General features: G+C 31.4%; 4 protein-coding genes across 5 annotated transcripts; all 4 read right to left on the bottom strand.

Moving 5' to 3' along the window:
• Window positions 1-18100: 18100 nt before the first annotated feature.
• Window positions 18101-41992, bottom strand: LOC115694799 (WAT1-related protein At1g68170-like). Its single transcript, XM_030621892.2, has 7 exons — window positions 41252-41992; window positions 40053-40115; window positions 37757-37873; window positions 20689-20947; window positions 20311-20469; window positions 19671-19822; window positions 18101-18595 (listed from the first exon to the last, which is right to left on the bottom strand). Exons 1-7 carry the CDS (start codon window positions 41443-41445, stop codon window positions 18424-18426), a joined length of 1116 nt encoding a protein of 371 aa, XP_030477752.1. The 5' UTR covers window positions 41446-41992; the 3' UTR covers window positions 18101-18423.
• Window positions 41993-47579: 5587 nt separating this feature from the next.
• Window positions 47580-48353, bottom strand: LOC133039330 (uncharacterized). Its single transcript, XM_061118196.1, has 2 exons — window positions 48277-48353; window positions 47580-48207 (listed from the first exon to the last, which is right to left on the bottom strand). Exons 1-2 carry the CDS (start codon window positions 48351-48353, stop codon window positions 47580-47582), a joined length of 705 nt encoding a protein of 234 aa, XP_060974179.1.
• A 791-nt stretch (window positions 48354-49144) lies between these two features.
• Window positions 49145-50199, bottom strand: LOC133039503 (uncharacterized). Its single transcript, XM_061118405.1, has 4 exons — window positions 50117-50199; window positions 49914-50015; window positions 49660-49834; window positions 49145-49560 (listed from the first exon to the last, which is right to left on the bottom strand). Exons 1-4 carry the CDS (start codon window positions 50158-50160, stop codon window positions 49462-49464), a joined length of 420 nt encoding a protein of 139 aa, XP_060974388.1. The 5' UTR covers window positions 50161-50199; the 3' UTR covers window positions 49145-49461.
• Window positions 50200-51675: 1476 nt separating this feature from the next.
• Window positions 51676-54492, bottom strand: LOC133038880 (uncharacterized). Of its 2 annotated transcripts, XM_061117349.1 has the most exons (5): window positions 53923-54492; window positions 52438-52721; window positions 52133-52351; window positions 51961-52053; window positions 51676-51877 (listed from the first exon to the last, which is right to left on the bottom strand). In XM_061117349.1, exons 1-5 carry the CDS (start codon window positions 54053-54055, stop codon window positions 51752-51754), a joined length of 855 nt encoding a protein of 284 aa, XP_060973332.1. In that variant the 5' UTR covers window positions 54056-54492; the 3' UTR covers window positions 51676-51751. The 2 variants fall into 2 exon arrangements, with proteins under 2 accessions (XP_060973332.1, XP_060973331.1); XM_061117348.1 differs by having other exon boundaries at window positions 51746-52053.
• Between the last annotated feature and the right edge of the window lie 17597 nt (window positions 54493-72089).

Genomic DNA, 72089 nt, shown 5'->3' with positions numbered 1-72089 from the left:
TGAATCCAAAAAGGGGTGGTACTGAGAGTTTCAGCAGTTACCACAGAGCCAGCTTCTAAGGGGGTCATGACAATGAGTTTATAGTCAAAATGCCAGGGTTGGCCAATGAGAACTCGGCGTCTATCTCCGAAGCAACCAAATTCAACCGTATAGAAGTTGGGCTCTTTTTCAAGAATATTGATGGAAAATCTTTCAGGCCACATCTGTTTGAGTCGGTTCTTGAAGGCTTCAGAGTTGAAGTGGCGAGTGGTCAATAGCTTGACCGCTAAGAAGGCAGAAGGCTCTTCACATCCATCATCCTCAGGATGATCAGGTGTGTCAGTGAAGGAGTGGATTTGAGTTTCAAGGGCCGTGAGGTTAAGATTGGCAGTGAATGTGTTGGACAAGTCGTCCATTGTGAGAACAAGGGTGGGAATTTGTCTATGAACAAAAACAGAAAGGCTAGTGTTTGTACAGAAGTGAACAATGAAATTATGCAGAAAAGGACATAGTGCAGCGTGAATCAAGGAAGAAACTGGTATATATAATCTGAAATGGTCGAGTATATGCTCTGGCCAAAGGATCTCAGTGGGAATTAACTTCTCCATGTCAGGAGAATAATCGATTATACCTGCATAGATGACAGTGGCTCTTAGAATTTGGGTAGTGTCCTCTACAACAATAGGTTTAATCATTGCTGAGGGTGGTTCGGGAGGTATGGTTTCCATAAATGCAAAATCAAAATAGGGGTTTCCTTTATAAGAAAGTTTTGAAGAAATTGAAATGGGATGCAGACCAGAATTTATCACAGATGGGACAGCAGCAGAAGAGTTATGGTGGATTAGAAAGTTACCTGTGAAGGAGATGACAAGGGAAATTAATGGTGGGTTCTGTCTGATGGCAGCTAACGGCAGCTGGGTAGGATGGGTTGAACCGTCACTTGACTGGAGGGGCGAAGGACGGACATTAACGCCGATGAACGGCGACAACGACGAGAGCAGCTTCGACGGCACTACACTTCGAGCCCTAGGTTGCTTTCTTCTTCAGAGGAGCTTTCCAGAAGTTTCCTAATGTAGTTATAGTTGTGGATAACAAATTTGGGGTTCTCTACCTTGGATCTAAAACTAAAGAGTAGAGTAGGGTTTCCACCAAAAAGAGAAAAAAAAAAGAGTAGAGTAGGGTATAGGCAGGTAGTTTCTTTGAGAGGGGTGAATAAAGGCAAATCAAATTCTTCCACTCTCAAAACACGACACAAGAGGAGTCTTCGTGGATCTCACTCATAGGGTTCTACCGTTATATTGCATTATCAGTATATATCTTTTATTAATTATTCTGCTGCCTTTCGTTTTACTGATCAGGACATTCATTAATTATACATGCTGATTTACTATTGCACCTCCACTTATTCATTAATTCATCTAACACTATTCAATGTGTAAAATTTCAATCAACCACGTCAGCTGATCGTATCAGTGAATATATATCTTCTAAAAACATTCAGAAATGCTAAAATGTACTAGCATCATATAAAAATATTGAATTATTAATATAATTAAATATTAGATAGTATATAATTTTTGATTGTTACGTGGCTTACGTAGTGTTAGTTTTATTTAATATTTTAGTTTTTTATTTTAATTAATAATTAAAATAGTATAATTATTTGAACGATTTCTTTTATAAAAATAAAATATGTGTCAGTATATTTAGTAAGTAAAACATAGTTGTGTTATAATAATGTATGTTATTAATAGTAAAATGTACATTAATCTTCTAATTGAAAAAAGTTCTATTATCACATTTCATATTTAATAATAGCTACACAACTATATATTTATAGACTTTCACATTCTTTGCAAATTACTAATAAGCACCAATAATATTTTCATATTCTAATATTTTTCAACCTTCTCCTCTTGGTGGTAAAATTAAAAATAAAACTAAAAATAAGCACAAACATATAAGGTAAATACTAATTACAGCCCATTTCATTTTTTTTATTATTATTTTTTTAAGCCCAAGCCCAAAAATCTCTAAGCCAACACAATCAATCTTCTTTTATATTATCTTTTCTAGATATTTTATGTATATTTTTCTTTTTTAAAAAATAAATAAAAAAATTATTAATATTCTCCCAAGATAGGTTTGTTAGAGAGATATGTGGCTAAGATGATTTTTTTAATTTAAAAAGAGATTATTAATATTTAAAAGATTGTTTATTTAAAAGATTGTTTAATTTTTTGGGTTTAATTATTGGGTTTATTTTTTAACGGGAGATCAAACCTAATCGTTAAATTTAACAGAATATTCTTTTATTTTTAAGTATATTCTGTTAAACCAAGAAATGTCGTTAGATAGGCACTTTTAATATATAAAGATATAAAAGTAATTAAATATTACCAAAATACTACTTTTTCTACTACTTCAGCTGCATGAAATGAAACAAACAATCTCACGCATGGAACTTTCGATCGACTAACCTAACAACTCAACACAATCGAAACGAAATCCAACCAGAAGATAACCATCATTAATTCTGGTGACTTCATTTGAAAAGACGACTAGAATCAATCAAAATAGGGGTTATTTCGAATTCATGAAAAAAAAATGTAGAAAAACTACTACAAAACTAAAGTTTAACCAAAAATCCAATTTAACTCCCATAAAACTAATCTCTTAACTTCAACTTTTAGATCCATGAAATGCAGATCTCAAAAAATTGAACTAGAGTTCTCAAACAATTCGACTCAAGTATAATCTAAAAAAATTACATCAATACTATAATTAAATATTTATTCCGATGCATTCTTCGTTATTTTCTAGATTTCTAATAGTGAATTTGTTTATATTAAATCACGAATAGAATAGTAAATTCACATGTAGATAGAGTCACATACATGGAAATACTGTTCTGGTTTTTTATGTTCCATAACAGTTGCATTATAGTTGTATAAACATTTTGCAATTTTCATATCGTCAATACAATAAAAAGTTCTTTAAACAAACATTTATAACATGTTTGGTTTTATTAATATACTAAATTAGTTGATATAAAGTTGGTTTATAGAGGTCTAACAGTTGTTTCTTCACATATTACTATTAAGGTACAATAAATTGTCGACAATGTAAAAAAAAAAACACTAACAAATAGTTTCTTATATATACACATTCACATTTAATATTTCTAGTTGCAATTATGTTGCACGTTAGTTGAATAATAATTTTGCTACTACAATATCATGGTATTATAAAATCAAGACTCAAAATTATCAAATACGCGACCTGAATAGATAAAACACGATGGTTGTAATATTCGTTTGTACAAATTATGTAGAATTATAGTTGTTTTGTAGTTTTATATTTGTTGGCTTGCAATATAACTGTTACATTACACACTACAAAAAATAGCTACTTTTAGTGACAACTTTTTAGTCACAACATAAATTTGTGACTTTTGGTCACAACAAAAAACTACTTTTAGTGACAACTTTTTAGTCACAACATAAATTTGTGACTTTTGGTCACAACAAAAAACTACTTGTGACTAAAACATAGTATTTAGACACAAGTTGTCACTAATTTACTTTTAGTCACAACAAGTATTGTGACTAAAACCATATTTAGTCACAACAAATTATAATTTTTGGGACTAATACTTTTAGTTACGGACTTTTTTGTCAGATAATGGGAATGATAATTAATAATTAGTCGCAACTTTTTTGTTGTGACTAAAAGTAAAATTTTTTGTACTAACAATTTCATCACTGTTGTGTTAAAGTTGACTTTTTCTTTCCTTCTGGCTGTCAGAGTTAGAATTTTTTTCAAGCAAAGACATATTCGACTTCTTCTTCATTAGACGACGACCACCTTAAGCCACGTGGGGAGCGAAATCAGAGTCATCATCATATTTGGCAATGGAGATGGAGAAGCAAAGTCATAAATAATAGTCATTATATACACAAAATGAAAGATATATATATATATAAATATATATAAAAAATTAATAAATTAGGTAGTTGGAAGAAGAAGAAGATAGCGAAGTTTATGCCTAGGAGGTAGTTTTCATGGGTTTTGAAGGTGAGTTTTGAAAAGGTAAGGTGGTTTTGAAATAAAAAACTGAGAAAAAAAAGAAAAAGAAACTTAATGCTAAATCTAAAAATGAAAAATAAAAGAAAAAACAAGAAAAAATAAATGATCGACTTGATATTTATGAATGGATGTATGTAATGATATTTTGGTGAATAAAAATTTATTAAAGATAAAATTGTTTCTCATATGGTATTTTTATAAACAAAGGGTCATATTTTTTATGTAAAAATTTCTATAATTTTTTTTCTCAAATAAATTACATAACTTAATTTGATATAATAATAAATCGTTTACTATTTATATGACAATTTTTAGTTGGTGCTAACAAGCTCATTCTTAAACTGTATTGCTTGTTTAATTTTTGGTGGATTTATTGGAATAAATGTCTCATCGTCACATGGTCTCAGATTTGGTGTTTCCATTGTGCGCACAAAATCATGATTTTTACATATATATTTTTTTTAACATATGCATGATCTTATTTTGAATACAAAATATGTTACAAATAATTAGGGGTGTTCACAAAGTATCCGATCCAATCCAATCCGCACGATCCAATCCAATCCAATCCGTAAAATGCGGATATCCGCACTTGTGCGGATTGGATTGGATTGAAAAATTTAAAATCCGCACTTATGCGGATTGGATGTTGTTTGACCTCAAAAAGTAACCGATCCAATCCAATCTGCACTTAATTATATATATTTTTAAAAAATGATAATTTGTAATATACATTAATTAAAAAAAAGCACGAATTTCTAATTTCTTAATCTTTTTTAGTAATTTATTGAGTTGGTGCATTTTATTTATTTTGTAATAAAAAAATACAAGAAAAATAATTCTTATTCACATAGACACGTACACATAAAAGTTTAAATATATATATACTAGCTTATTTATTTTAGTAATTATATACATATATATTTTAGTGTAAATCTAAAGATAAGTATATATATATTGATATATATATGTATATTGGTTTAATTTGTATATATAGAGATGGAAATAGATTATTATTGGAGATTAAGAAACAATAGTCTTTATTTAATTTTTTTTTTTATGAAATATTAATTAATTTATTATTAAAAAAATAACCGATCTAAAATAACCGATCCAATCCGCACTATTGCGGATTGGATTGGATTGGATTTAAACTCTTATGCGGATCGGATTGGATCCAAAATATGAAATCCGCACTTTGTGCGGATTGGATGTTGTTTGACCAAAAAAGTGCGGATTGGATCGGATGAACACCCCTACAAATAATATAGGAGTAAGTTAGAGAAATATTTTTTTTTTATCCATTAATTAAAAATAGTTTTATATTATATTTTATTAAAATGTACCTACTTTTTTGAGTAGATTATCCAATATACCGTCACTCTCTACTTAAGTATAGTATATAATTTATATTAACCTAAAGGGTCTAATAGGGATATCATCTATAAAAGTGGGTATATGTTAAAGAATAATATAAAAATAGAGGTAAAAATTAAAACAAATAAATTAAAATGGGTATATCATATAATTTTCTCAATAATATATAATACCATTATATATTTGTTGAAAAGAAAAATTAAGTTCTTTTTTCAACACACGATTTACAATTGGAAAATCGTTACAATTTATTACTAAATATTGTACACATGCACATATCATTAATAATCTTTAATTATTTATCTCTTCATACAAAATAAAATTAAGCAAATTTGAACCTTTTAACCACAATGAAATATGTCATTAAAATATGCTAAAAAAAATGAAATAGATTAGACTAAAAAAAATACACTATTATTTTTATTAAAAAAAAATATTATTATCCAATATCATTACAACAAATTTTGTATCTAAAATAATAATCCTTTTTTAATATTTCTATCTCTAAATTGTGATTATCTAACCATATTTATTAGTTTAAGTATTATTTTTTGGAATTTTTACATTAAATACTAAATTTGATTTTTTTTTTTTTTATATTTTTGTTACTGTAAGCTCCTTTAAACTTTTTTTATAAAATATGTTTTTCATTTTTAAATTTTAAAAAATTATTTATTTACAATTTTATATTTTTGCTGATGTCATCTTTTCCCCCTCTTCTATTACACGTTACATTTCTCCTCTCTCTTTCTTTTACTTTTTTTTTTTTACTTTTCTATTTATTTTTGTTGTTCTATGCATAAGCCATGTATTGGTTTTTCAAACCGTCCCAAACTTCTGCCCTAACCCACTCTTTTTCCAATCTCCCATTTAAGTCATGATCACCTCTCTTATATAACCTCCATTTGTTTATCCATTCTCAACTTTTTTTCATTGTGTATAAATCGCCACAACTAGGTCAGGTTCCAAGTGATCCCCTTTGCCTGCTAAAAAAATTTCAAAGAATTCTAAGAAAGCTCCTTCGAAGTCCTCTAATCTGAAAGTTGAAGATGATCCTAAAATGGATTTGAAAGGCATTGCAAGAAAAGGAATGTGTAATGTCCTTGATATTCTAGAGGCTTCTGATTCTAAAAAAAGACCTCTTCCATTTAAGGTTGAAGCTCGTAAGGCAAAGAGAACCAAGTCTTCGAAATCAGTTTAGGTTCTGTCCGATTCTGACTTCGAGGATAAAGTTCCTAATTTGGATTCGAATCCTAAAATGAAACCCAAGGTTTGTATATTTTTTCCTATTTTTGCTCTTTTTAAGTTGCAATTTTTGATCCTCTGTTTGGTTTTTTCATTTGATGTATTATTTGTTTGTATTCATGTTGTTAAGTATTTTTAAATTTTTGTGTGTATTTGTTTAGTTATTTTACTGTAAGTTATTTTTATGTTGTTTTTTTAGTTTTTTTGTTCTATTTATTCTATTGGCTTGTTTTTCTCATATTGAACTAAATCAATTCATTATTACTGTTTATTATTTTTATTTTTTTATTAGTTGTTTTCAAGTTTTAAAAGTGTTTTGAGGGCTTTTTGTGTTTTTGTTTTCATTTGTGAGAAAAGGAAAGTTTTGTGTTTCTTTTGTATTTTTTGTTCTTTTTTGTAAATCGTTTGTAAGTTTATGTTTTTTATTTTTATGGGTTTTTATTTTTATCAGTTGTTTTTATGTATTTTTTCAATTGTTTTAGTGCTATTTAAGTTTATTTTATATTTAACAATTTTCCAAGTGTATTCATGTTTTTTGATAGTTTTTTCTATGTTATTTTTTTGTTGTTCAATTTTTTATGCCCAATCTGTTTAGATTTATTTTTTATTGTACTCTTTATAACTTTTTTTTTGTAGTTATTTCTTAGTTTTTTTTTTCAGATGTCCAGATAATGCTGCTATTTATATATATGTATATATATATAACTTTATATTTACTTTGTTGAATTGTTTTTTCAGTTTTTATGTTGTGCTTTTTTTTCAGGTTCGTTCTAAGAGTTCAGATAAGTTAAAAGATTTTGGTATTTCAAAAAAAAAAAAAAATACTTCTAATGTTTATTTTTTGTTTCTGTTTTTTCCTAGTATATTTTTGTTTTTGTTATTGGAGTAGTTATTTGCTTTTTTTAATGTATAGTTGTTTTATAGTTTATTTATTATTTTTGTGATATTTTTGTTCCAACTGTTGCAGGAATGGGATTATATATATGACCGAAAAATTTGTTTCTTGCAAAAGGCTGTCTCCACTGCTTCCTAATAGGTTATTCATGATATTAAGTCTTGTCTTCCTTCTAAGCAGCTTAAAATATTTTCAAAAACCTATTTTGGACATTTTATTAAGCTTCTTGATTTCAAAGTGCAACCCCAAGTTTTTCACAGGTTGTTGTTGAGAGAGGTTCAGCAGCCTAACGATGCTGAATTTTGGATTATGATTCGTGGTGTTAGGCTTAGGTTTAGCATTAAGGAGTTTGCATTGATAAGGGGTTTAGATTGTGAAGGTGACTGTACTGTGTTGGATTTTAAGCAAGATGTTAGCAGTCTTTGCTTGAAATATTGGCCGACCTCTACCTTTATTACATAAGAATTTGTTAGGGAATGTTTCACAACAAAGAGGTGGGGTGATTCTGATGAGGATGTTGTTATGTTGGTAGTTCTTTATTTTGTTGAATGGTTTTTTCTTAGTGGTACTAAGCATAAAAACGTTCATCGGTCCATTTTAGATATTGTAGACAGTGGTAGGTATGATGAGTTTGCTTGGGGACGGAGTTCATTTGAATTGTGCATTCATCCTTGAAGGGTAAGCTTGACAGTTATGTTGAAAGTGTAAAAAAGGCGAAGAGTTTGGAAAAGAAGTTGAGTGTATTTTGTACTTTGATCGGCTGTCCTCATGTATTCTAAGTTTGGTTTTATGAGTGTTGTAAATACATGAATGGTAAGTACTGTCAAAAGAAATTTTTTGGCATTCCAAGGATTATTCAGTGGACTTATAGGAGCCATCAAACTTTCAAAATTTTGAAGACTACAATTTTTGATGTTTCCAAAGACAAGGTATATGTTTTTTTTTATTTATTTAATTTTAGTTGTTTAATATTGTTAGTGAAATCATATTTATAATTTTACTTTTATATTTTTCCAGTTGCAACTATCTATTATGAAACCCACTCCTGTTGGGTTCAAATCCTTAAAATTGGGCAGCGTCAAGTTTGACACTGATTACAATTCTTACAAGAGTGAGCCTCTTTAGGAACAACCTTCATGTGGTTGAGAGTGACAAATCTGTCAAACTTAATGGTTTTTCGAAAAAAAGTTGATGGTTTGGAGCTTAAGATTGATTTGCAGCACACTTTCCAACAGAAGATTTTATCTGATTTGATTGAGTCCAAAGAGTTTGTTGCTGCCCAATTTGTTTCTTTTGTTGCCCAAATGGCTAAAATGCAAGATACATTTCTCATCTGTGTTTGCTGATTCTGTTGCTAAGGTATGATAGTTTTTTATGGTTATTTTTAAGTTTTGCTCAAGTTGCTTATATATGCCTTTATTTACAATTTTTTAACAGGATAAAGCTAGTGACTCTTCCAATGATGATGTTGGCAGTGATAATGAAGAAGATATTGATTGAGAGTGTAATGAAAAAAACAGATCATAATAAAGAAGAGCAAGATGCTGAAGATGAAGATTCGCATGAAGGTAGTGGTGATGAAAAGGAGGAGGGTATAGTGATGGAGAGCAAAAAGATGAGGATGATAATAAAAATTCTGAGTCCAAAGGAAAAGATGAGAAGGGCAGTGATGATGAATGCGATGATAGTGAGAAGAAGGTAGATCATTAGACAATGTAACTAGGTTTTAGTAACTTTGTATGTTATATTTCTTTTTTAATTTCATTTAGTTTATGGATTAGTTTTTTTGTTGTTGTTGTTGTTATGTTGTTTTATATTTTGGAGTCTTTTTATATATTAATTTTCTACTATTATTCAGACTCTTTTTATGTACTTCTTATATTTTTAGAATAGTTATATTTTGATTATGGTTACTTTTTTTTTACCGTTTGTTTTGTTTAGTTCGTTTAAAGTTGTTTTTAAGTTTCTCTTTATCTTCCAAAAAAATTACAATATTTTTGTTCTTTATTTTGTATTTTTTATCATCAAGATCGAATTTTATTGATGTCAATGACGGAGTTACTAAAATTGATGTTGAGGCTACTGTTCAGTCGGTTGTGAAAGCTGTTGAGATGATGGTAATGTTATTTATTTATTCATTTCTGGCTGTTTTATGGTTCTTAAAGTAACATAAAAGCAACGTTTTCAATAGCAGACATTTTATTATATATTTTTTATTATTTAATTTTATTGTTTTACCTGTTATTTTTTGAATGCTATCTTAATAATTTCTCGTGTCTATTTTTTTCAAGATACGATCTTATGCGCTCATCCAAGTTGTCTAGCTCCCTCATATGCAATTCGAACTCCATTTCTGTGTAAGCTTTTTCCACTACAAAGAATGGACCTCTGAAATGTTTTGCATTTTTTTTTTAATTTTTTTTAGATTTGACAAGAGGTGGAAGCTGCAGTAGCCATGTGTTATTTTTGGTAACACTTTTTTTTTTTATTGTTTTGATGATGCTTTCATGTCGGTCAGAGATTAGGCATTGATCTTCTCGAACCCCGAATGTTTCTTTGATTTTTATGAAGGACCACTCCCAAGCTTTGTCATTCTCAGAATCAACAATACAGTATGTAAGTGAAAAATATTTTTGATTCTTCAACTTGTGTGTTAGAAGTGAGCAACGTGCCTCCATACACGGCCTTTAGGAATGTGCCGTCAATAATCATGATTGGCTTGCAGTTTGGCCAACCTTTAATAACAGCATTCAATGCAACAAATGCATATTGGAAACTATCATTTTCTTGCTTCTATATGTCAATTATTGTTCTTGTAATTTAATTAGTTATTTTTCAGTAACAGTAATATTTAGCAACTGTTAGTCAATCATTTACCAACCCAAAAGCAACTTTTCTAGTTTGATAAAAATAATTCAAAAAATAATTTTATGGTACTTGGGTTTATTTTTTGTAGCATGTACAAGTATCCTGGCAAGAGATTATGTGATTCTTTAGCATTTCCATGTAGCTGACTTTGTGCTCGTTCTTTACTACGCCATGCCTTCATGTAATTCATCTTTATTCTGTATTTGTCATTCATTTCTCCCTTTATATCTGTAGGACTACAATTTGTTTTCAGGTTTAAGAACTTTGGTTTTACAAAATCTGCTATCAATTTTACAGTTGCTTGTCATTGATCTCCAAATCTTATTGGAACCGCACATGTGTGTTCTTCTTGATAACTCCTTATTATTATGAATGTTTTTGTGTTTTTATTTTTTGAAGACTTTAAACTCCATTTGCAATTTGAGTCCAAACAAACAATATTGTATTCTTTAGAGCAAGATTTCGCTACTTTGTATTGAAATGTTTTCTTGATTGCATAGTAGCATAAGACACTTATCAATGTATCTTTGTCCTTGTAAATTTGTCCCTTTCTATTGCTTCGTGTCGTTTATCAGTAATGATAATCATTTCTGTGTTGTTGATTTCTTCTTCTTCTTTCTAGTTGTTTTTAAGTTTCTGTACCATTTTTGCAACAACAAGCTTTCCGTAGTTTCAAAATATTCTTCTTAAGTAGGAGTTTTCTTTTTGTTTTTTTTTTTCGTTGTTGTATGGTTGACTCTGATGTTAAAGTCACAGTGTTGATAAAAATAGAATCATCTTGGAACTGATCCAATTGTTGTTGCAGATAGTTGTTCCTTGTTTGTTTGTTGTTGGGTTGTTACTAGGATGTTGCTCATCTTCCTATGCTCTGTTATTATGATATGTTGTCATCATCATATTGTTGCACATCATTGATTGGTTAGATGCCAAAAAGGTTTGTCTCTCTACGCTGTTAAAGTCAAAGTGTTGACCAAAATAGAATCATCTTGGAACTGATCCAATTGTTGCTGCAGATAGTTGTTACTTGTTTGTTTGTTGTTGGGTTGTTACTAGGATGTTGCTCATCTGCCTATGCTGTGTTATTATGATATAATGTCATCGTCATATTGTAGCACATCATTGGTTGGTTAGGTGCAAAAAAAGTTTGTTTCTCTGTCTCTATGTGAAATGAGTTTCTTTGCTTAATAGCTTTATGTAGAACAATAGACTTTTGTCATTCTTGATTTATAGTGGTTGGCATCCTTCTTTCAGTTGTATTTATGTTGTATCAGGGTTGCATTGTAGTTTGTATTGGGAATATTTTACCAGGATCTAGATTTACTAAAAAGTATGTTGATTAACATCCTAAACATGAATTCTCTAAAACAATGAAATAAACACATAAGAGTTTAAGAAAACCTTACATTGGTTGCAGCGGAATATAATGAATCCTTCCGTTCAAGATCTCTAGCCCTTGATTCCTTTCTGTAGAAGAGCATTATCAAGATCTGAACATGGATCTCTTTCTCTCCTTCGGGTTCGGTTACCACCGTCTTACTCACTATGATTGAGTACTTGAGTTGCTATGTGTGGGCATGTCACTCACTCACTATAGGTTTGAATGGTGAAGAACAATGAAGGAGGTTAGAAACACTAAGGAAGGAACTCTCACATCTAGGTTTGGTTGAAGGCATTAATTTGACAAAGTGTCAAAAGTTGATGAGATGAGAGCATCATGTTCCTTTTATAGTGTTTCAACTAGGGCTTAGTGTTGAATTATATGGATTAAAAAAGAATAAAATATTGGGCAAAATTCCACACTTGGTCGTACACTTTAGTGAGCCAATAGCTAGTTACAATTTTACCACTTTTTTTAACCACTTATTCTTCTTTTCAATAATACTATATTTTCCAATTCAATCCTTATAAATGTCAAAACTATTTATTTAATAATTATAATTAATTACTAAATAAAATTGTCATTTATGTAATTTATTAATTAGACCATACAAAGTCTCTTAATTAACAAATTGACCCCAAAACTTTTTTTCTTCACAATTAAGCCATTGCTTAGTGAAAATTCATAAATACGACATAGTTTTAGAATTATAATTGATTAATTAAAATTAATAAACTGAGTCTGCAAGTAGTATTATCTCAACTAGTGAGGGGACCATGGGCCTATATAACCGAGCTTTCAATAAGTAGATCTAGAATTCACCAAGTAAATTCTCAACTTATTAATTCCTCATTGAACCACTATAGAACTTGGAATTGAATACACTCTCAGTTATATAAAACGCTCTATATGTACCACGATATAGATACGTTATGATTATCTATTGTTACAATCCTAATAGTCAAGGATCCTCTATAGATGATCTACACTGAATAGGGACAAATTTACCGTTCTACCCTTCAATGTATTTTATCCTTAAAACACTTAGCTACCTATAAATGATACTTCAATAAACGAATATAATTATTGAAATGAGATCTCAATCATTTATCTCTATTCAGCCAAGTTCGAAGGAAATCATCGTTTCACTTCTATGTCTAGATAAAAGCTATAGATTCCATATTTATGATTAGCGCTCCCACTCAATTGTACTATCATGTTCCCAAAATATACATATCACCCAGACCAAAAACTAGGCTTAACTAACAAATCAAAGAACACAAATAACACTCTTGAGATCAAACCTAACCATGTCAGGATTAAGATCCATAGACCTAAGATCAACCATTGATATTGACTTAGAAAGATATAACGGTAAGTTTAGGATATCTTATCTAAGATCAATATCGGTCCCTTCCAAAGTATACTCCATACATCCGATACTGGTAAACTTTGCCAATGTCCTGGAAAGGACATAACACTTATCCAAGGTGTAAGTATACCTATCGCCGATTATCATGCCAGTCTAAATCTAATGAACTGACAAATTAGGGAATTAAACTTTTGAACATATAATCATGATTATATTCCACTGTATTGACAATACTATAATCATGAATAAATACATATGTTCTGGACTTAATAGAATTTATACATTAAACAATCATGAAATAAATCATGTGAACCATGCAACATAAAATGCAATTTCTGATATTATTAATAAGTATATCTGATTATTATATTGAAATGGGTTTTATTTAGGGCACAAAACCCAACAGTTTGCCCATCATAGAATGCCTCGCTAGAGCGATCACAATCGCCTCCTGCTACTATAACTGCCTCGATTTCAGTTGATTCATTGCCTCCTCAGTGTGAATCAAAGAAAGCTTCAATCAAGAAAGCTTCGTTGTCAACTCCTTCTTCTAGCAAAATAACACCTAAAACCCTAGCTCAAAAATCTGTGAGGCACACCCAATTGCTCAATAGTTCTAGGTCTGGTTCAAAGTCTTCTTCTCCCTCTGTTGAGAGCTCTCTTTCTCGTGGTTCTCAGTCACCACCTACTGCTATTGGTGTAGTTTCTGCAGCATCAACCCCAAAAGGTCCTTCATCTTGGACCCGTGCCTAGCAAGCCTCACTTGAAAAAGAAGCACGAACCATAGGCATCATGACAGACCTATTCATGTTGCTAAAAAGCTCAAGCTCAATACTCCCTCGGCCTCCTTGAGTGATGATGAAGGCGAAGATCCTATGGAAGTGTCTTATGAGGAATGTAATTCCAAAGTTCAGACTTTTTCTTCTGAAAAACAATTTCTATAGAAGATGATGATGTCTCTTCTGAAAGTGAGGAAGTCCTAACTAAAGTTGAGAAAGAACTTGGTGTTCGGTTATTTTTAGCATTAATTTTAGATTAAGTTAAGTATATTTTTTAATTTAGTTTTACTCGTATTTGCAGCAATTTTAAGCTTGTTATCTTTTATTTTTATAGATTTAAAATAGAAGATTTGAAAAATATCAACAGAAAAAGATAAAAGAACGCATAAAATATCAATGTGAAAAAATCAGAATCCTGCCTAGAAAAAGATATTACGCGTGGAAAACGTGGTCAATTGAGCACACGGGCCGCGGCCCAACAATGAGGGCGCCGCCACCCCGCCTATTCAAAAATCATTCACCAATGCATGAAAACCACACACGGGCCGCGGCCCAGCAAAGTGGGCGCCGTGGCCCGCCCCTATACAACAGCGAAAATTTCATCTTTTCTCTCACGTGGGCTTGGTGTGGCTCCCTAATTCAAAGCTGAATAGGATTTTTAGCATGTGTGTTTTTCCATATTTTAGTCTCTCAATGAATATATAAGGAGTGAATTTCAGTTGATTTCGTCAAGCAATTCGAAAAGAAATAAACAGCAGAATATGGAGTACGAATTCTAGAGATCAACTACAATACTGTAGGCATTCTTCAGAGGGTTTTGAACATTCTTTTTGTCTCTATTTTCTTCTCTTTTCTTAAGTTAATATGTGTGATTTTGCTTCCAAGAACATGAGTAGCTAAACACTTGATTAGGGTTTAGATGGATATTGTTGACATTGTTTTCTGGTTTTAATATGATTTATTTTCACTCAGTTTCTATGTATTATCTTTCATTCATACTTAATTACTTTTAATTGCCTGATCACCAATTAATTATCTATGATTTTGATGCGAGATCTGAGAAGTGAGTGTCCATTATGCTATAGTAAAATAGAACTGAATTTTGATATAGGATGAGAGTACCTGTATGGTTTAGATAGCTTATAGGGTTTCTGTGTTTAATGTTTGTTGCATGTTTAATTTATCACGAGAGTAGAAAATTTTCATGTAATTGAGATTTATATATCTGAGAAGACTATAAATTACTTTAGTAAACTTGCTATTGCATAGAAATTGGTAATAGGAAGATAATCACATTAGGTCATAATCAATAGATACAACTTAAATCGAAAGCCCTAACTTTTATTCACTGTTAATTTCCTTTATTAGTTTAATTGCTTCTTCTTTCACTATTTTTATTGTTTTCTAGTTTTAATCGTCTCGCAAATTTTATTTATCCAAATTTAAAGTACTTAAATTTTTCAACACTTGGTGATCTGGATCCTGCAGCATCATTGCCAAAATTACAGCAGCAACTCCTCGATTTGCTTCTGTAGCCAAAGCTTCAACAATAGCAAAGGGAAAATAATCTATCAAGGGCTCTTTCTTTGGTAACCTCTCTTCATCTCAAGTTGTAAATTCATGATTTCTTTTATAATGACAATCAGCGTGATTGGAAATTATATCTTAACTATAAGTTTCAAAATGAGAGGAATTTTAATTTAAGTGCTCATCGAGTTTATGGCATTGTGAAGTGTGTTCAATATAGAAATTGGAAAGACACTTTAACTGGTTTTGAAGGTTACATTTATGTTAGAGTTAGAGAATTTTATGCTAATTTGACTAATGAATTGCTTGATAAAAAACCTGTGTTCTTTAGCAAAGTCAATGTTCGAGGGCAATGGTTTTCATTCATTGAGGATGATATTGCTAAATTCTTGAAATTGCCAAAAGGTGTTAAGAGTGATGAAGTGTCTATGGATTGTGATTGCATTCTCACTAAAATCACCGGCGAACAAGTTGAATGGTCTACTAGCCAAAGTGTCTGCATCACTCATCTTACTTATGGCCATGCCTCACTAATGCAGTTTGCTCTTAGCAATTTGCTTCCAAACTCCAGCAAGACAATAGTGTATCAAGATTTGGCTTATCTTCTTTTTCGAATAACTACTGGGACAACCATTAACTTGGCTTCTTTTCTCATGGAGAAAATTTTTTTCTTCCGTCGAGGTAAAAAATGAAACCATAAGATTAACTTCCCTAACCTAATCTAAAAAGTTCTTTTTTCTTAGAAGGATGTGGTCTTTTCGAATGAGACACTTGAGTCGGCCCTCACTAGAATAATTTTTCAACCCTCAGAGTATTTTGATGGAGTTTACCCCAAGTGCCCCAAGGCTTATGTTGGTACAACTCCATCTATTGGTGTTGCAGGTTCCAGTTATGCTTCTACAGCTGTGCATGAAGTCAAGCAAGAAGTGACCTTGTTAAATAATCGCTTGGCTTTCGAGGAGGAGGTTCAGCAAGAAATGTCCAAATAATTGTCCACCTTGATCAAATTTTCTGGGACTTCAGTTTTGTGTTCTCTTTCCTTTACTTTTACTTTTTTGATGATTTATGGTTGACTTGTTTTAATTACTTTTTGTCTTTGGTCCTTATAGATAAATAAAAAGGGGGAGTAATGGTTTTAATTTCTTGAATTGTATACTCAACTCTGGTCCCTTTTTCTGTGGGGAGATGAGGTTTGTGTTGTGTTAAACTTTGGTTAAAGTTAGCTCTTACTCTTTATTATGCTTTAATGTTGTACTTCTTTGGGAGAGTTGTTATGTTTATTTTTGCTAACTTTGTATTACAGGTTCTTGTTAATTAAAAAAATTGATTATCTAAAATACCAAAGGGAGAAATTGTAAAATCTTTTTTGGCAAATTAGTTGACAAAATATTTTCTAAATAAATAGTGTTTTTATTTGAGAAATTAAAGTATTTTTATTGTAATATTTTACTTGCCTTTATTGCTCATTTTCTTTATGGAAAATTCTACTCATAACTTGCTATGATTGTTCGGAAGCTTTTCTTGCCATAGAAGAATTTCTCTATATGGAAAAGTTACCTATGTTTGGAAATTTTGATTTTTCTTTTTTCTTTAATGATTTCGGTTGTACTTTGATAAGATTAGATCGAATACATTGTATTTTGCTAGTTTGAAGTCCATATTTATGATCGTGGTCAATTTTAGAAAGTTTCATGTTTAGTTCTATTCTACTGCTACAGAGTCTGATTCTCAAGCTATAAATAAATAATTTTTAGGAATGTGTTAGACAACTTTGAAATCATTTTTGAGGTTGTCCCTAGGGTTGCTATGTTCTATAAATAGAACTTAAAAGAACAGCCAAACGATTTACCTCTTCTAGTTTTTATTTTTGCATATTTTCTTATTTGAGAGGAGAGAGTTCTTTTTGTGAGAACCTAGTTGTTTAGCTAAGTTTTAGTATTTAGTTTATTGTTCTTAGACTTTTAATAGGATAAGTTGAATAACTTGATTGAACAAGAGAGTTCAAGTCTTACTTTGAGATGAAGTAAGCACTCACACATTAAAGACAGAGGGAGTTCGCTGTTTGGTGGTGTTTCAAAATCAGATTCGTGAAGCTAATTACAAATGATTACGACAATGATTTAGAGAAGTCTAAACTTGTTTAAGTCAGTTGTATTTGAAATTATTTGAGACTTTACTAATGGATTTCATTCTCTAGGCGTGACCCCGTGGACTAAAATTGTTTGAAAAAATATTAATATCACGTATAATTCTTTGGTGTCAAGTTATTTTAAATTCTGCATTTATTTATTCCTAGTTCTGGTTTGATTTTGCCAATCTGTATTCTGTAGTGACAGAATTGCAATCTATTGCTGGAGACTGTTACAGCTATATTTTTACTATAATTTAGTAATATTATTGGCATTTGTAACAACATGATTTTTCATTTTCAAACAATAAAAAGTTGAAAGGTTTTTGCGTACACATATCTCTGCCTATTGACTCTCCATATGCCATTTCTTCCACTCTGTTCACCTATGCAAACTATAAAAGTCCAATTCATGAATATTTAAATCCATTTCTGTTTGACCTTAATTAGTGGATGCAGATAATGGAGTTAGAATTTTTGTGTGGCATTGTCTGCATTGTCATGAATATATGAACCAATTACCGTAGGCTCTGTTTCATCACACCATTGAAGAAGCCTAGTTTTTTATTACAAAATTATTAACATATGATCATGCCACACAAATTTAGCTTACCCCTTCATCATTGAAAATGCTATTATGATTTTGATTATAAGTTTCATATATATATATATATGGACCAAAATAACTTGTGAATTTTATTTTGATTCGGTTTGTGAATTATTCTCATATGACAAATCATTAATTAGGGGCCTCTGCTGTTGTGCTGCTACTGATGGTGTCACTAATTATGAATTTGTTGGGATATTAGTAGTTGGGGCAAGTACAACAATGTCGATCGATGCCGATTGATCACCAAAGGTATTTGAGGTTGGTGCAAGTTTAAGCTTCTTCATCTCTTTTCGTATTCCCCATAGCACCAAATATAATCCACACACGATCAGAACTCCTCCTAATACACTGGGATCATGTTTCTCTTACTGTTAATAACAAACTTATATATACATATATATAATGAAACATATAAGGGCACTTAATAAATAGAAAAAAAAAAAGTACCCCCACCACCATATAGAAGTATTAAATCACTCCCATCCATCAAATGAACTAAAATAGCTACTAATGTAAAATTTAATTATCTTTCATCTATCTTTTGAAATACATTACTAAAGATTTATTTTTTTATTATTTTACCTTATAAATTGCGACCTCAACAGCCAACTCAATACTTGAATTAGAAGATAGTTAAGTTAGTTATGTAAAGGATCAATCATTTTATTAGAAAACAGAGTGAGTTGTGAGCTTTGTGAGCTCCAAGAACTATGGTGGCGTTTGATTGGAGATAATAAAATGGAATGGAATGGAAAGGAAACAATTTTTCTTCCATTCTTTTGTTTAGTTACATTTTAAAGTATTAGAATAACATTCTAATGGAATGCCCTTTTCACCATTTTGGTGGAATGACTATTCCATTTTAAAAAAGAAAGAAATATCATTCTAATATAATAAGAGAAAAAATTTAATGATTTTTTTATCAATTTTTTTATGCATTTTAAATTTGATGCCATTTCATTCTTATTCTCATTCTCATTCCCATTCTTATTCCTATATTTTGATTTCTCCCAACAAAACGCCACCTAAGTGTTTTGATTATAATGTTCTTTTTTATTACAGAGATTTAATAAAGATTTTCAAAGCCTATGTGGCTTTCATAACTGTTTTTACAGTGAACCAAATCATGGTTGAAAAGCCTGCAGTGCAACCACTTAAAATCCTTGGTGTGTTACTTAGTTTTTTATTCAGTTTTTAATTAACTTTGGTTTATTGGTTCATGTTGTGTTTGTTTATGGTAATTGAGTATTGATGTTTGGTGATGGTATTTCACCAGATAAAGATTTATTGCTCAGATCTAATAAATGATCTTGAGCCTTTCCTCTTTGTAAATTCACTCTCTCACACCACGCTCTTATAGACAAGATTAGTTATTTGATTGATCATATCAACTTATTGAGAATTGATCAAAGTAGATGATTACCTCCCTAGGTGTAACTTCTCATCGAGGATAAGAGACCCAGCCATAGCTACTAGGACAAGAAGAAGAGGATTGAAAATAGAGACGAAGACTGGACCTCTTAAGCTCACACACCAAGAAATCAGTGTCACCATTAGTCCTGAAGCTACAGTGCCCTATTAATAGCATCAAACCAGCATTAATTAGTAAGTATACATATTTATTATTATTACAACTATTACTATTAATATTATATTAACTACTCTGAAATCATAATTTACGTACATTAATTGATAAATATAGTTTTAGCCACCAAAAAAAAAAAATGACTCTGTTCACCAGTTTTACACTACATATAAGAGGCCCATATATTTAAGGTTATTTTATGTAGCTACCCATCAAGCAAACAGATACATGAATATAGGTGTAAATTTTAACACCTCAAATCTTGATTTTTTTTTTATTTATTTTACTCGCAAAATATAAAATAAATAACATATATCGCTTACAAAATATAATTAAATAACATGTTAGAGTATCAATTCAATTGATTGGTGCATGGATGATCATTTAGCTTTAATATTATACAATTATAGAAATGTAATATTTTTCATGTATATTGATGATTATGAACAATGGTACTAAAAAAAGAACTATTATATACCGAGTAAGTGGCAGTGAGTAGCCTAATATTCCAACCTAGTTTCCAATGGTTCAAATCTCTCTCTGTACACAATGCATAAATTACTGTTTGTAATAATGCCATTAATGACATGAGAGCTGTACTTGAATAAAAACAAGGATAGTCCTTGCTCATTTTAGTCTGTCAATTAAACAAAAACATACCGCCATTAATACTATATATTTACTAATTAAGAAAAATGAGTATTATCTATTTTATAATTAATTATAGCTTCATGATCATGATCATATACATGTATACCTTCTCTTTTATAAGAAAAAATTCTTTTGTCATGAATAATCATATTGTATTTGTTATATTCATTTATTTATTAAAAGAAATATATAATTAATTAATCACCTGAATTATGAGCCATATAGAGTAGCACGTACTACTGGCCACAGAAAAAAAGCACCCTAAAACACGATTACCATACTCATTCGTTGATACCACGTGGTTCAGATTATGTTGACCATGGTTAAGAAAGTTAACGTGCGTTGACCAAATATTGATTTCCACTCCTTTGTACAAAGTTAGAAGCATTGCTCCCCCTATTCCAACTAATGTTCCCAACACCTTAGCCTTCCCTGATGAGCTTCCCAAGTTCAGCTTCTCTAATCTGATTAATATTTATGTATGTACTTGTTAAAATAAATAAATGTTTTGGCCAAAAGCAATAAATAGCAAAAGTAACAATAAATATACATGTCAAAGCAGTAAATAATAAAATACATTTCGACAATTCGTTTATTTCACTGGAGGCAACTGATATTAGGGGTTCCAAATATAAATATTGCGTTGCAAATATTTAGTATAGTAAGCCGCCCAATAATGAAAATTTAGAAAAAATTCAACCCGCCCAATAATTTTGTCGGTTTGGTCGGGTTAACCGTCCAAACCGTTCTTCTTTCCTTTTTTATTTTTTTTTATAATTGTTATTGTTAGTTTCTAGAATTCAAGTAATTAAATTTAAAAAAATAAAAATATATTATGTATATTTCAAATTAAAAAATGCTATAGTTTAAATGAATTTTAAGAACTTTAATATAAGATAAATATAATTGAGTAAACATAAAATAATTGAATAAAATAATAAAAAAAAGTGATAATATGGTATAGATTTTAAACTTTAACTTCAATATCCTAATAAACTAAAACTTATTAACTATAAAATCTAAGTTTTAAGTTAAAAATTAAAATGTTCAAACTTTAAATACAAAATAGTTTAACTAATAAATGTAATTTATATAATATAAGATATACACTTTTATTAAAAAATATATAATTCGGTTTATTCGGGTTGATTGGGCGGTTTAGAATAATTTGTAAACCACCCAATATATTCATTGGGCGGTTTGGATTTTCATTGTATTATTTCGGGTTGCATTTTTTGTCGGTTTATTCGGGTTACGCGGTTTGTAAATTTTATTGAACACCCCTAACTGATATTATTAATCTAAGTAGAAAATATATAGAATAGAGATAAAAAATTTCTACTAAAAATAATTCTCAAAGTATTTTCCAAGCTCGCCAAAGTATTTCTATAGTTTGGCTATACAAATGCTCTCACGGATTTCTCAATGAACTCGATTGTACAAAGTTATACCCAAATAGTTGCTTTTCGCTGAGATTCAAATACTCTTCTAAGAGTTCCATATTTATAGAAGAAAAACTTCAACTACCAACCATATGTAATAAATGAGGTAGCTCATCTTCCAACCATATGTAATAAATGGGTGAGCATGCTTCTTGATAAATGGCAAATAGAAATTAAGTTCCAAAACTCTTGCAAGTTGAACTATATCTTTTCCAAGACAAGTTGACTTTTGTGCCGAATCCAATAATCTCCACTTTGGCAAAAAACCAAAAACAAAAACGCTGCCTTCACATGCGCCCTGGGTGCTCTATGTCCGAAAGATGTTGATCAAGTTCAGGTAGTGTTGAAACTTGATCCCTGTAACTACTTTTGTAAGCATATCTATAGGGTTATTTGTAATCTTGACTTTCTAAAGAATAACATTCCCTTCATCAATGATCTCACGAAAAAAATGCAACCGAACATTGATTTGCTTAGTGCGACCATGATGGACTTGGTTCTTTGCCAAACAAATGGCACTCTGACTGTCACTAAAAACCTCCACGTTCTTCTAAAAAATACCCAAATCCTTGGTCAGCCTGAGAAGCCATATAACTTCTTTGAATGCTTCTGTTATAGCCATATATTCTGCCTCTGTAGTAAACAAAGCTACAGTTGACTGTAATGTTGATCTCCAGCAAACTGGTACACATGCCACTGTGAACACATAACTAGTACTTGATCGACGCTTATCCAAATCTCCAGCATAGTCAAAATCAACATATCTGAAATGATGTTTACCATCAGTTCTAACTCTCTTAAACTTCAAACCAATATCTACAGTACCATAGATATACAGTAGAATCCACTTCACTGCTTGCTAGTGACCTTTATCAAGATTGTGCATGTAGCGACTCACACCGTACTAACAATATATGAAAAATATCAGGTTTGTTGCATACCATTGCATACATCAGGGCACCAACATTTGCATATGGAATACGCACCATTTGCTTCTTCACATTGGCAGTGTTAGGTGACATCTTTGCACTTAACTTAAAATGAGGTACAAGTGGTGTACTAACAGGTTTAGTCTTCTCATCCATGCAAAACATTTACAATACTTTCTTCAAATACGTACTGAGTCTATGTCAGACAGACTGTACTTGCAACTCTGTTTCTTATGATCTCCATTCCAAGAATCTTCTTAGCTTCTCCAAGATCTTTCATTTCAAATTCTGAACTTAGCTGAGTCTTTCGTCTGGCAATCTCTACCTTGCTCTTAGATGAAATTATCATATAACCAACTTATAAGTGCAAATAAATGAAAGTACCATCTTTGAGTTTCCAGAAGTATACACAATGGTCGGATTTTCTGCGGGTGTACTTCTGCTCACTGATGAAGCTGTGAAAATGTGTGTACCACTGTCTTGGTGACTGCTTCAAACAATAGTGTGACTTGCTTAACTTGCGAACCAAATTCTCATGTCTTGGAATTTTGTAACCATCTGGTTGAGACATGTAAATCTCTTAATCTAAAGTACCATGGAAAAAAGTTGTTCTGACATCGAGATGAGCTAACTCCAGATCAAACTGTGATACCAAAGCCAGTAAATGCTACCATATTTGTGTATCCAGCAGGCCTTTTAATCTCCCTTCTCGGTTCAGTAGTGGCAATAGATTTTGATTGTTGATTTACTGGTGATGAAGCTGAGAGAACCTCCACCTCAATTGAGATCTCTTCTTGATCATCACTATCATCTTCACCATGATCTTCAATAATATTAGTTTGGATCTTTCGGTATCTCAAGCTCCACTTTAGAAAGAGTACTTGGGCTTTCATTCTCCTTCTATGGTACTCTATCTTAGCATAACATACTTGTGAAATGTTACATCTCAGCTTAAGACAATCTTCTTTGATTCACCGCACTAAAGTTGAAAACCTTTAGACTCCTTCATTAAAGCCCAAGAAAATAGCTTTCTTTGCTCTAGGATCAAGTTTGGATCCAAATATTCGTAAGGAATCATAATCACAAACAGATTTTAAGACCGTACCTCTTTAGGTATTTTCCCAATTAGTGCAGTCGTAGGGAGTCTATTGACTATATGGGTTGCAAATGATAAAGCCTTAACCCAAAATGCTTTGCTCAATTTGGATTGGGATAGCATACATCGAACTTTCTCAACCAAAGTACGAGTCATTCACTCTGCCATGCCATTTTGCTACGACGTACATGGTACTGAAAATTATCTAATTATCTCTTCTGCTTGACACACTTCTACGAAAGGGGCTAATTTGTATTCACCACCATTATCAAATTTGAGCCTCTTCATCTTCATATCCATTTGAGTCTTAATCATTTTCTTCCATTTAAGTTAGATATCCAGAACATCATATTTGTTTGCATGGTGTATACCCAAATATATCTAGAGAAATCATCAATAAAAGTCACAAACCATCTTTTACCTCCAAGTGAAGCATTCTTGGAAGGTCCCCAAACGACTGTGTAGATATAATCCAGAGTTCCCTTAGTGCGAAGAACAATAATGTCGAACTTGACCCTTGTTTTCTTTCCCAGCACACAATGCTCACCGAAATGAAGCTTTTTGTTCTTAACACCTTTCAGTAGATCATGCTTCACTAAGCCTTGCAAAGCCTTGTCTCTAGCATGCCCTACGCACATGTGCCAAAGGCGGGAAGAGTCAGATGTCTTTTCTTCAAAAATTGTACAGATAACTGCTCTTCTTGTAATAGTACTCCCATTTAGGAAGTATAAATTTGCCTTTTGAGTACCTTTCATCGCTACAAATGCACCTCGTACAACTTTTAAGTTTCCATCTTCTAATGTTATCTTGTAACAATCAAAATCAAGAACACCTAAATAAATAAGATTTTTCTTTAGATCAGTAATGTACCTCACATTCGTAAGTACTTTGATTGTACCATCGTGCATCTTTAGTCATATTGTTCCAATCCCTTTTGTCTGACAAGCATTGTCGTTTCCCATTAGCACAACTCCACCATTAAGTTCTTCAAAACTAGAGAACCAATGTCTATTTGGACACATATGATAGAACTTCAAAATCAAGAATCCATCTGTCTGAATACAATTTTAATGAAACTGAAAAGGCTGGATCTTCTTTGATGTCGACCTTCTGTGCAACATTTGCAATTGACTTGTCCTTGTTTGGACAATCTTTCTTCCACTGCCCTTTCTGATGATAGTAGGCACACTCATCTTTTGCAAAATTTCTTCTTGATGACTCCCCTCTAGTCTTTGATCTAGATCGCCCCTATTATTCGCTCAACCTGATTTCCTATTATATCCAATGCTTCTGGTGTTGAGTCTCTACGATCATGTTGATCCTTCTACCGATACTCATTATTTACGAAAGCGTTAGAAACACCTATAAACTTAACCTCATCTTTACCATATAACGGGGTTATGGTTAAATGTTCATAGCTTTTAGGTAATGAATTTAGCAACAATAAAGCTTTATCTTCATCATTAATTTTAACATCTTAATTTTGCAAATCTGCCAAAATTTGTTAAATTTATCTAAATGTTCAATCATAGGGGTACCTTTCTTGAACTAGAAACGAAAAAGTTTCTTCTTAAGGTAGAGACGATTCTCTACACTTTTTTTCATGTACTTGTCCTTTAGCTTTTTCCAAAGGACTACAGCTACACTTTCTTTCATGAAAAAGTACTTTCGATCTTTTCCCAGACACAGATAGATTGCGCCAGAAGCTTAACAATTGATAAAATTCCAATCTTCAAGGTAATATTAAATCCTTCTCAAAACAATAGATCTAATACTCCACATTACCACATGCCAAAGTTATTTGTACAGTCAAATTCCTCCACCTCAAACTTTTCAATTGACAACATTGTTCTTCCCATAGAGCCTCTTGACTTGCTAGAATTTTTTACATCAGCTTGTGCATCTTTTTAAGATCTCTGTTCTTAGCCATAAGTGCAAGCAAATAACAAACTTTTCAGCTTATGACTTTAGGCAATTTTTTCTAAAATTTCAATGACTTAGTTTAAAAATGAATGTCTCGGTTGAATTTAGAATAGTCCAAATAGCTAGGAATAAGTTTAACTCAATTAAAAATAGGTGAAAATGGGCTGACTCAATCCCAAAATCACAATTTGACTGAGTTAACTCGGTTGCTGGCAGCAACACTCTAACAGCTACTGGCGAGCGTCAGACCTCCAATTGAGGTGGTTCTTACGGTGTTTAATTCATCTTGTCAAGAGCTTCAATCTAATATATATATATAATATAATTATATTTGGCTCTGAGACTAATTTATTGTGCGTAGAAGTAATAAATAACAAAAAATAACGATGAATATATATCAGAGCAGTAAACAATAAAACACACAGAATTATGTGATTTGACAATTTGCCTACTCCACAGAAGTCAAGTGATATTATTGATCTGAATAGAAAATATAAAGAATACAGATAACAAATTTTCTACTAATAATATCTCTCAGGTATTTTCTAATGTATTTCCCAAACTCACCAAAGTCTTTCCCAAAGCCTAAAGTCTCATAGATCAATCATCGCAATTGTACAAAGTTGTACCCGAATAGTTGCTTTTAATTGAGATACAAATGCTCTTCTAAAAGCTCCATATTTTTAGAAGAAAAACCTCAACTACCAATCATATGTAATAAATGAGGTAGCTCATTTTTTAACCATAAATAATAAGTGAGTGAGCATACTTCTTGATAAATAACAAATAGTAAGTCCCAAAACTCTTAAAATTTAAACCATATCTTCGCAATTCCAAAACAAGTTGACTTTTGAGCCAAATCCAACCATAAATATATACACTACAAGAATAATGGTTTATACCAACGCCACTATTACCAACGCCAAAAAATCCTCATTAAAAATGATAGTATCAATAACGACACTTACCTGTCGTTGGGAAAATTATTCATTTTTTTTTAAAAAAAAAATACTTCATCAATAACAACATTTCCTTCAATAACGACAATGTTGTTATTGAAAAAACTTCAATAGCGACATTGTCGTTGGGAGTTTTTTTAATCATTTTTTGAAAAATACCTGTTGGGAAGGCGGCAAAATTCCCCCCATTTTCAACTACCAACGACAATGTCGTTGGTGGCAGACTGACACGTTGCAGTGATCAGTCTGCCACAAACGATATTGTCGTTAGTGGCTGTCGTTGGGGACTGGCATAATATATAAAAAATAAAATAAGTAAAACCATTTCATTTAACACAATCCTTTAGCCAAAAGGAAACCCTAAGCCTCCGCCTGAAGCTTCCTCAGCCCCTTCAACCTTCAAAAAACCCATTTCCTCCGCCTGAAGCTTCGTCAGCCCACCACCTTCCTCCGCCTGAAGCTTCGTCAGCCCACCACCTTCCTCCGCCTGAAGCTTCGTCAGCCCACCACCGGCGGCGATTTTTGAGGTAATATCTCATATACCCTCATTTTTAATATGTATAGATTGTTTTATATAAATATATGTATTTGTTTTTAGATATAATTTTGTTGTTTAAATTTTTGTATGTATTTCAGATATATGTTTAAATATATATATATGTATTTGAGATATATGTATGCATTTATTTTGGTTTGTAAATGTTATAAGTGAAGATACTTTTTTTCTTTTTAATATATATGTGAATAATCTCATTTTTTTTTTTAGATAATATTCCGAAAATAGTATGTGTGTTTGTATGTGTTTTTTTTTTTTTTGTTATTTTTTATATTGCAATAATTTTTTGATTTATTTTGAAAATTTGTAATATTTAAAATTTTTTAATGTATTTAAAAGCTGTTAGATTGTGTAAATCAGGTTTTAAAATTTTTGGGTATAGTTTAAAATATAAATGTTATTCTGCCCAAATTTTGTTAAAATTTTGAGATAGTAAAAAAAATTAGGTTAATTTAATAAATTTTAATAAATTAGTAATTTTTTTATAAAAAATATTGAAGTGATATTTAAAAAGAAAAATTATAAGTTTATAATTATTTATAAAAATTAATGAAATTAATGTTAAAATTAAGTAATTTAAGTAGATAAAATTTGTATTTTGTTTAAAAAATAATAATAAATAATTAAATATTTAATAAATAACTTTTATTAGTTGAGAATAGATAATTGATAATTGAATAAGTAATGAATTTAATATTTAATAAATTCTTACTATAAAAAATATTAATAAAAAAAAATATTTTATTAAATAAAAATAATTTAAATAAAAAAATTTTGGTAAAATTTTGAGATAATAAAAAATTATGTTAATTTAATAATTTATAATAAGTTAATAGTTTTTGATAAAACTGGTAACAAGTTATATTTTAAATGGACAATAATTATTAATTTAATAATTTTATTATAATATTATATATTAATAATTAATTATAAATAATTTTAATATAATTATTTAATATTTCTTTTCGAAACACTCTTCAATAACGACATTGTCGTCATTGATATTATTATCAATGACGACATTGTCGTTGTTGATGTACTCAGATTGAAAAAAATAAAATAAAATAAAATATTATTCCCAACAACAATGTCGTTGTTGATAATTTTTATTCCTAACGACTTAAAAAGTCATTGTTGATAATCGTTTTTACCAACGAGCTATTCCCAACGACTTTTTACTAACGAAATGTCCTCATTGATGAGAAATACTGACGAAAACAGGAGTTTTTACCAACGAAAATTTATTCTCATTAATACTCATTTTTCTTGTAGTGATAATATAAAAAGCATGTACTACTATATATGCAATAGTTGTTAGTTAATGGGTGGCCCATATTTCCTTAAATAGTGTATTGGTTAATGTTTTGAATTAATGATATGTATATATATATATATATACATATATATATCTTGCTTGGGGTATTTATAAAATAACTCATCCAATCCAATTTTTGTAAAGAGTGTATATTTGTACTTGTGCGAATTAGATTTTGATTAACATGCAGAAGTAACCGATCCAATTCAATCTACACATATTTATATAAATTTTTTAAAATTATATATACAAGTAACATTTTAATGTAAAAAAAAATAGTAATTTAAATGTAATACATATAGTAAAAATATATTTCAAAACTTAATAGATCAAATGTATAATCCATTCTTACATATAATTTATTTTTTGTACATACAAATTAAACAAAATTAAATATTTTTTTCGACATACAATTTTTTTTTCTTCTCTTGAATTTATTATTTGTTATTTTATTTATTTTAACTTATTGTTGGAGATATAAAACAACAATAAATTTTTTAATTTTGTTGTCAGTTATGTGAAAAAAAATATATGTTTAGTTAAATATTAAAAAATAACAAATTCAAAATAACCAATCCAATCTACACTTCTGCATATTGGATTAGATTTGAACTATTGTGTGGATTGCATTAGATTCAAAATATGAAATCTATACTTAGTTCAGATCGGATACACTATTAGCAAAATAGTATGAATTGAGTTGGAGGAACACCTCTAGTTTCAGGTCTTTGCTTTTAGGTTGTATTTTCCAAGAATATTTTCAAAAAAAATTGTTAGCTAGATTTTTTATTCCAATTAGGATTGAGATGTCAAATGACCTTAAATTTAGAAACTAAGTTAGTAAATATCTCTTTTTTAAAAAAAAATTAAGAAAATTGCCAAATATAATAAATTAGCTAATAAAAATTATAAATATACATTTACTACATAATATTTTTTTAAAAAAAAAATATATAATAATTTAATTAATATATAATATTTTCTCCATATTGTTACATTGTAACAAAAACGAATAAATATATTAGATCATGAAATATATACAACAGTATTTGATATATCGTATCACTGAAAATTAATATATCTATATATATAAAGGAGAGATAACGTGACACTCTCAAATTTTTCTAATAAGTATTATTTGTTGTCTCCTTAATTTTCTTTCTTTAATCACTACAAAAAATATTACTTTTAGTCACAACAAAACTTGTGACTAAAAGGGAAAAAATTGTAACTTACTATAAATTATCATTCCTATGTTGTGACTAAAAGGTTCGTGGCTAAAATAATATGTACTAATGATGCTTCACTTAGCTAGCTTCTCTATTTGTGTCATGTCCTCTGACATGTGATTTGTCTCTATTCTATAGAATTTTTCTTTCTTTGTTCATTGTTTTTTCTGATTTTCACCATGGCGTCGAGTAGCCGATCCACAACTGGGTTGGAACAGCAATGGAAAGACATCTGTTTAGAAGAAGAAGAAGAAAATGAAGTGGCATACGAGGAGGAGGAAGTCGAAGAGATTGAATTTGATGATCGTTGGTTTCTTGTTGGGCGATTATTAACTGGGAAAGTGTCTAATTTTCAGATATTTCAAAACATGATAGCGGATTTATGGAAACCCGGGAAAGGCATGTATATCAAGATTCTTGAACAAAACCGGTTTCTATTTCAGTTTTACCATGAAATAGATATCAAGCGTGTTCTTACGGGAAATCCGTGGACGTATGATCGTAAGCAACTTATTATTGAACGGCTCAAATAAGGAGACAATCCGAGAACTATCCCTCTCAACAATCTTGATATATGGGTGCAAGTCCATGATTTACAGACTGGATTCAAAATCGAGAGGGTTGTTTGTCAAGCAGGGAACTATATTGGAATGTTTCTCGAATCGGATCCTAACAACTTCCAAGGTATTTGGCGTGAATATTTACGTGTTCGTGTCCGATTGAATATTGAAAAACCATTAAAGAGGCGTATGAAGTTCAAGAAGAAAAATGGAGAGGTCTTCTATGCCAATTTCAAGTATGAGAGAGTTCCCACCTTCTGTTTTATTTGCGGCATCATGGGACATTCAGAGAGATTTTGCAGCCAGCTATATGATACACCCCCGGAGGCAATCAAAAAACAATACAGTAATGACATGCGTGCTCCTTCAAAGCGGCAGAGTTTCCTCACAGCTTCTCCCTAGCTTCGTACCGGAAAGCCTGAACCTGCCACTACCGGCAGTAGAAATCCACCACAATCTGCCACCTTCAATGCTATGCCTCAATCTCAGGGCGAAACCGTGAGTCTAACCAGGCAACTCAATCACCTCCCCGTCACAAATGTAATTTTCCAAAAATCTCTCCTTGATTCTAGGCATACGGGTCATTTAAATTTGGAAAATACTGATGAGGCAACTTTGAATATTCATGAGAATGAATCATCATTTATGTCAGAGGATGATATGAATCTATATGATTTGAAGAGAAAAAGAGTTGATATTCTCTCTAAAGGGCCGGCTAAAATAGTGGAAGATGATGCGATTTGTACTTCTGAGCCAATTAGTTTTCATAGTATTGATGCTATTGGGTTTCCAAAAAATGGGGAACAGGTGGGTCCTGGTGTTCAGGCCCACCAATCATTATGAGTGCCATTAGTTGGAATTGCCGTGGGCTTGGGAACCCACGGGCCATTCAATTCCTTGTTGATATCTGTGTTCAAAAGAAGCTCAATTTTATATTCCTTTGTGAAACTTTATGCAACAATGACATTGTGGATAGGCTCAAGGTTCGGTTGGGCTTTGAAAATAGTTTTACTGTGCCAACCCAAGGTAGAAAAGGTGGACTAGCTTTTTTATGGAAGATTTCTACTGATGCCCATTTATTAAAGTTTTCGGCCCACCATATTGACCTGGATGTCCATGTTCCTGGCTTTGTTCACTGGCCTCTTACTGGGTTCTATGGTGAACCAAATCGCTCACAGCGCCATCTAACGTGGGAGCTCCTGTGTGATCTGGCCGATGCTTCAATCTTGCCATGGTGCATCATCGGAGACTTCAACAACATCACCACTCATGACGATAAGAAAGGAGGGCGACTTTATCCTGAATCATTAATCAATGGCTTCAATGCAGCTCTCCATGACTTTCGACTGTGCGAACTTCATTTGCGTGGTCACAAATACACATGGAAGCGTGGAAAAGGGACTCAAAATCACATTGAAATAAGGTTAGACAAAGCTTTTGCTACTCAGTCTTGGCTAACTATTTTTAATGAGGCTCGTTTGTCAAATTTTGATTTTTCGTCCTCCGATCATACTCCTATTTTCTTTGAACCTGCTCCTGTTGTTATGAATAAACCGGTTGTTGTCTTTCGCTATGAAAATGCTTGGGGCCGTGAACCTTTATGTAGTCAAATTGTCTGAAACTGTTGGGAGGTTAATGCTCATCTCTCTCTTGCTGATAAAACTAAGCTTTGTCTTGAAACTTTGCTCGATTGGGGCTGTGATCTTACTGGGCACTTCAAGAAGTGGCAATCTAATAGCAAGAAAAAACTATCAAGCCTCAAGTCAAGTGACAATCCGGACTCACATGAAGATTTTTTGAGCGAGCAATGTAATTATTTTGAGATTTTAGCTCAGCAAGAAATCTAATGGAAGCAACGGTCAAAACAATTTTGGTTAAATGGAGGGGACAAAAATAGCAAATATTTTCATGCCACTGCAAGCTCTCGTAAACGAAATAATCAAATTGTGCAGCTTCAAGATAGTGATGGTGCTTGGAAAGGCTGGAATTCAGGGCTTGATCAGGTAATCATTGATTATTTCTCAGCTCTTTATACTATTGATCATGCTATTTGTGGCTCTGTTGTCAATGGTATTTGCCGCTCGGCTACAGCTGAACAAAATGACAACCTGCTCTGTCCAATTACAACTGATGAAGTTAAGCAAGCTCTCTTCCAAATGCATCCTGACAAAGCTCCAGGACCTGATGGCATTAGTCCCGGGTTTTACCAAAAACATTGGGACACGGTTGGTACTGATCTTATCAAACTTGTTATGGACTTCTTCAACAATGAATGCATGCCGATTGGTCTTAATGACACTCATCTAGTGTTGATTCCAAAGAAAAAGAACTTCTCCTCTATGGGTGACTTGCGGCCTATTGCTCTCTGTAATGTCTCCTACAAGATTCTCTCTAAGGTCCTTGCCAATAGGATGAGAGTGCTAATTGATCATGTTATCTCTCCTACTCAGAGTGTGTTTATTCCAGGCAGGCTTATCTCAGATAATATAATGATAGCCTTCGAAATTTATGCACTATCTCAAGTGGAAAACAAAAGGCAAAAAAGGGTTCATGGCTATGAAGTTAGATATGAGTAAGGCTTATGACCGAGTTGAATGGGACTATCTGTCTGCAGTCATGCATCGTAAGGGGTTTGCTGGTAAATGGATCAATCTTATTATGAAATGCGTTACTTCTGTTCAATATTCTATTTTTCATGATGGTCATATGCTGGGGCCGATTATTCCCTCTCGTGGAATCCGCCAAGAAGATCCTTTATCAACTTATCTGTTCATCATTTGTGCTGAAGGGTTTTCTTCCCTGATAAGAAAATTTGAAGATGATCATGTTATCCAAGGTTGTCGTGTTGCTAAAAGAGCCCCTCCCATAACACACATGCTATTTGCTGATGATATCTACCTTTTTTGTCAAGCAAATTCCAACACAGCTGTCAAAATTAAGCAAATGCTTCACTCTTTTGAAATTGCATCCGGGCAAAAAGTGAATGTGTCTAAGTCCTCTATCTTCTTCAGCCCCAACAATGAAGCACACCACTGAAATGAGATTTGCAACGTTCTTGGCATGACAGAAGCTACTGATGGCTCTCTTTACTTGGGATTACCTAACATTATTGGTAGAAAGAAGACTGTTATTCTCGGATTTCTCAAAAACAAGATCATTAATCGTCTCAACAGTTGGAATGGCAAATTTTTATCCCGTGTACGAAAGGAAGTTCTCCTTAAATCTGTCATTCAATCTCTACCAACTTATGCTATGAGCGTCTTTCTTATTCCCTTGGAAACTTGTCAAGAAATTGAGAAGATTATGGCTAAATTTTGGTGGAAGACTTCAAGTGCTAAAGGTCAAGGAATCATTTGGATGTCATGGGACCGTATGGCTACTCATAAACATTCAGGCGGTATGGGTTTTCGTCATTTACATGACTTCAATCTTGCAATGTTGGCTAAACAAGGGTGGCGGTTGCCAGTTTCCCCAACATCTCTTGCCAGCCGTGTGTTCCAAGCCAAGTATTATCCCAACTCTGATTTTCTCACTGCAGAACTTGGTAATAATCCAAGTTTCGTTTGGCGTAGTATCTGGAGCGCACAACATTTGGTGAAGTTGGGTTGTCAAAGAACTATTGGTAATGGGATTACAACAAACAATTTGAAGCATCCTTGGCTTCCCGATTCTGCAAACCCGTTTGTGACTTTTACTACCCTGGGTCTTGAAAATAAAATGGTGAGCTCTCTCATGGATACTCATGACACATCTTGGGATATTTCTCTTGTCAATGATATGTTTAACTCCCGAGATGCACACTTGATCCTTGGAATCCCTTTGAGTTATATACCAGCCGAAGACTGTTGGTCTTGGAAGGGTGAGACGTCTGGTTTTTTCTCTGTTCGTAGTGCCTACGATATGCTGGAGCTTAGTAAACATGGACAGCAGAGACAACCAAACTAGGGGTTTTGGCACAAGTTCTGGCACCTCAAAATACCGCCGAAAGTGAAGAATTTCATGTGGCGTGCTGTCACCAATACTCTCCCCACATGCCTCGAACTGGTTTCAAAGAATGTCGATCTCTCCTCCTTGTGCCCTGTCTGCCACAATGCTGTCGAGACTGCTTCACATGTGCTTTTAAATTATTCCTTTGCTTTCAGCTGCTGGGAGCATTGTGGGTTCACCATCCAATCCGATTCCTCATCAACTATCGGCCACTGGCTTGATTCTACATTCGAAATGTATGGTGATGATACATCTTGCCGTGCCATCATGCTTTGTTGGGCACTTTGGAAGTCACAAAACAAGCTTGTTTGGGAAAAGAAAGCCTCATCTCCAACTCAAGTTCTAAATTCAGCATGGACTACACTTGACCATTGGCGTACTGCTCAAGATAAATCTAGCTTATTATCATTGTCTCTCTTACAACATGATAATAACATTGAGCGTTGGACCAAACCCGATTCAAATACAGTCAAGTTAAATGTTGATGGAGCTTTGTTTGAGAAAGAAAATGCTTATGGCTTTGGCATTGTAGCTCGTGATTCGTTGGGCCACTTTATTGATCTCTGAGCAAGATATCATGGGGGAAGTTACCCAGCCGAGGTGGTGGAAGCTCTTGGTATCAAAGAAGCACTAAGCTGGCTAAAAGACAAGGAATGGAATAAGGTTGACATAGAGACTGATAGCATGGTAACGGTACAAGCAATCTTTAGTAATCAAATTATGTCCTCTACTTTTGGTTTGATTGTTAGTGATTGTAAAAGTTTATTTCAGTTTTAAATAATGTAAGTGTTCGTTTTATTAGACGATCAGCAAACCGAGTTGCCCACTTTGTGGCTAGGCGCTATCGGTTTTTCTCTGATCGTAGCATTCATAGGAATGATTTCCCTAACGAGCTCCAAGCTCTTCTGTACGATGAATGCTAAATTTCAATGAAGTTGATATTTCATTTTTTTTTTTAAAAAAAAAAGGTTCGTGGCTAAAAGTATTAGTCACAAAAATTACAATTTGTTGGGACTAAAACTAAATTAGTGACAACTTGTAACTAAATACTATGTTTAAGTCACAAGTAATATTTTGTTGTGATTAAAAGTCACATTTAGTCATAAAAAAAGGAAAACTTACAAAAATACTAGAATTTTGGTTACTTTTTACAAAAATACTGTCACACGGTAAAGTTTTCAAAAATACTGTATTTTTGTAAAACACTAGTAGAACACAGAATAGAACAACTCAAAACAACAGTAGAACAACTAAAAAACACCAGTAGAACACTAGTGAAAATTTAACACAGTATACTGCAGTATGAAACTTATAAAAAAATACAGTAAAAATGTAAAAAATACCGCCTGACAGTATTTTTGTAAAAAAATAGCAAAAGTTAGTATACAATGTAAATTTCCATAAAAAAATTATGTTGAAACTAAAAAGTTATCACATTTAGTTTCAGTTTTTTGTAGTGAATTTTTTATTAGTTTCATAAATATTAATTAATATAAAATATATTATTCACTCTTAAATTTACTTATTTTTTTATTTTTTTTTTTTTAAATAATACTCTAAAAATATTGATATTTTATTTATTAGTTTAGTTTAACTCTAAACTAATTGTATGCGCTCGTAACTTATAATTATAAATGTTTTTATAAAATATATCTAAACCATATATAAAGTTATACAACTATTAATTATGAATTATTCAATTTTGTATCTTTCTTGGGGATGGAGTTATGAGTTAGAATTTTAAATAGAAATATTTTAAACACTAGCTATATAAAGAAGATTAAGGTACACCTACTGAGAGGACTAGAAATTCTATCAAAAACTTACTTTGCTAGAAAACCCTACTTGATAATTCTGAAAATTATATCTTAATGAGTTCCCTTAAAGCATTTCCAAACATACTCTTTATTTTAGCCTAATTTTAATTAAAATAGTTAAAAAATTAAAATAGAGAACTATTTTTTATTTTTGCTCCAATCTTGCTCTCTATTTTAGTTAATGTTTGATTGTTTTAATAATATTTTATAATTTAAATTTGGTAAATATAAATTAATTTAATAAAATAATAAAAAAGTAATAATTTTTTTCGATTAAAATACTATTAAAAAAATTTAGCAAAAAAGTAGAGAGCTCCCTATCTATTTAATAATATAAGGAGCTATTTTTGTATGGTTGGAGCTTATTTTTTTGAAGCTCACTCCCTAAAATATATTTTAGGTAAGGAGTTTGTTTGGAGAGCATGAATATTGGAAGATGCTCTTAGTGTTTAGAGATAGAAAGAATAAACTTTTGGACAAATTAAGTGATAATTAATGTCTTGTTCAAGTCATAATGATCTCCACTAATCTACATTCAAGGTTGTGAGTAAGTGTATATTGTATTTTTCTTCATAATATATATGTTATATAATATATTTTGTGTATCTTCTTCTATATTTTTTTGTTTTTTTTGAAACAGTCTATATTTCTTATATATGTACAATTTATATTGTATATGTGTGTTATAACATTTTACTATAAAAATCTGCTACTTTTAGTGATAACTTTTTAGTCATAACATATATATTTTTTTATTATAAATGTGACTTTTAGTCACAATAAAATATTAGTTTTGACTAAAACATAGCATTTAGATACAAGTTGTCACTAATATAGTTTTAGTCACAACAAGTACTGTGACTAAAAATACATTTTGTCACAAAATTATAATTTTTATGACTAATATTTTTGGCCACAAATCTTTTAATAATAACAACATAAGAATGATAATTTATATAATTAGTGACAACATTTTCACTTTTAGTCACAAATTTTATTGTGACTAAAAATAAAAATTTTTGTAGTACTTTTTCTTTAAGTATGAAATAATATTTATTTAATCAATTTCTTATATTATTTTTTTAATATATTTTACAATAAAATTATAATTTCTTAATTTATCAATCATTATAAGTAAAATCTCTTACATTCTTTACTTATATCTACACATATATTACTAAAACTAACAAATTTCATGAAAAATTGATGAAGGTATGCTCGCTGGCCATAGAGTACATTGGCTCTGAGCAACACCTAAAGTGCTAATAATTATAAATGGAAGCATATATATATATATCTATTAATTAGTGTAATTTAATATTCAATTTCACTCTTACCAAATATATATATTCATGAATCTCACATTTTTTTAATTAATAATATTAATTATGTATAGTGTTACAGATTTTAAAATTTCAAATAACAATAATTTTGATGAAAGAGGGAGAGAATTAATGTACCTGAAAGAGACAGCTAAAATAAAAGTTATAGCAGGAATGAGATTGCTCATGGCAGAAGCGAACGTTGCTGATGTTACATTTAAACTTTGAATGTATAAATTTTGTACCAATGATCCCCTGTATTAAATTTATATTAGATTGTGTTTCATTTTTTTCTTTTACAATGTAGATAAGAGTTGCACATCTTCTGAAATAAGTATTCGTTCAACTTCTTTTTAGTAGGAAAAAAAATTAAATTGAAGGTACACAATTTGGAAGAAAGATCACTATCTCTAAGAATATGACTATTTATATATAGATATAGAGTTATGGTATAGGGTGCTAATAATCATTCTAATTATTTTTTTTAATTGTCTTATTTTTTTTATTTTTTAATAAGTTTATAAATATCGTTTATTAATATTTAAAAACAATACAAAAAATAATTAATAGTTAAATAAAATTATTAAAATTTCAAATATATTTACGTATGGCCGCATAAAAAATTAACTAGAAAATTGAAGCAATAAAAAAATTAAAAAAATATCCTAATTAAGTAAACCATATAAATCTCCATCTACATATTATAACCCTAACATTAAACGTATATATATACAATATTTGCAACAAACCCTAACTCAATTTATATAAATTTATTGATCATTGATCATTAATATTTGATATAGGCTTCTCCATCACCATCTATCTATTATATAAAGATATACGTATAAGCTTCATCATATATAAGTATAGGGTAATACTATGGTAAAACCTAGCAAAAATTTCCTACCGGTAAGGAATTTTTTTTTTTACCGTTAATTTTAGATCTTGTGGTTATTATGATGTAAGGTATATACTCTTACTATAGGACTGCTTGTATACAATTAAAACTTTATACATATTATAATAATATTTAATAATATATTTATTTTAAAAATAAAATAATATTAATAATTAAAAAATTTATTAATTTTTATTTATTAATTATTATTATTTTTTAAAATTAATTTAAATTATTTTTATATAGATATTTATTTTCAAACATTCTTCTAATGTAGGATTTCTTGAATGATTTTAGATGCTCTTTAATTATAACCGTACCAACTTGCTTCTCCTAAGCTCAATTTTTTTAGCAAAAAAAATAATATCTAACCGAATTAATTAATTTTTTTTTTATAAGTGGCATCTCAAAAGAGCAGCCAAACAAGAACAAGATAAAAATCGCTAAAAAAACAGTCAATAACACCAGAATTACGCACAACCTAAAAGCAAAACAAAGAAAAAACTAGGTATAAACATAAAAAAACCAGCAGTAAATTATGAAATGCCAAAAAATAAGAAGCAAAAAAAAAAAAAAGAGTTTTAAAAAAAATAACTCTCTTTTGAAAATAAATACCAATATAAAAATAATTCAAAGTAATTTTTAAAAAAATAATAATAATTCAAAATAAAAATTAATAAATTTTTTAATTATTATTATTTTTTTAAAAAAATAAATATCATTAAATATTATTATAATATGTATAAAGTTTTAATCGTATACAAGCAGTCCTATCGTAAGAGTATACACCTTACATAATAATAACCACATGATCTAAAATCAATGGTCAAAAAAAATTCCCTACCGGTAGGGAACTTTTGCTAAGTCCTACTATAATCTTGCTCGTATAAGTATAATATAATATATTATAACTATACATTAATAGTTTATATATAGAATTAGTAGACCCTTCTAAAGTACTATTGTGGTAGATTTTTTATTTGTTTCGGTATTTAAAAATTCTTTTAGTTTAATTTTTTTTATGATTGTGTACGTTGTAGTTATTAGAACTACTTGTAAATTTTTAAAAAATTCTGAATAGATTATACAATTTTAGAAATTAAATTTAAACAGTTACTCATCACTAGTTTAATTAAAAAAAAGTACTCCACGTGCAATAATATATATAGGGACACGATTTTGTTCCGTGATGTACTTTTCACAAAATATATTCCGTGATGTACGGAGAACATTAGATGAATCTCAGGGTACTTAATAATAAATCTTAGGGTACGTTACCATTTTTTAACCCTAATTACTTTTAAATCAACTCCAACCCTGAGATCAAATATATATATATATATATTTATTATAAACTATTGTAAATTTTCTAAAAATTTACACATGCCATTTTAGTAACTTTACCATGTGCCATCATGAAAAGATATTAATTAATTAAAAAACTCTTTCATATACGGAAACAAAAGCTCTATCGAAACACTCATTTAAAGTGTGTCCCCAATATATGAATATAATACATGAGTACACTAAACTTACCCAAACAACCCACAAAAAAATGCCTGAAAAAGAATCTTCCAAGTCAGCTTTGGCCTTATTTTCCTGTGAAGTTATACATTGGCAATTAATTAATTAGTTTATAGATCAAGGGCATATAGCAAGCAAACTATATGTTAATATTAGATACATGCGTTCTATCAAAAATATATTTTTAGATATAAAAAGATGAAAAATTAAAAATAGTGGTGTGAATTATGTAGCTCTTTTGTTCCTAAAAAAAAACAAGAGAACTATTTATCTAATTAAAGTCTTTTTTGAGCTGTAACTTTTCTAAAATTTTTAGATAGATAATTTCATTGTGGTGCCCATAATGGGCTAGCTGAGCTTTCATAATATAATTAGTATTGTTGAGGCTACCTCAATACCAGAAAACTTCATATGAATATATGTACGGCCGAACTTGTTTCTTCATATAAATGTCTATTTTCAAATAAATAAAAAATACAAATTAAAAAATATAAACCAAGAATATAAAAATATTATTTTTGTATTAAAAATACAATTTTAAATGTTAAAAAATAAAAATATATTTTCTAATTTTTATTTTTAATTTTTTTATTAAATTCTTGAAAAAGAAAGTAAAAAAAGTGTAATGAGAAAAAGTAAGGAAAAACGAATGATGTCACATAAATGAAGTTAATATATATAAGGAATGGAAAAAAAAACAAAAAGTGATGGGTTCGAACCGGGCCAAGCCTATTATTAAGATATTAAATTATTAATTGATTGTAAAATACTATTAAACAATAATAAAAAAAAATAAAATACAAAGTAGATGATGATTACAAAAATTATTTAAATAATTATTAAAAATAATAAAATGAAAAACTAGTTTTGTTTTTGTGTCTCCAAACTAAAAACGAGTCGCCCCCGGAAGCCGCCCCTTGGCCAGGAACGCGAGTCACACGACCTAGACCCGTAACAGTTCCTTAGCCGAGAGGAGAAGGGAAGAAAATATTAGAAACCTTGAACTAAAGAGAATGGAGAGCCAGAGAGAGAAGTTTTTGTTAATTAAAAAGATAAAACCTCTGCATTTAGTAAATGTTTTTTGTTTGATATTAATAAAGTTCCTCATGGTAAAATAAAAACAAATTATATATATATGTATTGGAAGCTAATTAGATAGAGCAAGATTAGAATTTGTTTGAAACAAAGAAGTATATATATTAGACTTAGACCTTTCAATGAAGAAAGCAAGTGGAAAAATGAAGACAGTGGCGAAAAGAAAGCGATAAGCTACAATGACTTTCAAGCTCATTCCATCGTTGGCAGCCAATTTGTAGAGCACATTAACTCCAGCATACGCAATCTGAGCAACCATCATCAATAGAGCTGGCTTCACCTCATGCATTCCCTCCCATATCTTCTTCATCTCTCTCTCGATCCCTCTCTCTTTCACTATAGATCAAATTATGAAACAAGCTAGTGAGAGAATGAGTGAGTGAGCAAAGTATATTATATGTATATTTATATATATTTATATTGATTTAGCAATAAACGTGACTTATTGGAACCCAACTGTATAGATCTACGTATGCATGTATACATTATATATGAGTAATTAATGGATTGTCATGAATTTAAAATTCGAAAATATTCAAGTACGTATATACAAAGGTCACATTATATTTTGACAGGTGGAAGTTTTGAGTTTATAGTAGTAGCAACACGGAATAAAATATAATTATACAAGCAGTTACATCAGTTTATTCACCAATTAATTAATTTTAAAAAATGTCAAATTAGCTGACCATCAGTTGAAAATTTAATGTAACTTAAAATGTTTTAGTTGAATTATATTTATTGTATACAAATGTTTATTTATGATAAAGTATTGCAATGTTGATTTGTCTCAACTCATACTATATTATGATACGATGATGTGACAAAGTGGTAGCAGATATGCTAATGACTGTGTAGCCCACATAATAAGAAACTATGAATTAGACATAATGGAAACGATTGTCGACCATTTATAGTAAAGCAAGCAATATTGGAAGCAATATTGTAACTCTTTATATATGTATATCAAAATATGGCTTTAACATCAGTGGGAATACATGGGATCTCATTGAATCCCATATATATAATATAAATTTAGGGATATGATTTTGTTTCGTTATTGTACTTTCATAGATTGTAATTTATGATTTACGACAGCCGTCAGATGAGGGAGTTATTTGATCTGACGGCTGAGATTGATCAAGGGGTAATTAGGGTTAAAAAGTAAAAACGTACCCTGACACTCATTTAATGTACCGTGAAACCCATCTAATGTACTACGGAATACATTCCGTGAAAGTACACGGGACAAAATCATATCCCAATAAAATTATTTAAGAGAGAATTACTACAGAATAATGACGTACGAGGCTTCTACATCATTATCACCAAATTTAATGGATATTTAGTAATTTATGACTTCATTCATGCATGTACATACTAAAATCAATTCTCCTACGCACCAAGTCATTTTGCAAATAAATAAGCCAACCTCTCTTGGTGGTTGAGACCTGAAGCATTGGTAATTCAATAATTAGGGTTCAAAATTCTTCACACCCTCCATTAATTCTTCATTGTAAATATATTTGTACGTAATATTAATGTATGTTGTGTCCGAGTGGAAATATGTTCACTACAAGAAATATCACTTTTACCAGCACAGTTCGCTACTGTACTGGTAAAAGTTATTTTTACCAGTGCATTTCGCAAACTGCGCTGGCAAAGAAGTCAAAGTTTTACCAGCGCATTTCGCAAATTACGCTGGCAAAGAAGTCAAAGTTTTACCAGCGTACATTTGCAGTGGCTAAAATTTAACTTTTACCAGCGCATTTACGCGCTTAGAAAAGTCATTTTTGTCAGCGCTTTTCATTTTATGCTGAAAAAAGTTCTAATACCAACATTGATTTGCCAACCCCCTTTTGCCAACACATCACAAGTAAATTCTATTTTACCAGCGCAATACCAACTTTTGCCAGCACAAAAATGTGCTGGCAAAAGTGACATTTCTTGTAGTGGTTCTTGTTGCACAAAGAGCGTTACTAAGTCCTTTCCATGAGCAATTCGATAATACTTTTTCAGTGGCCCAAACAAATGGATGTACAACACTCGTAGAATGTTTCCAATAGGGTTACATTATTATTCGATTTGGAGATACTAGAATTGTGAAAAAAAGTAAAGAAATAAAAACCTATGTTTAGAAGTGGAATTTTGGGAAGGAATGAACAAAATAATAAAAATTAAAGTGTTTTAAAGTTTTGTCTCTCTTCTTTCTCTCTCTTTTGGTGTACTCACCGGAGCTATGGCAAAAGGGACGAGACAGGAAAGCTAAACCTAAGGCAAAAAGAAGGAAGATAGGGCCGCCTTCTTCTGATCGAGTCATCAAAACTAGGTCCATGGATGCTCTTTTCGTGTGATGGAGCTGGAAGCTCGAGGAGTTTTTGAAATAGGGCAAAAATGGTGTGAGAAGGTCTTATCGCTTGAGGAAACAGAGGAGGAATTCAGAAGGCAAAGCAAAATTCTTCAAGATTTTTCTGATTAGTTGAGCATTGCCAATAGAGCCTCACAAGATGCTACCACAGGGATGAAGACTACTCCTCCAATTTTGAGATCAAATGTAGTTCGGAATATGGAGAGTAGGTTTGGGAATTCAATTGTGGATGAACACAAAGAAGCTCGATCTGAGATTGTCACACTTAAGTCTAAAGTAAAAATTGATTTTGAAGACATTGCTTATGAGGTAAACTTCTGGCAACCGTTGATTGTATGCCACATAATTGGGGCTAACCCTCCACTTAGCATTTTAGGTGGTTTCGTCAGAACGATATGGAAGGACTCGGTTAATAAGGTAGCTAGTATGATTGCTCGAGGGATCTTCATCATTCAATTTCAGAATATGGAGCAAAGAAATAGAGTTTTACAGGGAGAATATGTCTTCTTCGATTGAAAGCCAATGATCATGAAACCATGAAATTCGAGACTTTGTTTCACAAAGACTGAAATAATTACAACAGTAGCTACTTGGATTCAGTTGAAGGGCATGGATATTAAGTATTTGGTGGAAAAATCCCTATTCGAGATAGTTGAGCAAATAGGGAGTCCACTACAAGTTGATGAGATTACTAAACACAGGAATAAGCTCCTGTATCTTGGAATACTCATTGAGGTAAGTTTCGCTTAAGACTAACCTGAAAAAATCTCATTTACTGATGAATATGATCATGACATAGAATTAGATGTGAAATATGAATAGCTGCCACTGGTGTGCTATACTTGCACAGGGATAGGCCATGAAACCAAAATGTATAGGAACAAGGAGCCATTAAAATTGAAGTAGAGAAGAAAATTTGGGTTCCAAAGAAGAACAATATGCTTAGTAAAGAACCTGTTATTGATGAGGATGGATTTCAACAGGTTTGTAAAAGAGAAGAAAATTGTATCAGATGAGCAACAAATATAAACAAAGTGGATAATATGTTTGATGCTCTTGATAATGAGAAAGGAGAAGATGGAGATAGAGAAGTTAACATAGGTGAGGGGGAGATCCCTCCAACTCTAATGGATAAAATTTTTTGTTAGAATTTAAGGGGAATTAACATCCAGCAAAAGCATAATGAAATCAAGAACTTGATTTACTCTAAGAAGGTTGGTGTGGTTAGGCTCAGAATAAAAATTTGGCCGGGCTAGTTTATACAAGTTTATTTTCGGGTTAGTGCTTTATGAAAAACAATCCATAGCTTGACAAGGGGAGAATAGTGCAGGCTTGGCAACTAAATATGTACTCTATAGATATTAGAGTGTGTACTAGCCAACTGATTCAGTATTTAGCACAGTCAAGACATCAATAGGATGAGTTCTATATAACTTTTGTGTGTGGATTTAATGAAGAAAAGAGAAGAAGTTAAATATGGCACGATTTGAAAGACATCTCGGTTCATGTGGATAGAGCTTGGATTGTCTTAGGTTATTTTAATGATATTCTAACTGCAAATGAATCAGTGGGGAAGAACTCAAATAAACAACCATCTCTATTTTAGAAAGTGTGTTGAGACATGTTTTCTAGAAGATTTTAAATTCTCACGATCGTTTTTCACCTGAAATAATAAGCAAAAGCCAGAATACAGGGTGTTCTCAATGATTGATTGAGCCTTAGTCAATGAGAAATGGGCTGGTTCTTTTCAGCATTCTGAAGCATTAACCTTCTTACTTGATGGTGTGTTTTACCATAGTCTAGTTTTGTTATTTCATCAAAATATGGTATGTGGGAAAAAGCCCTTCAGGTATTACATTATGTGGAAAAATGTTGATGGCTTTGATCAAAGAGTGAAACAGAGTTTGGAAGAATAGGCATCTGGTACACTAATGTTGAAAATGGTGACAAAGCTAAAGAGATTGAAAGCAATGTTTAGCTAGATATCAACAAAGAAGGCTTCAACGACATCTATAAAGCTGAAATTCAAGCAGAAAAAAGTATGATGGAAGCTCAAGAGAATCTTAACAAGGATTCTTTAAATTCTATTTTAATGCTTGATGAACAGAATGCAAAGGAGAAGTACATGGCCATTCACAAAGCTTACATCTCTTTCTTTGCTCAAAAAGCCAAGGTTACTTGGATCAAGAGTAGAGATGAGAGAACACTGATCTTTCATGCCTCCTTAAGACCTAAGAGAGTTCAAAATAGAATTTATTTTATTGAGAACGATCATGGTATCTAGTGTGATGATCCAACCAGTGTTCAATATGCTTTTCTAAAGTATTATCAAAATTTGTTGGGCACTGTCATGGAAGGAAGATTTCATGTGAATGAAACAATTATGGATGCTGGACCTAAGATTTCATGGTCACATCTCAATATTTTACAAGATGAACATAGAGTTGAGGAAGTGAAAGAGGCTATCCTTTCCATTCTAAGTATCAAGTCTGTGACAGTTAGAGTCCCATGATCCAAAGGGGAAAGACTAGGGGATGTACAATTTTACATTGCCTGGGGAAAGTCATGTGTGATGATTGTAAGACTATGTAGGTATGTGACTGGGCCAAGCTACAACAGCTTCCTCTGTTAGGTGTTGCTTGCTATTCCAAAGAAAGCCTCTGTAGATAGACTCAATTTCCTTAACAATGCTTTTTGGAAGAACCATTATTTTGCTCCAATAAGAATGGATTGCCATCAGGGCTGAATTAATGAGCGCAACTCTTCAAGCAAAAGACCAATTCTTAGTACTCCATGTTCGAATCTTGACAACCATCTTTTCAACTAGGAGAGAGCACTCCTTTGCTGAAATCTTTTTTGGGCAGATGGGAATGCCTAAACATTCAAATGGGACATCCTGTTTTGAAAATCCATAGGCATCCAATATTCTTTGGAAATTTGTATCACCCATGTTTATACAGCAGTCTTATTGGGATTAGGCTTCAGACCAGATATTTGTGAGAATAGTTCAAGGCCCTGTAGCATGTAATAAATGCTCTTGTAATCTCCATTGCAAAATAACAAGACATCATCTGCAAAACTAAGATGATTAAGCTTTAGCTCACCACATCTCTCATGGAACTTGAATTCTTGTTTAAGCCCTACTTTCTTCATTATCCTGGACAAATATTCCATTCCCAAAACAAACAGGAGAGGAGACATTGGGTCACCTTGTCTCAGCCCTCTCTTTTCCTCAAAGAAACTGTGCCTGGATCCATTGAACATCAGAGAGAATTTAGGAGTTTTAACACAAAGCATTGTTAAGTTGACAAAGCTAGCTGGAAACATGAAAGCCAAAAGCATTTCTTCAATGAAGTCTCATTCCACTGTATCATATGCTTTTTGCAAATCCTACTTTATCATACAATTTGCCTTAGCTAATTTTCTTCCATAATGTCTTATTAGATCCGGACAGACCATTATGTTATGGCCAATGAATCTCCCTTGAACAAATCCACTCTGATTCTGTGAAATCTAATCTGTTAGTACTAACTTGAGCCTTGAACAAATCATCTTTGTAGTAGCTCTATACAACACATTCCAATGCTATTGGTCTGTAGTCTCCAACTGAGTTTGGATACTTAGTTTTGGGAATAAGTGTCAAACAGTAGTGTTTACCTCAAAATCTTTCCAGAGTGCAAAAAGGAGGTTATGGCTTCATGAATACCATTCCCCACCAAATCCCAATTATCTTGAAAAAAAAAGCTACAGAAACCATAAGGTCCAGGAGCTTTATTGCCAGGGATATCAAAGATAGCTTTCTTGACTTCATCTGTTGAGAATTACTGAACTAACATCCTTGCTTGGTCCTTAGAGAGAACAGGTCCTTGTTTGATAATACTCTTCATCACATATCTCCTATTATTCATCTTACTACCAAGCAGCTGGAAGTAATATTCTAAAAACAAAGAGGATATTTGTTGAGGATTATCAATTCTTACCCCATTAGAATCCATGATAGAAAGAATTCGGTTTTGACTTCTTCTAGCACGGATACTACTGTGGTAAAAAGCTGAATTAGAATCCCCATCCTTAAGCTAGAGTAACTTTGCTTTCTGTTGTAGAAAAGAAATATATGCTGCTTGGATAGTAGCATATTCCTTTCTTGCAGCAACTTTGATGCTCTGTAGTTCATTGTTCAAAGGGTTTTGATGCAGCTTAGATTGACAAGCATCCAAATCCTCCTTAGCCTTAGCATTAGCAGCAGGTAAATCGAAAAAAAAAAATTGCTTATTTAACTGCTTTAATAGTGGCTTCAGACCTTTCAGTTTGGAGACCACCTGATACATTTTAGTGCCATTATCAATTTCCTGCCATCTGCTTTGAACCAACCTCCTATACACAGGATGAGAGGACCACATCCTGGAATATCGAAAAGGTTTCTTTCCTCCAGGAGGAGATGTGAAGATTGTTAACACAGCTAGGGAGTGGTCAAATAGGCCTTCATTTTGAAAGATAACTTCAGCTGTATGATGCAAGTTAAGCCAAGTTGGATTTGCAAGAACCCTATCTATTTTAGAATAAATCCTCTCATCTCCAATCTGCTTATTACACCATGTATAAAAATTTCCAGGATATTTCACATCTTTAAGGTGGCACTCATTAACATAATCCCAAAATTCCGAAGAGTTTTTACACCTGACATTGCTGCCTATTCTTTCATCCCTACAAAGAATATCATTAAAGTCACCAAGGACAATTCAAGCATCATCTCTTGCTATATCTCTCAAGTACCCCCATAAGTCTCTTCTCCCAACCTCATCATTAAAACCATAGACAAAAGCCACAAAAAAATTTGTTTTTTTAGCCATAGTTTCAACGAAGAGATGTATGAGTTGACTTGTACACTTTAAAATGGTAACAGTAAAACTATTAAGATTCCAACTAACTGTAATCTATCCTCCCTTATGCCAAGCATTATTCGATGTAAAACACCAACCTGAAAACATTAGAATTTATAAGGCTCCCAAGTTCGGAGCCTTAACCTTGTCTCGAGAAGACCAACAAGCCCTACTTGACTAGACTTTGCTTTTGTTGGGTATTGATCCCTCGGACATTCCAACTCAAAATCTTATCCATTATTGAGAGAGGAACCTCCCCCTCTCCTGTATCAACTTCTTCCACTTGCTTGCCCTTCTTCCCATTATTCTATTTACCAGATTGCTCTACTACTGCTGCATTATTATTATTTTTTTCTTTTGCCCCCAAAACTAAGAAAGAGTAGCTAGTTGAAGCAGCAATAGGTTCCATTTCTGTTCTTATTTTCCAGCATTTGGTGACAGGTTGGAAACCTTCAGCATCAACATTATCTGTTTCTCACTCTCTTTTGCCCCATCATGTTGCTTGCCTAGGTTTTTCAGCACCCACTGGTGTCACTACTACAAAAACACCCTTTAGAGGCGGTTTTTAAGCCCTTTAGGCGTCGGTTTTCGCGAAATTCGCTACCGACGCCTATCAGGGCGACGCTAAAGGGTTTATTTGAACCGACGCCATATATACCCCTATGGCGTCGGTTCTTAGCTAGGAACCGACGCCATAGGGGTCCCTATGGCGTCGGTTCCTAGCTAAGAACCGACGCCATAGGTGGCGTAGCAACCGACGGTAAAGGGTCTCGCGAATTTCAGTTTTTCGATTTTTTTTTTAATTTAATTATATTATTTTAATTTTATATTTATTAATTTATATACATATTTATTTAAATTTTAAATTACATATTTATTTAATTTATTTATATATTAATTACATTTTAAATTAAATAGTAATTAAATTTGGGTAAAAACATAATTTGATTTCATAAAAATAATTAAGTATTACACAAACATGTAAAATTAGTTAAAAATATTAATAAGTTAATAAATCTAATTACAAGTTAATCTATAAAAATTACATAATGAAGAAAAATTCTTCGACCTTTGAACCTCAATCGTCACCGTGAATCACCGCCATCAATTGTTCGATCCACTTTCGCTGTAGTGGTAAAATTTCTGTTTTTGGATCGTATTGCTTCTTACCCCCAAACTGTTAAAAAAATTAAAAATTTATATTAGTTTATGTATATGTATATTATATATTTGTTATTATAAAATTTATATACTATGATCAATAATTAAAACTTACAGCTTTTTGATCTTCTATGTAACGGTTGGGGTTGGCACGTGCGACGATGTCAGTCATATATTTCAAAACATAAAAACCGCATTCTTGGCTTTTAGGTTGTCTTGGACAGTTTGCTTGTGCAATTCCTTGCCACGGGCCAAGATACTGATGTGCGTCCCCTATATACATGAATGCCCTGTTTGGAAAAATTATATTAGCATTTCAATTCGTTAGTTAATTTAAATTCGTTACATAAGAAGTCATTAAATAATTACCTTCCGATCATTTGTTCTATTTCTTCGGGAATTGGGCGGCCTTTTAGAGGGTTTAAATGGATAATTTTCTTTGGCGCAACCACCACTAGCGTCCAATGCATCCTAGAAAATTATATTGGAATATAAGTAAGATAGTATAAAAATAATTTGAAGACATAATATAGAAATGAACAATTAGCACTAAAGAATTTAATAAAGTTTACCCGATATTCCAAGGAATAAAGAACATTTGGTGGTTGCTGTTCATTAATGATAACCAATTAGCCAATCGTCTTGCCGCATCGTCAAAAGATCGACTCGTTCTTCATCGGCGATCCCATGCACCGTGAGAAGCTGCGGGTCGTAAAACTTGAAAATTTTTCTCGTACCGTTGATGCTCTCCCATATGTGCTCGCCAAAAAAAAGTGTTAGTGCCTTATAATAATTTAACTATAATTTGATATAAGGTTAATTAGATTAAAGAAGAGTATACATCATTCCAAACGGCATTCCCCGGTTGCCGATGTAGTTACACGTAGCAACTCGCGCAAATCCTCTCCGAGATAAAATGATGCGGGTACGCGGTGCAATGAATCCTCGGGGGACGAAATTGTGATTATATCACGTTTATCTTTGAGCCTTAGGAATTCATGAATCATCCATTTCAGCGAATTAGGGATCAACGCCATCTTCTCTTCCGTGAACAACTCATCTTCCCGTGCACCACGGCTTTGTGGAGAAAGCATCGGAGCTTTCCCCTTTGACGCATCACGTCTTGAGGGCGGTTGAGCGAGTGGACCCTAAACAAAACAGAACATAATATATATATATCAAATTTTATCTAATTTCTACCGAAATTTCGGCAGCATAACGGTTGTAATTGAATGGTCCCAAAAATTTTGAACATGGCTGTATAACGACAAATAACACATATATAACAGTAGTTTGTTCATCCATCCCACCGCAGCACATATATTCGCAGAACCTACTTCACTACGGATGAATATTGAAGATATTCAAACTCCACTAATCATTAATAATTAATTTCGGTTGAGAAGTTACCTCGGTTGTTAAAATTAAGTGTTTAGGCCAAGGAAGGAACATACGGTACACGTCCCTAACATATCTGAACTCTTCAAGTGGGACTGGGATTTCAGCGTCCTCTTGCAGGATTTCCGAAACCATGATCCGAGCATGTGAATCATCGTAATCCTGGCAGTGAACTTTGATCTCACCCACATGCTCGTACAAATACCCTCGGGCCACAATATTGTCGATGTTGTCAGAGCAGAGATGTACTTGCTGATTAAGGGCCGCATGGTCATCAAAATTGTATAGGATACCTTGGTCGTTGAGGGAAATGAACTCCTCAGCATAAATTTGTGGTTGTACCTCATCCTGAGGAGCGTATGGTTGTGGAACATACGCCTCACCAGCCACCTCTCCTTCTTCCTCTTGTTCGGCAGCGTTCCTCTGCTGCTTAAGGGATTGGACTTCGGCTTTTAATTGTTCAATCTCCTTCGCTTGCCGAGCCACAACATCAGACACTTCCCTTTTCTTCCTGCCGAACAGTTGAGATGCCCTGGTCAGGAACCTACAAATCATAAAATGCAAATTAGCAACGATTTCATTTGTGTAACTAAATAAATAACATTTGAAGTAATAGCATACCCCCAGCCCACGACACGTCCGGGATGCTGCGGTGTCCCGAGCGCCCGCGTGAGGATATCGTTTTGGCCCCGGACACGAATTTGTCCCCGACTAAGCTTCTCCTCTAATTGAGCCTAATGCACGCATATATTCAAGCAATTAGTATATGAATTATATACACTAACTCATGAGTAGAACTCAATTAAGGATTAATATATACTTACTATCTTCTCGGCAATTTCCTTGTCGTAATCAGTGACAAGTTTTCTACTCTTGGTGCGAGATTTAATCCAAACACGGTGGCGGGGAGGATCTGCAACTTCGAGGTCCTTTTTCTACATAACGTTATAACAATGAAATGAGTACCAATTAAATTGTATAGCACATTATAGCACATTAAATTTTTAGTATTACTTACCACAGCTTCCCGTACGTTCACCATTCCACTCCGACCACTTCGATGTCTGGATTGAATTTTTGAGGAACGTTCACGTTGCACCTTACTCAATTCCTACAATGCCACAAAAAATACATTAGATACATGTACTTGTATTTAAGAGTTTATCTTAGTGTTAATATAATTAGCGTACCAGAAATTCAGGAGTTAGTCTACTTTCAACAAATTTGCACCAATCAGCAGCGTCGATCTCCGGGTGCTTTTCAGGGACTTGTGCCAGTCGTCCCGCATCATTCTCTTTCAACGCGGGCATTATGATGTCTTTTGTCATCCTATTCTTGAAGTCTTTCATTAACTTCCCAGCTAGGATGAGACAATCATGTTTGAAGGTGTCCGGCACAATGAACCCCGTCTATTTTGAAGGAAAACAAACACGGTTAGAGTCAACATTTGGAGTAATAGAAAAACAAATCAAAATTCTAACAAATAATAGCTTACCTGAATGTCTTTCCAAACTTGATTTTTCAGAGTCTGGTTGACTTCTTTCCAATTTTTATAAGCCAACCCTATTGTCTGCCGACATCTGACTCCCAGAGTGGATACGAGCTTCGCGTAGCTTTTTCCACAGTATTGACCTTTATCATTAACTTCGAGGGCCACTCTTTTGCCCTGATCCATTAGTTTGGATATTTCATTCATTTGCGTCGGCCCTCGTGTAGGTATTGTGGTTGGACACTCATTTTCTGCTCCCGAATCAGATCCTGATTCCGAGTTCGCCATGTCTACACCATTAACAAACAAACTTCAAAGTTAGCTATATATATAACAAGTAGTGTATATGAAATATTAAAAGCATAAACAATATGTTAATGATTTAGGAGCATTCACAACCACAATATAAAGTAAGCTATATGTCAATGATTTAAGCATAAGAAATGTGTTTTTTGCTTTAATTTACTTTTATTATTTTTATCTGTTATTGCATTTGTATTCTTCTTCCATAATTAAGTAACTTTTTTTTTTATTACTATTATTATGTGTAATGATGAATGACTTTTAGCTTAAGGATTGTGATTTTAGTAAAGTGTTAAACATGTTGTGGACCATGTAGCTAATCATTACAATGGTCATCAATTATACCCAAAAAGAAGATGATTGAAATGATATTGGGATTTATTTTTATTTTTTTTATTAGTTATGGCAAAGATGAATTTTTGGGCATGTTTGATTCCAATTTTGAAAGAAATTTTAAAATTAAGGTCACCATTTTCACTAGATTAGTAAGCTAACATAACAAATGGTTAGATTATTTTTTAGTGACCTAACATCTTATTACTATGTTATAGCTAATTAGTTCTTTGGGTGATGTAAATATTAATATTTTTTTAGTAAGATTTATCCTAATTCTACCGAAATTTCGGCAGCACAACGGCTGTAATTGGACGTTCCCAAAAATTTTAAAAGTGCCTAAAATAACAAACAAAACAGATAACCAATACAAAATTTATCCACCCACCCGACCGCAGTACATGTATTCGCAGAACCTACTTCACTACGGATGAATATTTAAGATATTCAAACTCAACTAACATGCATTGATAATTAATTATATAATAAGAAAAAGTTAGTTAAAGTATATACCTATCAATGCAAGCTCAAATACACTACACACAAAATTATACCGAACCTACAATATAAACAAATATAACGAAATTGCAAAAATAATTATTTCATTACTTATAACTAGTTATTAAAAATAGTAACAAGTTACTTAGTTACTAAATTATACATACATATATATATATAATCAATTATATCTCACACTATTATCTCAAAAAAAAATTATTTCCCACACTAATTTAATTTTAAAATTTTTATTTCTAAACTATACACACACACTAATATACACACATTATATACACACATATTCAATAAAATATAAAATTACATATATATACTATATGTTGAGCTTTAAATTTTTACCTAATAACCGCAATCCGACGAGCAATTCCGTAAAAAATCCGGGCACTATACACATACAACACAACAATATTACCATTAAAATTAAAAAACCCAAAAAATAATTTACAAAAACTAAAAATAAAACAATGTACATTATAAAAATGAATAGAAACTATATTTATACCTTAAAAGAGGTTGAGATTCAATGTTTTCTCAACAAAAAATGGTGGCCGGAGTTATACCCACTATTTTTGTATAGGTTCGGATGACAGAGAAATAGGGAAAAAAATTAAAACTTTTTGGGTGTATAGGATTAAGTATCGAAAATAGAAGATTTTGCAACAAAAATGGGCTCAAATGGTTGAGAAATGGGGGAGAAATGGGTGGTGGAGGCGGTGGTCGGCGAGGGTTTTTCGTCTCTGCTGGGTGCTGGTTCTTTGGTGCTTTGGCTGGGTTTGGTCGAGTGAGGAAGAAAGCTGAGGGAGGGGTTTGTTTTATAACCCTATGCCGTCGGTTCCTTTATAGGAACCGACGGCATAGGGTACACGTGTCAGCAAACACGTGTACCCTATGCCGTCGGTTCCTATAGAGGAACCGACGGCATAGGGCTTAACATAAAAAAAAAAAAAATTATTTCCCAACCGCCTCTAAATGGTATAATGCAATTTTATACCTACGGTTTTTATCAAAAAACCGCCTCTAAATGTCAATTTCGAAAAAAACGGGTATTTTCACACCCTTTAGCTTCCCTTTTTATAAGTGGGAGTGAAAAAACAGCCTCTAAAGGCCAAGATTGTAGTAGTGTGTTGTTTTGAAGGCTCTTTTTTCCTACATTCTGCTGTCAAATGACCCAATCCTTCACAGTTGGCACATAGAACAGGCTTCCATTCATATGATAAAGCAACTGTAGTATTGCAACCCTTGTCATCTTCAAATTCTATGAGCTCTGGCAGTTCCCGTTTAATGGCAACTTCAATTAAAACCCTTGGAAAACTCAACTTTTCTCTTCTTTTCTTTTGTATCTTCATCTACCATAACTGGCTACCCAACTTGTCCAATTATCTTGAATACAAATTCTCCGTCCAGTATTTCAAATCTAAGTCATCAAGATTAACCCAAATCGGTACCATCCTAATGACCCCTTTCTTCACATTGATTGAGGGCTGCCCAAGGTTTTATGACTACCGGTCTGCGATTAAAGAAAATATATCTTCCTTGGAGAACAGAATCTCCTTGGTTTCAACTGAGTTAAATCGTATTATGTATATGCCATAAGAGAGTAATCCTACCCTTTCTATCTTATCTGCCCATATTCTTCTCACAAAAACACGGCTAAAGGAGGATTAGCTCCTAAAATATAGCACAATATTGAAGGCTTCAAGAAATCCACTTCATCTATCATCTTTTGTTATCTTCACCTTATTATTCAAGGAATTCGAAAATAGACTTCGTACAACAGAACCAGACCTCAGAACAGGGGTATTAGTGTCCATACCTTGGGATATCTTCACTGAACAGTGCTCGGATGTCAATAGTGTCTTAATTATTGAACCTAATATTTTTATTATTATTTTTTTTACTTTATACTACATTTAATACTGAATACAAATTTGTATCAATTTTTAACATGGTATACAATGTAGAAAAAAATGACGCCCCCTCACTTACAAAGAAAAGTGTCGTCCCCCTTTAACTTAAATCTCAGATCCGTGACTGAAAGTTATCTTATTTAAAGGTAGTTGCATAATATTTTCTGTCTATTAGATAAAATATATCAAACTTGGAAAATGCTCACGTTTTATAATTATTTGTTAAATTAGATAGAAATAACTGCTATCGGAATCCTATACACGTTGAAGAAAGCACAGTCAATTTTTTCACTTAGAAAAATTCTATCAAATTGTATTCTGTAAATCAAGAAAGCCACAAGTAAAAATGATTTGTTGAGTATGTAGACTTCACTACAAAATTACATAAAAAAATCTTCATCTTTATTTTATAATTAATATTTTTAGAGAATTTATTATAGATTTATAAATTATATCCAAACTTTATTTATATTAACGAATATTATTTGGTGATTATTATCTCCTTCCCTTACTCCAACACTCATTGTTTATATTATGTATGAAACGGCACCTACAATATTATTACTTGCACACAATAAATTTGAGGGTTGAGATAGACCATTAACTGATATAGAATATAGTTGTTTAAGTGGTAACCAAAGACAATTTTAATTTTTCCACTTTTGGATACACGCCTTAAAAGTAGTGTTGATCTTCGTGGAACTCACAAAGAATTCAATCGTATTAATATTACTCTTTTTGTGTAAGACACTTGTGTACGTTCATTATCTATTGCATGCACATCTCCACACTCACTAGTCCGCAACTACTTCGATCTTCTTCTTCTTCTCCATTCATTTATTATTGTTAATTAACTCCTTTTAATGCACAACGTCAATTTCCTACGTTTCGTTTTACCACGTAAGCTCATACGTGTTCTTCCATTAACTACTCGTCATCATAATATTTATATATATATATATATATATCTTTATATATTAAAAGTGCCTATCTCACGGCAATTCTTGGTTTAACGATTCTTGGTTTAACGATTCTATTAACTTAACAGACTGTTAACGTTAAACGTTAACAAATAAATAAACCCAATAATTAAACCCAAAAAATTAAACAATCTTTTTTTAAATTAAAAACGATTCTCCGTTAAACGTTAACAAATAAATAAACCCAATAATTAAACCCAAAAAATTAAACAATCTTTTTTTAAATTAAAAAAAATATCTTACCCACATATGCTAAATTCAAATTTCAAAAAATAAATCCAATAATTAAACCCAAAAAATTAAATAATATTTACCCACATATCTCTCTAACAAATTTCAAAAAATAAACTCAATAATTAAACCAAAAAATTAAACAATCTTTATGATTAACCCATTCATCACCCATACAGGCAAACACAACAAAAGCCTCTCTCTCAATTTCACGAAACAGAATGCAATCATCAGTTGTTAATTCTCATTGCTTTTGGAAAAATTTACACCTTTAATACTTCTTTGTTACTTATGTTGTGCTATTTTGAGTGAAGGTGGCTTTATAATGAGCAGATGAAATTTTAATACTTCTTCGTTACTTTATAATATCGAGACTTTGAGAATTGAGAGTTCCTTCTTTGTCTAATTTAAATTTATTATTCAAATCTCTCTAAATTTAATATTATTTATTTTTTATTCATTTATTTCCTTCCGAACTCATAATATAATACTTAATATAAAACATAGCATACGTGCATCGCACGTAATAATATACTAGTATATATATATATCCTTATTAATTTCACCTCAGTCTTGTTGGATTAAAAATTCTATGTGGGCAGATTAAAAATCCTATGGGCACATATGTATAATGTATATGCTATTATAAAGGGTGATACAAAATTAAGTGACTAATTATGTTATGGGTATCAAAAGGGTATTAAATTGTCATGGAATGAATGTGTAGATACCATAAGTTAATTTATAATTTGTTGAGAGGCCAAATTATAAATACCCAAAACTCATTCTAAGATGGGTCTATAAATAGGTAGTGGTCCCCAAAAAACACTAAGGTTTCTGTATTCTCTTCTTCCCCATTAGAGAAAATACTTTAGAAAATAGTGTATTCTTGGAAGATCAAAACCTTCTCTGCAATCTACAACAATGGCTCCAGGTTAGTGCTTCCGCTCATATTTTATCATCTTCTTCCTTAATTTACGAAAGGCTTTATAGATTTATGATTTAGGGTTTTTTATATTAAAGCACTTTTAGGAATATGTTCAGATCTGTGATTTATATATTTCTTAAGTGTTTTATAAATTCTAACAAGTGGTATCAGAGCTACCTTTGTTAAATTAATTAAAGATCTGATGATTTAGTTTATGAAATTTGGGGATTTTAAAAATTAAGGTTCATATATATATGTATATATGATCTGATATATGATATATGTTTATGTATGATGTTTGTATATGTTGTTTATAAAAACAATTTATTTTGACAAAGCATGCATCAGTATTATGGTTTATGTCGTTGATGTTTGTATTGTGCGGCGGCGGCTTTCTCTAATCACAGATTTATGAATTTATATATTTATGAATTCATAGATCTTGTATAAAGACCCAGCCGAGCCGAATCAATATATATATATTTATATATATATTTTTGGCTCTTTTGGTTAGTGCTCTATGTTTTTATGGGTGTCTGCCTATATACATAAAAGACAACCAAATTTTCATGGATGTAATTCTTTCTCGATTGTTACATATATATGTATACTAGCCAAAAGTTACGTGCGAGGCACGTATACTGAATTTTATGCTAGTTTTTTCTACGTTATTAAAAAGTGATACAATTAAAAATTAAAAAAAATATATTATTAGTTATTAGGTTCAAGATCATTACCCTGTGTTCATTTTTAAGGAAAAAAATATATTTATGAAATAATAATTTGTTGCAACGCGTGTACAGGCAAAATTCGAAAATTATAACATTTATTAGTAGAGTATTGACAATTTCAACAGGTTAATTCAATTAAGATATGGGTGTTAGCACTTGATTTCGTTGTTAACAAATATTCAACCAATGTTTAGTTTTTTGTTTTTTTTTTGTCTGCTAACATTAAGTATTTGATATATGAGTGGTAAACTCTTATTTGTCCGTTTCTTAAATTTTTCTAACACTCTCATTTTATTCTTCCAACTTTCTGTAGTTGGAGTGATGTCCTTAATTGTTGTATATAGTGTAGTCATTTATTCACCTGTTTTCAAATAAAACAATAGATATACAAAATAAAAAATATAATTAAGCTCATATTAAAATCAATCTGACCTTTCAATATAGTGAAATGTTTTTAAATTGATTCATTCTCACTTAATGATTGTGACAGACCTAACGAATAATAATATTATGTTACCTAATAACAAAATAGGAATCCACCAAATAACATTATCAAAATTTATTCCAAGTATAATTATATAAATCTATTACTCATTGAAGTCTATTAGAAACTCTAAAAAGCTCACAATACAAAATTTCACATCAAAAATATAAATTAATCTCAAATTAGACTGTCTATTTGTGAATTTTTCACTAAGTAAGGGCGAAATTGTAAAGAAAGAGTTTTAGGGGCATATTTGTTAATTATGATACTTTGTATGGTTCAATTAATAAATATGATAAATGACAATATTATTTAATTATTATTTATAGTTATTAAATAGTTAGAATTGGCATTTAAATGGTTGAATTAGAAAATTGGCGTTTTTGAGAAAATCAGATGCAGAAAAGATAAAACTGCAAAATTGCAAAAAGTGAGGCCCAATTCCACCTTACATGGCCGACCACTTTTGTAGGGTTTTCCCTCTGATATTTTCATTATTTTAATGCCAAATAATTCAAACCTAACCCTAGTGGAATGTGGTATTGTCCCACAGTACACCATGCAAGGATCATCTAGCATGAATGGTGTTGCTGAGAGACGAAATAGGACTCTTAAGGATATGGTAAGGAGCATGATCGCTCATTCTACCTTACTTGAGTCCCTCTGGGGAGAAGCATTAAAGACAGCAGCTTACATTCTGAATAGAGTACCAAGTAAAGCAGTTGCAAAAACACCTTATGAGCTTTGGACAGGTCGAAAGCCTAGTCTAAAGCATTTCCACATTTGGGGATGTCCAGCTGAGGCAAGGCCTTATAGGCCACATGAAAATAAATTGGACTCCAAAACAGTTAGTAGCTACTATATTGGTTATTCTTGTTGGATATTATTTTACCAGGATCTTAGATCTACGCACAAGTATGTTTATTAACGTGCTAAATAAGAACTTTCTAAAACGATAAATTAAACACATATAAAGTTTAAGAAACCTTACATTGGGTGCAGCGGAATAATATGACTCCTTCCGTTCAGATATCTAGCCCTTGATTCCTTTCTGTAGCAGAGCATTATCAATATCTGAACCTGGATCTCTTTCTCTGAATCTTTGATGCTGAAACTCCTTCTTGCTGAATGTCTTTCTTCACGATCTTCCTCACTATGATTGAGGTATCACTTGATGTGTGTGGGCACTACTCTAATCACTAAGGATTTCGAAATTCAAAGGAAGAAGAAAGAAGAAGTGGTAGCTAAAGATAGGGAGAGAGAAGGCTCAGTTTTTCTGATTCAGAAAGTGTCAGAAGAAAAGTCTTATTTTTCTGAAGCCTTCACTATCTATTTATAGCATTCCACTAGGGTTAGATTTGAATTATATGGTATTGAAATAATGAAAAAATCAATCTAAAATAGCTACAAAGGTGGCCGGCCATACACAAATGGATTGGGCCTTGCTTTTTTCAATTTTACAATTTTAACACCTTTTGTATCTGATTTTCTCAAAAATGCCAATTTCCTAATTCAAACATTTAAATGCCAATTCTAACTATTTAATAACTATAAATAATTATTAAATAATATTGTCATTTATCATATTTATTACACTACTACAAAAATGGGTTTTCCCGACGCTTTTAAACAGTCGTTTAAAGTATTGTCGTCGGTTTCTATAACCGTCGCCTATTCGGCCGTCGTAAATTGGGCAAAATAGGCGACGATTCAAAACCGTCGCTAATCTGGGATTCCCGACGGTGTAAAACCGTCAACCGTCGCCTATAGTATTAGGCACGGTTCTAAACCGTCGCCTATACCCAGTTATAGGCGATAGTTTTAAACCGTGCCTTATATGCTGGTTTCGTTTTTGAATTTTTTTTAGCGACAGTTTTTTTCGGTCGGTGCATTTGAAAAATAGGAAAAAAAAAACAAATTTTCTGCAATTTTTTCCCTGCATTAATTTTTAAATTTTGTAAAAATCTGCATAGTCACAACAATTAAACTAACGTCTAAATATATTTAAAATTTTGTATAGTCACAATAATTGAACTAACGCTAATTAATATCATCTTAATATGTATATGTATACACACTGTCTAAGACGGTAACTGTTGTCGCTCCGCTTCCGCTTTCACATAATGAATCCACCGATCACGCATAATATTTATCTCATCATTAATGTACGGAGTGGAGAACCTATCTTGTCGGGTCAACAATTGTATTGGATCTTCTACGACCATGAAACTTTCAATGAATTTCATGACGTAGTATCCACACTGTTTGTCATCGGGTTGTTGAGGACAAATAGGAGTCACCCACTGTGTAGGTCGATCAGGTCGTCGTACCATTCGGTTATACATTGTGAACGATCTACACAAAAGTAAATTTAATTAGCATATGTAAATTTTTAAATAAAGAACACGCTAACATATTGGGATGTTTGATATAGAACTTACGTGGATATAATAAAGTTCAAATCATCCGGGATTTCGTCGTTGCCTGAATCCAAGTACGCCACCGTCTGCGTACTTGGCTGGATGACTACAAGCATCCAGTGAAACATCTTCCTGCTCGGACAAATAAGTGTAAAACTGTTAACATATACATAATAATAAATTTTATGAAGAGTTAAAGATACCGAAATTATTTAGTTTACATCTACATATACCTATTATTATATGGGGCAATAAGCCATTTCTCTGAATTAGTCATCCTAGTCATTCGAGCGACTAGTGCTTGGCAACGATTACTCTCATCCCCTGCATCGGTGGCAATCGCACCCGGATTCAAAAATTCATAAACTCGATTCAACCCACCCATGTCCAACAGTCTTTCTTTAAGGTACCTGATAAACTCTTATCACTCCACCCGTGTTTGGCTTTTATGTTGTATAATCTAATAAGTGTCGACAACTTAGTAAACCTATTACAATTAGGGTAAATAGGCTTCTCGGCATCCTCTACAAAACTTTGAAATTTCAAAGGATCGACATTTAATTCATATTGTGCATCTCCAATCATTTCTGGAATGTGATCATCCTCATACTCCAAATTAAACCCCTTAACCTTGTTAGACTTAGACGTTCCCTCGCCCGGAACTCTATTCTTTTCCCCGTGGTAAACCCAAACCTGATAACTCTTGTCTATTCCGTTCCTAAATAAATGTTCCTTTATACTAGCAATGTCCACACGCTCCATGTTACCACATTTAAGACAAGGACAAAGAACCAATTTAGTATTTTTAGCATTCTTCTGACAAAAGTCCAAGAAATGGTCAACTCCTTCACTATACTCCGCTGATAATCTATTCGCACTCATCCAATTTCTATTTATTTCGAAACTTCTAAAAAAAAACTTTATTCAGTTATTTGTTTAAATATGTGTATATATTTTATTGAATTTTATGCATTTTAGTGAAATTTATCCTAATTCTAGTAAAATTTCGGCAGCATAACGACTGTTTTCGGACATTACCAAAAATTACAAACATGAAAAAAATAACTAATAAACACATAAAACAATACAATAATAATAAAATAACATTAACAATATAAAATTATCCACCCATCCGACCCCAGTACATGTATTCGCAGAACCTACTTCACTACGGATGAATATTTAAGATATTCAAACTCTTCTAACATGCATATATATTCCACCCATCCGACCGCAGTACAATTAATCGCAGAACCTACTTCACTATGGATGAATATATAACATATTCAAACTCCACTAAACAAAGAATTATAAAGTTTTTAGAGATTACACCTTTCTCCAATAGATAGAGTTACAATTGCGCAATCTTCAATCAACACAAAGAACCCAAAACCTACAAATAAATACATAATCTGTTAACAAGTATCAACTCTCAAATGCAATATATTAATATAAATTAAATAATTTATACAAATTTTAGTATGAAGCAACATCATTACTCTAAAAAAATGACATATAAGATCTTAATTAAGGAACTATTGTTGTGATTTTGTAGAGTAGACATTTAATCATTAAAATTACATAAGGAAATCAATTTCATCAAATATCAAATTGCAAGTTGATCTTTACTTCAATAAATAAATAAAATAAAATAACAGAAAATTTATTTTGGAAAAACTCTTTACTCCTTCAGGCTCAATATAAAATCACTAATCTAATTGTTCTTAAATTATTCAAAGGCTTGATCAAGTTCTAACAATGAGAAGCTATACTTACTTATTTAATCTTCAATAGCAGCAATAGTTATCTTGCTCTTCTCTTTTCCTACTTCCTTGACTTAAGTTTTTTTTGCCTACAATTCAAATTTGAAGAAACAAAGTTACATAATTTATTGTTGAAAATAAATGAGCATAATAAAAGGATAGAGAACAAAACAAAACAACTTTGGACAAACATTGAATCATTATAAAATGTGAAGAATTAATACATTAGGAACGTTGTAGAGGGTGTCCTATTTATTTAATAAACTTTGAGATATATCCCATAGAATTCGTAAGCAAAGGCAAGTACAGTAGCACTGTTTGAGCTAAGTTTTCAGCAAAAATATTTTTTCATGAATCCTTAAACTAACACACAATTATAACTTGGACAAAATATTTTGTTGTTTCCCGTTCACATTGAATCTAAAAAGAAAACAATCTTTCATTTCAGTCAGACTTGGTCAATTAGAAACATGCCACCTTTAGCCCATGTCTTGAGACATTTGCCAAATGATTCTTGAAACACACGATTATATAAATGTCTTTCTCTGTTTTCTTTAGGCGTTTTATTGAGTTCCATTCTTCAAGGAAGAGTTGATATTTGAGAAACGTCATTCTTTTACGTATGTCCTATATCCAAACGACTAACCAAGAATGCATTTCCCAATTTTGAAATTTTGGAGTTTGATTTTTTTTTTCCTCTGAAATAACTAAGTGTTTTTCAATTAATCTCATTATGTTGACAATCCAATCATGTCAACAAACCGTAATACAACAATATATCAATATAATATATTCCTTTATTCATTAGATTGGATTGGTAAGCTTTGATGTAAAATTATCAAAGGTATCATAGTTAAGTCAATTGTGGAATTTTGCACCAAAAATTAGCTAAATAATGTTTTTTTAGAAAAGTTTGTACCAAGATCTCTTCTAAGTCTAACTAAGCCTTAACCAAAGATCAAGTCACCCTTCTTTTTACATTAATTGTAGGCTGTAGCCAAATGGGAGGCTACCTCACCACACAACTAAACACAACAGTGCCCAATCGGCCAAAGTCTCAGAATGGCGTGAAACACAAACCAGGGCAGTAATACCACTGGTTGCAGCCAATGCTCCACAATTATAAAAGAATTGTCTTGACTCAGGCCACTCGACAACAGTGAAGAGAAAAACTGCAACTTCTATATAAAGTTTCTGATATAAATTTCAAAAGTCCCAATTTAATACATTCGTATAAATATATGTATATATCAAAGATAAATCAACAAAAAAAAACTCCCAATAATAAACTCATCAACACATATGAAATCAAATAAAAAAAATACCACAGTAATACATTCACACACACATATATATATATACATATATTAAAGATGATAGTAAAAAATCAACAAAAGACTCATATCACACAATCACACCTGAAATGAAATGAAAAATACAATAAATACATATCCAAAAAAAAAAATGAAAGGGAAGAGAGATGAGAGAGTACCTAAGAGTGAGCAATGGTGGCTGCGACTGGTGGTTGGAGGCGAGGCCGAGATTGTAATAGGCACTTACAGTGAGTGTGAAGGGGCTGCTATGTTTTCGGTTTGAGAAACTATAAGAAATAGAAGAGAAGGGGCTGGGTTGTGTTAGAGAGAGAGGGGGCTGCGAAGAGAGAGTGAAAGCTGCGAAGAGAGAGTGGGTTGAGCTAGGTTTTACTGAAAATTAGAATTGGGGGGAAATATAATTAAGTATATAAAAAAAATAGGGGTATACCCGACGGTTTAAAACAGTCGGGTACAGTATTGCCGACGGTTTAAAACCGTCGGCTATACTATACCCGACGGTTTTAAACAGTCGGGTATACTCTTATATTTTTTTTTTCGTATTACATGTATTAATTAATAATAATCGTCGCCTATTGTTGTAGCTACTGTTCAAAACCGTCGGGAATACTCATTTTTCCCGACGGGTTTAAACAGTTACTTAATTTTTTTAGCGACGGTCCCCAAAAAAAATCGTTTTCAAAACCGTCGCCAATTCGAATAATTGTAGTAGTGTTAATTGAGCCATACAAAGTATGTTAATTAACAAATATGCCCCTATAAACTCTTTCTTTACAATTTCGCCCTTACTTAGTGAAAAATTCACAAATAGACATAGTCTAATTTGAGAATTATAATTGATTAATCAAAACCAATTACATGAGTCTTACAAGCAATATTATCTCAACTAGTGGGGGGACCATGGGTCTATATAACCGAGCTTCCAATAAGTAGATCAAGAATTTAGCACTAAAATTCACTAACTTATTAATTCTTCGCTGAATCCACGCATAGAACTTAGAATTGCACTCTCAGTATATAGAATGCTCTATATGTTCCACCATATAGACACATCATTAGTTATCCATTGTTATAATCCTAATTTGATCAATGATCCTCTATATGAATGATCTACACTGTAAAGGGATTAAATTACTGTTACACCCTACAATGTATTTATTCCTTAAAACACTTGACCCCGTATAAATGATATTTCAGCTTATGTGAAATGAGTACTCCACCATTTATGTTCGTTTGGTCAAGCTCGAAGGAGATCATCCTTTGCTTACTATTCGCCAGATAGAAGCTATAGATTCCATGTTTATGATAGCGCTCCCACTCAATTGCACTACCGTGTTCCCAAAATGTACGTATCACCCTGACCTAAAAGTAGGCTTAACTAACAAATCAAAGAACACGAATAGCCTCTCGAGATTGAGCCTAATCATATCAGGATTAAGATCATTTGATCTAGGATCAACTAGGCGATATTGATTTGAATAGATATTACGGTAAGTTTAATAAATCTAAGTCAAAGTTCAATATCGGTCCCTTCCGATGCATACTCCATGCATCCAACCTGAGCTTTACTTTAACCAATGTTCTGGAAAGAACATAGTATTTCTCCAAATACAAGTAAACTCTTGTTGTAGATTATCATATCAGTAAAACCCTGTGTCTGATAAATCTAGGAAACTTTATTCACATAGTCATGTTTACTTTCCAATGTGTTGACGGCACAATAAACAGGATCATGTGAAAAGGGTTTCAGATGAATTTATACATTATGTACATATAATCATGAAATAAATCATGTGAACCATGCAACATTAAATGTTATTTCTGATCTATATTAATAAGCAAATCTGATTATATTGAAATGAGTTTTATTTAGGGCATAAAACCCAACAAACTCCCACTTGCACTAATATAAAATAAAAAGTGCGTTTCAAATAATCTCAACACCTTGATATGCAAATCAAGTGTAGTAGTAGTAAACTCCTCGTAATAGGATCTGAAAGGTTGAATTAACCACAACCTTTTCTCCACTATTACTCTTCCTTAATCACAAAATCATTGATAATGTGAAATTCCTCTCTATATGTTTACTCTCTTGGGATACTGGATTCTATATCTTTGGCAACTACATTTGGTTAATCAGGAAATTAACACTAGTAGTTTAAGGCAATTTGGAATGATGCCAAAAATGTATAGAACTTTCCTTAGACTGAATAAGTACCTTTCCTGCAACCTTAACATTCAGTCCCTCTCTGGTAGACCTAGAGACTTCAGATAGGTTTTTACACTTCTCTAAAATCACTATTCCACCCCCAGAGTAATCACCATCTTATCAGAAAGATTTACTAGCACAAAGGCAAATTTCGAAATCTGATATGGTGTAGTCTAAGATTTTTAAACACACCCTTATAGACTAACATATAGTTCCTCTTCTTTATCTTAAGATTTACTTGATTGTCTTCCAATGTTCTTCTCCTGGATTAATCTGATACCTACTCATTACTCCCACTCAACAGCAGGTGTCTGGTCTAAGGCATACAAAAGCATATCTAAGACCTCTCACTGTTGATATAAGAAATTCTTTCATGGCTTTATCTTTTACGGAATAGTTAAGACTTTTCCTTAGATAAATAAAATATATACCTAAGAAGTTGTGAAGCTTCTATAGATTGCCATTAGAAAGAAAATGCTTGACATCTTACTAAAGTAAGTTGCTTGCATTAGAGTAAGTAATTACCAGGTATACCACAAGCCATAGGTTTAGATAAACTCAAACCTATAATACTAGGAACAGGAAGTTTTGTTAAGTCTATAGAATAGACTTATTAACTAAAATTTCCTTTTATGTCCTTGTAATAGAAAACTTTATGTTATTCCATGTGAATGGATTAAACCATAGTTCTATTGGCTTTCTTCTTAGTTTCTTATATTGACAATCCATTACTTGTTTAAACTCACAATGGATTTAAATCACTAGTGTCTCCCAAGTCATAAGAAGGTGAGTTCCTAGAAACTCTCCCACTACGACAAGGCACCGTGAATTATGTCTAAGAAAACTAAATGGTATTGATCTCTTCGGTTGTGACAAGACAACAGAGGCAGTGGGATCATCATATGTTATATAAGATGATAGAACACTTTTGGAATCAAGAATTAAATATCTCCTTTATTTGCTACTTGTTTTCAGACTTAGTCATTATCTTAGAAAAGTAGTATTTGTTTGAACAAACACTTTCTTATCTATTCACAATGGGATGGTCCACCCCTAATCACTTAGAATAGCTTACAAACCATGGTTAACAGTTCTAGCTTTTCTTAAGATTTTGATTAGGTCATCCATGAATCTAGTAATGATTTACATTAAGTACCCAACCATTACATCATTCTGAAATTGTATTACCATAGAAGGATTTAGGCAACAACTAGTAACTAATCATCAATATGCAACTCGAAATTTCTGGGGAGGTAAGTTTGGATATAAGTCAAAAATCAATTTAATGATCTTTGAACTGCATATCTACTAACTATTTCTCCACCCCTATCAGTTCGCAAGATCTTTAACCACTTACCTTAATGGTTTTAACCATTGCTAGAAATTAATGAAAATTTTCAAACATTTCAAATTTCTTGCTAAAAGGTATAATCTAGAGTTATCGTTTTAAGAATACAACAAAAAACTCATATCCACCCCTGAATGTACATCCATCTGCGAATGAGATGAACTACTTTCAGTGGATATAGGCATATTAACTCTTTGCAGAGATTGATCTTGTCAAATCCACTATGAACAAGATACAAATACCATAGATTAAAAAAAAAGTGGTAGTGTCTTTTGATGACTTAGGTATAGTTACATCAAAGAGTTCTTAGAATACTTCAAGTGGATCCTGGTCACAGAATACCTAACTCATATTCCATACAGTTTGAATCCATTAATAAAAGATGGATATTAAACACTTGAGAAAGTGTAATTGTATTGTATCTGGAATTAGAAATATAAGAAAATTTCTGTTTGGATTCTTAAATTAAAGTCAAAGACTTAAATTCAACCAAATATAATGAGTAATTCTTTCTTGGACCACCACTACTAATACAAACTCTAAGTCAGATTTGCCCATACAAGTAGGAGATTTCTAAGATTGAGGATTTATATCAATTGGGAATAGAATTTCGGGATTATAATCATATGCGTCATTTAATTTCTTAAGAGAAAATATAGAATGACATGAAATGATTTATAGACCATTCATCCAATGATATGTTATAAAGCTAATTCGAAATGAATAAGCTAAGAGGAATTAGGATAATTTCGTTTAAAATAAGAATCCAACGATGCTTCGATTAGCGAAAGACAAAGTAATCTTATTTATGTAATCTTCTTGTTTCATATTGTAAAAATACTAGTCTAAGGTGTCATCAATTGATGAACAGTTAGATGTCGCATATACAATACTTATCTTTCGAGATCTTACACTATTATGTATGTCTAATGGTGAAAATCCACTAGGGATTTATCTCATTAGATAAACAAACATGTTGGACCAACAATGAAGATTCGAAATTAAACTACAACTTAATAACAGAAAATAACATGGTTCAATATAAATTCATACACAATTCAGAAATTATAAACATATAGCAAGTAGGAATGACTAGTGAAAATACTAAAACATACAATCCTAAATAATTTCCAAGGTTTTCAATAAACTGATACAGTGTCCCGATAGGCGAGAGTCAAAGTATCATTTTTTGAATAGAGTTGTCAGCTCATCTAAAATTGAAACCATTCTAGCAACCTTTATTCGATCAAAATAAGAATCCAACGTTGTCCCGGTAGGCGAGAGTCAAGGTTATTCTCATTTTATGAGCTTCCACCATTGTTTCATGTTTCATAAGTTTATCTTTAAGTAGTCACCGTAGGGGAGAGTCTAATAGAGACGAAAACTTACAAAACACTTATCAAATGAAATCTTACGGTGTTAAATGCGTTCAACGAATAACCATCCATAGGGGGACGAAGTCTAGCGTCTCGAGGTTATATTGAAAACATTTAACTTTTGTAAGACAAACAATGGAGATCAAATATCTTAATAGTAATCAAGCTCATTATTTAAAGTGAGTTGTATTTTCTTTGATTCTCTTTATTTAATCTATTTATTTTAAATATATATTTATTTAAAATTTCCAATTTAGAATGAAAAATTCTAAATATAAATTTTAATTTAATATTTATAAATTTTACTTAGATGAATTATTTCCATCTTAGTAATAACTTCCAATAAACATTTAGAAAAATATTCAATTTAAGTTGTTACAAAATTAATATAAATTAATTTACAACTCAAATTTAATTTTCTATAAATATATATTGCATTTCGAAAAATTAAAGTATTTAAGAATACAATTTTCGAAAATGCATGTTAAAATAAAAAATTAATCCTGGAAAAAATTATTCTAATTTGATGTTGGCCCAAAATTAATTAATAAAATCAATTTACAACAAAAAATATAATTTTCCTATTTAATTAAATATATATAAGAAAAATTTCAAATATTTAAGTATGATGATAAAAATCAACTTAAATATTAATTTTCTATTTAATTAAATACACTAGAAAAATACTTCAAGCAAAAATATCATCTATCTAGATTTTTCTTTGACTAATTAATTTAATTTCTAATAATATACTTTAATTCAATTTATTTTAAATTAATCAATAAATGAAAAAATCATTGATTTAAGTTGATCCAAGAATTAATTAAAATAAATAATTAATTTACAACTTAATCTATTTTTCAAGATAAAATTCGAAATTCTAGCATTTAAGAAATGCAATTTCGAAAATTGATTAATAAAATAAAGAAAAAATATATTTTGAAAATTATTTAAATTTAGTTGAAAAAATAAATTTCAACTAAAAATAATTTTCTATTTAATTAAATGTCATGAAAAAGAAATATGTAAGTATGATGATAAAAATCAACTTAGATATTCAATTTTCAAATTAATTAAATGTATTAAATTCAAGAAATAAATAATTAAGTGTAGAGAAGGCTTAATTATTAATCTCTAGTTTAATACTAAGAAAAATATACTTACAATAAATTGTACCAAAATTAATTATTTAAATAATTAATTTCACAATGTATAATATTTTCCTATTTAATATTAGAAATAATAAGTAGTCTAGAAATAACTATCTAGAAAATATCTTATTTGTCTAAGTATCTTTTCCACAAAATTTGAAAAAATATCTAATTTAAGTTGTACTAGAAAAAATCTAGAACTTAAATATTTTCAAATTTAAATTTAATTAAATATCAAAAATTAAGTTGTAACCACTTAATTTGAAAATATTCCATTTTAAGTTAATATTCGAAAAGATATTAACTTAAAAAAAAATATCTAAAGAATCTTAATAACCAATGCCTAAAATTCCTCAACTTAATTTTGAAATTTGAAATTCAAAAGATATTGAGATTTAAGTTGGTTAGTTGTAGATAACTAAATATCAACTTAAATAAGAATATTTAATGAAAAATTTAAATTAAGTTCCAGAAAGAATCTAGATGGTTATAATTCTATATTTAATTAAATACAAGAAAATACATATAGTTTAGCTTAGAATAAAAAATTCTTTAAACTATAATTTTCTTAAATTAATTTCAAAATAAATGAAATTAATTATGTTGCTAATCAATTTTTATTAGGTTAAACTAGTGTAATTAACCTAGTACAGTTGTTCAAATCAGGCAAATGGGCCTTCACAATTGGGGTAGTTTGTGTGAGGGGGTGCTGGGTTCAGTATGTCGTACCCACTTCTATGGCTCCCAACTCTCACACAAGGCCCAAAAGAGAGGAATTTAACCTTAATAAGAACAACTGTTATTAATTGAATAGGCCCAAAAACTAAATGGGCCTAAATAAATTCTATCAATAACTATGATAATTTATTTTAGCAACATTAACCTATATGCATCTATAATAAAATTAAACACATAGGCTCACACAGGCACACTTTGGATGGGTCCTATCATGTTGCTAGGTCATACACAGATGAAAGAAGATTGTAAATATACCTGTTACAAATTATTATCTTGACCAAGGGAGCCATCAGATCAATAGATCTGGCAAAAAGTAACCATGGCTATTTGCAATCAAGTAATAATAGGTTTTGAAAACTTACAAACAAGCTAAAACACATACTCCTGCAACAGGGTTAGCTGGATAGTTGGATGTAGGATTTATTTAATTTTAAATTAAATAATTAATTTCGAAATATTATTAAAAAAGATTTTCGAAAAAAATAAAAAAAAATTAAAAAAAAATTTCGAAAATTAATTAAATATTTAAATTTAAAATTAAACCTACAATTTTGAAAAATTAGGTTTGAACCAACCTAAATATCATTTCAAAATTTGCTAACTACTTTTAAATTTTAAATGTTATTTTATAAATAAAAATTAAATAAAAAATTAGAAAAGATAAATAAAATATCTTTTCAGATTTTAAATTTAATTTAAATAAATAAAATAACAAAATTTAAAAGTTAGCAAAATATCTTACATCTATTTAAATTATAAATATCTTATTTTAAATTTAAATAAGGTCAAAATATCTAAAAAGATTTAATTTTAAAAAAAAATATCTTAAAAGATAAGATATAATTAAAAATATCTTAAAAGATAAGATATCTTAAAAATATCTTAAAAGATTTTATAAATATCTTATAA

The sequence above is a fragment of the Cannabis sativa genome, chromosome 6 (assembly GCF_029168945.1).
Source record: "Cannabis sativa cultivar Pink pepper isolate KNU-18-1 chromosome 6, ASM2916894v1, whole genome shotgun sequence".
Lineage (NCBI taxonomy): Eukaryota > Viridiplantae > Streptophyta > Magnoliopsida > Rosales > Cannabaceae > Cannabis > Cannabis sativa.
Note: the sequence above shows the minus strand (reverse complement) of the source record. Positions and strands in the feature narration are given on the sequence as shown.

Bases quoted from the DNA above. Each gene is read 5' to 3' on its own strand.
- LOC115694799 (XM_030621892.2), bottom strand. From the start codon at position 41,445: ATGAAGAAGATATGGGAGGGAATGCATGAGGTGAAGCCAGCTCTATTG. The intron at 40,116-41,251 runs GTCTAAGTCTAA...ATAACTTCACAG, and splicing joins CTTGCTTTCTTCATTGAAAG to GAAAATAAGGCCAAAGCTGA. The intron at 37,874-40,052 runs GTAAGTTTAGTG...AATTTAATACAG, and splicing joins TTTTTTTGTGGGTTGTTTGG to GGGATCATTGGTACAAAATT.
- LOC133039330 (XM_061118196.1), bottom strand. From the start codon at position 48,353: ATGGCTAAAAAAACAAATTTTTTTGTGGCTTTTGTCTATGGTTTTAAT. The intron at 48,208-48,276 runs GTACTTGAGAGA...TATTCTTTGTAG, and splicing joins GGGAGAAGAGACTTATGGGG to GGATGAAAGAATAGGCAGCA.
- LOC133039503 (XM_061118405.1), bottom strand. From the start codon at position 50,160: ATGAACAGCAACCACCAAATGTTCTTTATTCCTTGGAATATCGG. The intron at 49,835-49,913 runs GTAATTATTTAA...TTTTCCAAACAG, and splicing joins ATAGAACAAATGATCGGAAG to GGCATTCATGTATATAGGGG. The intron at 49,561-49,659 runs GTAAGTTTTAAT...TTTTTTTAACAG, and splicing joins ACATAGAAGATCAAAAAGCT to TTTGGGGGTAAGAAGCAATA.
- LOC133038880 (XM_061117348.1), bottom strand. From the start codon at position 54,055: ATGTACATTGTTTTATTTTTAGTTTTTGTAAATTATTTTTTGGGTTTT. The intron at 52,352-52,437 runs GTAAGCTATTAT...CCTTCAAAATAG, and splicing joins AAGTTTGGAAAGACATTCAG to ACGGGGTTCATTGTGCCGGA. The intron at 52,054-52,132 runs GTACGCTAATTA...GTGGCATTGTAG, and splicing joins GACTAACTCCTGAATTTCTG to GAATTGAGTAAGGTGCAACG.